Source organism: Carassius gibelio, chromosome A8, assembly GCF_023724105.1.
Source record: "Carassius gibelio isolate Cgi1373 ecotype wild population from Czech Republic chromosome A8, carGib1.2-hapl.c, whole genome shotgun sequence".
NCBI lineage: Eukaryota > Metazoa > Chordata > Actinopteri > Cypriniformes > Cyprinidae > Carassius > Carassius gibelio.
The window spans coordinates 7,753,736-7,825,287 of NC_068378.1; the positions used below are offsets into that span (position 1 = coordinate 7,753,736).

The window sequence follows — 71,552 nt, forward strand, 5'->3', positions numbered from 1 at the left end:
TTTTGTCTTTATAATGCATTTTGTCTACTAAATGTATTATTTTGGGATATATATATATATATATATATATATATATATATATATATATATATATATATATATATATATATATATATATATATATATATAAAGTATTATAAGATTAAGAATGTCTTATGTAAAAAAAAAAAGTTTTCGCTTTGTTATTAAAAACTTATTTGAATAACTGAGCAAACGATTAGGAATGTCACAGAATAATCATCATAACAAATTTAATTATGGCACAACAGTTACATTTTGGCAAAATTATTAAACGTAACAATTTAGTGACATAATATATATATATATATATATATACATATAGTTGTAGGCTCATTTACCTCAGGTAAATCATTAGGACAATCACACAATTTTTAAATTATTTTGAATATTAATACAATATATAATGTCATTCATTCTACGCTGAAACATTCCTTCTTGAAAATCTTGAGCGTTTCAGTGACAAATCACTACTATTTTCAGAGTCGCTTTGACTCGAAACAGGAACCTCATGAATATTCATGTTGTATGCTCCGCCCACTGACACCAAATATCTAAGACAAATAATATTTTCGAGCAGACGAGCACAGGAATCGCGTCGGCGCTTCGCCAAACTCGTGTCGCGGTGTCACTGTATCTCTGACTGAAGCCATGACTCGATTAACAGCGCTGTTCGTCGTGGTCCTTTGTTTGTATCAAGGTGAGTCAGTGTGTTCTGCTTGATATACTGTAAGATGATGTTTGTGGGACTGAGGTACGATATAGATTGATAAACCTCGTGACGTGTTTACATCTCAATCCCTGTCCTCGTGCGCACTGTATTTGGAAATGAAAAGACAATCTCTACTATTATTGTTGGCTAATTATTCAGATAAATTGCAGAATTTTTCCCACTTTTGCAATGCGTGACAGATGAAGAGTGTCTGGATGAACAACATTCCTGCTGTTGAAATAGGATCGACTTCCGGCTTCGCCTTTGTTTACACGTTGCCATATTGCCACATGTGTGATACCCGTTTACTGTATATTCTCTTAGTAAAATAGGTAAAGATATACAGACAGATGAAAAATGAAAGCATAAACCAACATGAAGTGTCTTAGTAAGGTGCTGGGCCACCTGAAGAAATGAGATGTGATTTGGCATTGATTCTGCAATTCTGAGGAACTCTGCTGGAGAAATGGGATACGATTCTTTCCTTCACTTGGTGTTTTCATGATCCTATATGCTTAAACTATAGTATCATCAAAATGCATACAATATGCATAGTGTACTAGTGTAATGGTAGTGTACATAGTGTAATGGTTAGTGAATCAGTGAGGTGACATACAGCCAAGTATGATGACCCATGCTCAGTATTCAGGCTCTGTGGGTTAAATGCAGAACACAAATTCTGAGTATGGGACGCCATACTAGACCACACATCACTTCCCTTCACTTCTTCTTTGCACAACTTTCTTACACACACACACATATATATATATATATATATATATATATATATATATATATATATATATATATATATATATATATATATATATATATATATATATACCTCAGTGCACAGCTTCCACTCAACCTTGCATCATTGCACTTTTATTTTTATTGTATTGCATTGTGAATTTGTTGTAAATATTATACTACATGTCTGTTTTTACATTTTTATCTCGCTTGCCCCTGTATTTTTAGTAATACTTTTTCTTTTCTTTCTATTATTGTATTGCAGTAAACTACCCAAGCCTTACAAAAAGCATTTCAATGTGCATATGGTCACTGACAGTTGTACATATGACAAATTAACTGAACTGAACTGTGTGTTATGCCCAAGATTTGATTGTGTTTTTTTGTGTGCTATTTTCCAGTTTGCACCAGTCCATTGTCAGGTAACACTCCAGAAGAAGCTCCTATCCAAGCGGACGCAGATCAAGATACGGATGGTGTGCAGAGCACATCAGCAAATGGGCCAAAAAGTAATAATGATCCTGTGAACACAGTGGAGGACAACACTGAAGAGGCAAACACCCCTCAAATTCTTGAAGAAAATCTTGAAAGCGAAAAAAATGCTGCACAAGATGAAAAGAATAAAACCCTACCTGACCCTAATATAGAAGCGGATAAAAGCACAATCCTGGAAAGTGGTACAAAAGATAAAGCTGACACAAACGATGAAGAAAATGAAGGTGATGAGCAAAATAAAGAGGTTGACGAACACACAGACTCTGCTGGACATGGTGGAGAAAACCCCAAACCTGATCAAACGGGTCAAGAGGAGCCAAAAGACAGTGGAGATGTACCAAGTGGAAAAGAAGGTGAAAAGCCAGCAACAACTGCCCAAAATGTGGTTGAAGACAATAATACCCCTGAACCTGCTGAAGAAGGTGGAGATGAAATGGTTGACAAGAGTGTAGAGAAGATGACTGAGAACCCTACAGACGACGAAGACGAACAAAACGCTGATCCAGCCGATGATTTCGATGACGGAGAGACTGAAGATGAAGGGGGTGTTGATGATACTGCGGGTGAACCTGCAGATGAACAGGACAAGTTTAACAGCAAAACCGAAATCAAGGATGATATCAGTCAAACTTTTCAGTCCGAGAACGCAGAGAGCAGCCACTTCTTTGCGTATCTGGTGTGTGCCGTTATACTGGTGGCTGTGCTGTACGTCACAAGGCACAACAAGCGCAGGGTTAGTGGCGCTGTTTGGACATCCTAGAGACCCGTATTTGTCGGGTATTTTGTATTTCAAAGATGTCAAGTGGCAATTAAATGACAGTTATTTATTTCACGTTCGCCTGCAGATTATTGCCTTCGTCGTTGAGGGCCGGAGATCAAGAAGCACACGGAGACCCAAGACATCAGACTACCAAAAACTGGAGCAGCGTGTAAGTAGCATTTGTGTACACACAGCCAGTTAACACTCCTATCTATTCATTTATTTAACAACAGACTTTAGAAACCAAAAACTACCATCTAATAAAGAAAACATCTGTTGCCGCTTCATAACAGTACATTCTGTTACAGTTTGTGGACATTTTTTAGACCTGTCAATTTTCTTATATTTGAAATGAAACTATATTGTGTTCTCGTTTCTGTTTTCCAGTGAGAGAAACCAGTCAGACGAGTCAGCGGTGGTGGAATCGAAATATTTGACTTGATTTTGAAACTTGAATTACACATAATGAGGCATACTGTATATCACCACTCATAAACACTGCACAGCAGCTGTCACGGATTCATCCCAAATGATATTAATAATGATGACAATGTCTACTGTAGCTCTAATATTTCTGGGATGATCTTCATTTAGGTTTAGAGCATTACAAACACATAACTGAAATCCGCTGTGCAGGTTCATATTGTAGATGTTGGTTCTGTGGTCTCTTTTTAAATTTAATTACGTGTTACAAGTTACGTGGTTTTCTTTTTTCTTTTCTCTATTTATTGCTGGGTGAAATGTGTAATACAGAAGGAAACGATATGTATATGTTGACTGCTTGAATGGTGTTTTATGGGAGATTGGGAATGATTGAGTTATGAATTGTTGTAGCACTTGAAGCTGGTCGCACATGTTTATGGGACACGTGAATTCTTTCTTCAGGTGTGGACTAGTAAAGAAGCAGCAAGCTTTTGTCACTATGTTAGATGTTTTAAACACTATGAATGCAAAATATCTGCTAAATTAGCTTTGAAGGGCTCAACACGAAGCATTTTACTTGCCAGCCCAGTCAGACCAGTAGTTCATGTGTCAGAAAGAAATGTATTTGTAGTTTTTTACTTGTAATTTTACTTCACCAAAAATGACTTTAATTAATTTGGATTTTATGCAATATATATGCAACTTATATAAGGTAAAACTAGGGCCCAAAAACAATCCTTATCAGCCAGGCCTGCTGTGTTTTAATGTTTCTGATCAATGATAGATTTTTTTAGTTATTTTTTTTATATATACAGTATGTTCCCCATCTTTGACGTGAGGTGTTTGAGTCTCTTGAAATTATTTGTATTTGAATTGGTCAGTCAGTGGCTCAGTTGTGGTTTTCTAAATGAACAGCACCTGGACACTGAAAAAATAAAAAAAACTTCCAGTCCTGATTCTGACTAGTTGCACTTTTCCTTTTTCTAAGAGCTTTGACTCAAGTGACTTTAATGATGAATGAAGCCATCCGGTTCTGGAGTCATTCCACTTTTTAGCTGATGAAGAAAACACCATTGTTGTTTGCAGCAGTCAATGATGCATTTAAAGATGATTGTTTTTGGTATACAGTGGTATTATAATTGCCACACTTGATTTATGAAAATACCTCTGCCAATTCTAGATAATGCCCAGAACTGAGAAACAAACAGCTATATACTGTACCCGTCCTCTTCTTAATCCTAAAATGGGAAACTGATCTTTTTGGTGCGATGTATAACACTATCACACTCCTGATGTGTGTCTATACTGTGATCCCTGCTCTATTCTCTCTTAAGCCTGTGATGATGATTTGACATACAGCCAGTGGCTTTGCACAACCATTCTTCTGGACATTCAGGACCTGTTTTGAATTATTACTTGGGGAAAAATATATGAAAGATGTTTAACTTACCTGTTTATTGTGGTCAATCTTTAACACCATTGCAACTTTTCTACTCTGAGAAGAAATGGAATAAAGTTGATTTTTCCTCTGACTCGTCTTTTCTTGTCAACTGAAAGTGAAGTATAAAAAAACTTCATATACAGTATATGCTGTGTATATATATATATATATATATATATATATATATATATATATATATATATATATATATATATATATATATATATATATATATATGGATGTACAGTCATGGTCAGAATTATTCATGAGTTTTCCCCCAATGTTCTATTGTTTTAGGTTAGAGATTTGTGAATAATAATAAAGATAAAAATGATTAACAATGCAAATTGTTTTTCACAGTTAACTCAAAATAAACATACAGGTAAATCCAAAAGGGAAGAGAAATGTAAACAACAATATATTAAAGAATGCTCAAAGTCTGGTGCTGGAGATAAGTGAAGCTCAAACGGGGCACACTACACCGCTGGAAAAAGACCCTTTTATCAGTCAACTTATCACAGGTTAACCACTGCACATGCCGCTTGTCTCCACCCTGAAAACAGACAAAAGAAAACACACACGAGAACCTAGAACACCACCTAGAGTCCAACAGATCAGATTATTAGAATATCATCAAAAAGTTGATTTCTTTCACTAATTCCATTCAAAAAGCTACACTTGTATATTATATTCATTCATTACACACACTGATATATTTCAAATGTTTATTTCTTTAAATTTTGATGATTATAATTGACAACTAAGGAAAATCCCAAATTCAGTATCTCAGAAAATTTGAATATTACTTGAATATACAAAGAAAGGATTTTTTGAAATCTTGGCCAACTGAAAAGTATGAGCAAGTACAGCACTCAATACTTAGTTAGGGCTCCTTTTGTCTGAATTACAGAAGTAATGCGGCGTGGCATGGAGTCGATCAATCTGTGGCACTGCTCAGGTGTTATTAGAGCCCAGGTTACTCTGATAGTGGCCTTCAACTCTTCTGCATTGTTGGGTCTGGCATATCGCATCTTCCTCTTCACAACAATACCCCATAGATTTTCTATGGGGTTAAAAGAACTAAACCCTAAACCAACTTTTTTTAGTTAATGATCTGTAAGAATTGGGATTTATTAGTGATGTTCATTGATTCAAGTTACTTTTTTGACATTTGAGTATAAAGTGTTTTAATTTTACAATATATGGTGTAAAAACATCTGAGTGCTGCCCTCTTCAGGTTGAACGGTGGCTACTGCAGTTGATTTTTCCTATTGGATGTTTGCGGTGGCAGGTGACTTAAAGGGGGGGGTGAAATGCTCGTTTTCACTCAATATCCTGTTAATCTTGAGTAACTATAGAGTAGTACTGCATCCTTCATAACTCCAAAAAGTATTTAGTTTTATTATATTCATAAGAGAAAGATAGTCTTTACCGATTTTTCCCGGAAAAACACGAGCGCCTGGAGGCGTGACGTGTGGGCGGAGCTAAAGAATCACGAGCGCGAGTAGGCTTTAGCATTTAGAGCGTTTGGAAGCTGTGACAGCTGTGAAGGCTGAAACTGAACGAGAGCAGCAGCACAGCAGCAACGACTCGCTCCGAGCGGGGCTCGAACCCGAGTCTTCGATGGGAGGCGGACGCACTAACAAGGAGGCAGAGATATTTTAAGCAGTTTTACTCACCGCCTGCGGTTCCAACACACGATCGTGACCCTTTTTCGTTGGGACTGCATTATCCTTAAGAAGTAAACGATGTGCAAATCCGTCATCAAACTGGGCTTTGTTTGTAAAACAAGCATTTTAGAAATGCAGGGAACAAACAAAAACACTTGCACAACTCCGTTGATGGTCTGTAAAAATAAACTCCATCCACTGGTCCCTTAATGCTGTTTCTCTTTTGGTAATCTGTGCAGGGTTGTCTTGCCCTGGCAACCAAAAACACACTTCTTTTGTGACATTTCGCAACGCTCTCGCTCTGATCAGCGAATGCCTGTTATGCTCTCACTCAGTGCTCTGCTACACGGGAACGCGCACTCTTCCGGCAGAAGTGCCTTTAGGACCCATATAAGGAAATTCCGTTCCATCTAACGTCACACAGAGCCATACTCGAAAAAAACTTTCCGAAACTTGTGACAAACCGGAAGGAGTATTTTTGGAACAGAAATACTCCTTCAAACGTACAACTTAATTTTTGAAACTTTGTCCATGTTTAGCATGGGAATCCAACTCTTTAACTGTGTAAAAAACTCAGTATGCATGAAATAGCATTTCACCCCCTCCCCCCCACCCCCTTTAAGCAGTTTCCAGCTCTCCACGCCCCTTGATACGAGCTTCCATGCCCTTCTTGACCATCTTGTTCCATCAAAATCACTGTAGTGAGTCAGGAGTTGGAATTGCGAGTATTGAAAACGACCAGGATAGACTATTATAGCATCTATTTAGCATAGCATTTATATAGTTATTTAGATTATTTTGTGTAGCCTATGTAGTTAATTAGCATAGTTGTTAGTGTAACGTTAGTATTGTTAGAAGAATAGTTAGTTAGTTGCATAGTATTGCATCAGTTAGGATAGCTTCAAGTTGGTGTATACGTTTTTTACAGTGGTCAGGATGGTACGTAGGTGTAGTGTTGCTGGTTGCAACAGCACTGCTGGATTGCATAGTTTCCAGCAGACTTGAAATTAAGTGGTTGCATGCACTTGGCCTGGAAAACCCCTCTGGAAAATCTCTCTTGCACGGCTGCTTCGCTAGCATCATCGGATGCCGATCGCGATGCGGGAGTTACGACCGCAGTTTGAGCCAGCGACTCGAATTGATATGGTTCAGGCCGTGTGTCCACAGACACCTCAACATCCTCCTCTTCAGGTGAAGGTGGGGGAGCGAAGTCCTCGACTTCAAATGAACGCTCTGTTGCAAAGCTACTTGGTCACTACAGTCACTTTCCATTTTATTAGCGACTTTGACAGCAGCTGTCAATCAATCTTGGATCTCAGGTTCACGCCCCACCCTCTCAGCCCCGCCCTCGGTTCGTCCCCTCTATCTCCGCTGTGCTCTGCCCATTTTTAAAATATTGCAAGTGGGTGGAGTCAGGCTCTGATCAGGGGTTTAGTTACCCTTTAAGGTCAGGTGAGTTTGCTGGCCAATTAAGAACAAGAATACCATTGTCCTTAAACCAGGTACTGGTAGCTTTGGCACTGTGTGCAGGTGCCAAGTCCTGTTGGAAAATGAAATCTGCATCTCCATAAGGTTGGTCAGCAGCAGGAAGCATGAAGTGCTCTAAAACTTCCTGGTTTATGGCTGCGTTGAACTTGGACCTCAGAAAACACAGTGGACCAACACCAGCAGATGACATGGCACCCCAAACCATCACTGACTGTGGAAACTTTACACTGGACCTCAAGCAACGGGTATTGTGTGCCTCTCCTCTCTTCCTCCAGACTCTAGGACCCTGATTTCCAAAGGAAATGCAAAATATACTTTTATCAGAGAACATAACTTTGGACCACTCAGCAGCAGTCTAGTCCTTTTTTAAGCGAGACACTTCTGGTTCTGTCTGTTGTTCAAGAGCAGCTTGACACAAGGAATGCGAAGCTGAATCCCATGTCTTGCATACGTCTGTGCGCAGTGGTTCTTGAAGCACTGACTCCAGCTGCAGTCCACTCTTTGTGAATCTCCCCCACATTTTTAAATGGTTTTGTTTCACAATCCTCTCCAGTGTGTGGTTTTCCCTATTGCTTGTACACCTTTTTTTTTCTACCACATCTTTTCCTTCCCTCCACCTCTCTATTAATGTGCTTGGACACAGAGCTCTTTACAGCCAACCTCTTTTGCAATGATTTTGTGTCTTGTCCTCCTTGTGCAAGGTGTCAATGGTCGTCTTTTGGACATCTGTCAAGTCAGCAGTCTTCCCCATGATTGTGTAGCCTACAGAACTAGACTGAGAGACAATTTAAAGCCATTTGCAGGTGTTTTGAGGTAATTAGCTGATGGGAGTGGCACCGGGTGTCTTCAATATTGAACCTTTTCACAATATTTTCACAATAATTTTCTGAGATACCGAATTTGGGATTTTCCTTAGTTTTCAGTTATAGCCATCAAAATTAAAAGAAATAAAGAATTGAAATATATCAGTCTGTGTGTAATGAATGAATATAATACAAGTTTCACTTTTTGAATGGAATTCGTGAAATAAATCAACTTTTTGATGGTATTCTAATTCTATGACCAGCACCTATATATATATATATATATATATATATATATATATATATATATATATGACACAACTTATGCAGTAACAAAAACAAAAAATAATAATAAAAAATACAATATAATAAATATAATATTTTAATAACTAACTGCATTCTGTCATTTGATTAAAAAACGGATCTGATCATTAAAAACATCAGAACTGAATTCAGTGTAGCAATACATACCTTATTTAGCCTACTGCCATAAAACAGTAACTTTTACTACAGTGGGTTTTACAAGTCTGAGATCGCTATCAAAAAATGTCTATATTCTGCATTCTTTTCTCATTTATTATAACATTATTTGCAACATAATAATATGTTGTTGTTGTTTAACGACAACAACAAATCGATTAATTCTACTACTACTAATAATAACAACAACAACAGAAATTATTTATTTAGAATGCTTCCTGGGTTAACGGCACTAAGTAAACAGTAAAAGTTTATCAGTCACATATTACCTGACACACCTTGAATCTGATCGATCCAGAGTCTGTCAGAGAGCGTGCTCTATTAACAACCGTGTTGCCAGGTCTGGGTTTTCCCCGCAAAACAGTGCTACTGTAATTATACAGCCGCAGGGTTAGAACCACTCCAATAATGTTATACTTAGCCCCTGGAATAAGAATTTTACAAATGGAACAACGCCAAAAAAACTTGTATTCTATCCCCGTGACGCGATTTTTTAGCGGAAGATCTCCACCGAAACGCAATTAGGCGGGTTTCGTTGTGAAAACTTGGCAACCCTGCCACAGAAGGCGAGCTGACTGATCTGAGAGCGGTTGTTAGTTTGTGTCGAGCAGCACAGGAAGAGGAAGTGATTACAGCGACAAGGATGGAGACAGAGCCATATAACACAGTTTAACTCGCCTTTATTCCCATCAAATACAGTTAAAGGCGATGGACGAGTTTACACAGCTCATGTGACTGTGATCTGAAAGACATACTGTAATTATTATCACGGTAAGACTTTATCATCTAACATTATTAGCCAGCTAGCTGCACATATTCATATATAACCATTATGAATACCACAACAACTAACAAATTTAAACAAAGAAATCAATAAAGGCGGCCCCAGCTGTTGGCTATTTTATGACATTTTGCTAAATATTGTAAAGTGAGTTTTTGTATGTGATACATATATCACCTGTTTGAAGCTCTTTATTCTGTCAGCACAGTAAATAGTATTACTTGTTCACTACTAAGTAGTTAATGTTATACTCACTAGTGTAAGAATGTATGAAGTTTGCTACTGTACCTTTAAGACTTTTATATGTGTCATTAAATAAAGCTGATGTAGTTGCACAGTAAATCTAATGAATTATTTCATTCAGAAGTGCAAAAGAAATCCAGTTTTGTCTGTCACGTGTTCTCGTTTGTATAACAGGGCTGAAGGCTTAGACTGAGGACACTGGCCACATGATGTTGGACCACGCCGATGTGAGTTTGACCCCTGATGAACGGGTGCGGGCCTTGACCAAGAAGGGCAGCGCGGTGGACATGAACGAAGCAGTGCCCCTCCGCAGATACTTCCGCTCGGGCATGGAGGTGATCCGCATGGCCCATGTGTACGCCGAGGAGGGCAACACAGAGCACGCCTTTGTCCTCTACAACAAATACATCACGTACGAAGACCTGAATGATGCACTAGCTCCATCTGATGCTTTCTTTTATCATTTACTGACCGTCATGCTGTTCCAAACCTGTGTGACTTTCTTGTGGAGCACAAAAGATGATGTTGTTTGGTTCCCAACGCTCTTCAGAATACATTCCTTTGTGTTTCCTGCAAAAGAAAGAAAGTCAAATGGGTTGGGAACAACATGGGAGTGAGTAAGCAATGACAGAATGTTCATTTTTGGGTAGAGTATCTAATTAACTTAAATGGGAGTCTGTTCTGTGTGAGTAATATTGGCAATGTCCAGTTCACTTACAACAGGTTTAACTCTGGTTGTTTTTAACCCACCAGGCTTTTCATTGAAAGGCTCCCCAAGCATCCCGAATATAAGCTGTGTAATATTCCTGAGAAGAAAGAGATCTTAAGGGTAATGCAGTCTAGTGAACTCTAGATTGATAATCTCAAATGATCATCATATCTTATCAGTGTCCTCAGTTTTGATGTTGTTCCTCACACAGAAGCTAAAGGAGACCGCTTTTCCTCAAGCAGAGCAGCTGAAGAAACATTTACTGAGAAGATACGAGAAAGAATATGCAGAGTTTATCAGCAAAAAGGTGAGGCATTTATTCCAAACCTTATCATGATAGAAAAGCGAAACCGATGAAACCTGTCAAACATGTTTGTTTTTTTGATTCTCACATTTTTTCCATGACTATTTAACACATTTCCCAAATTCTTTTAATGGTAATACATACAGACATAATTTTTTTCCAAAATTCTAGTAATGTAATTGTAATTCCATAATGCTAGATTAACAATATATTTTTATTACAACGAAAATCCCCAGATATCATGATAAACTTATACATGTTCATGGTAAATATGCAGAATTTTTAGTATTTACTATTTGTTGCTCTACTTTTGAAATAATAAAAAATAATTCAGATTTTTTTATAAAACAATGTATTTAATGAATATCCAATGAGACTATTGAGTCACAATAATTATAATAATAATATATATATATAAATATATGTATGTATGTGTATATTCATTTTTTTTTTTTTTTTACTATACATTTTTTTTTTTTTGCAAACTAGTATGTGTCTAGAAGTATTTTTTTATATGCATCACTGACATGTTTGGAGTAATTCATTCCAAAGTTAAAGATGCATATGTTTTTCCACCTTGGTCAGTCATATGGTTGTGCTTCTGTCGTCTGTCAGCGTGCAGAAGCTCAGGCGCTGGAGCAGGAGTTGTGTCGGCAGCGTGAGCTGGAGGTGGAGAGACAGCGGGTGGCAGACATGCAGAGGAGGCAGCTGGAGCAGGAGCAGTTCAGCAGGTTTGAGGAGATGATCCGGCAGAAGGACCGTCAGCGTGAGCATGAGTTCAACACACCAGTGCCTCACCAAGACGACACACTGCTCATCCCTGGGATCCAGGGTCCGCCTCTGCCCTACCTAGAGTCCCCCTCGGCCAATCACAGCGCTCCGTCAGCTCCCAGCCCGGCTGCACCCCCGACCGTGGACCGCTCACTTAAACCGGGTCACCTCAGCAACAACAGTACGGCTAGATCTCAAACCTCACTAGACGTAGAGCAGCCTCAGGTTCTGTGTTGTCAGGTTGTCTCAGAGTTGTTCTTTGTGTTTCAGCTACTATGGTTGATGGTTTGCGGCAGATCACTGTTCCTGCTGAGCTTTGCAGCAAATTCCTGCGATTGGCCAATAACAACACCATAAGAGCAGTGGAGACCTGTGGGATACTCTGTGGGAGACTGGTATGACTTTGTCACAGAGCTGCACAATTAATCGTTTAAAGATCGCGATCTCATTTCTAAATGGCAACGATTCGCCTGTGTCTATTAAATCTTTGGGAAAAGTCATACTGGAACGTTCAAATCTGTGTTCGTGCTGCCGCCGACACAGAGAGCAATTCCCATGTTTAGGTAAGAAACCGCTTCTTTTCAATTACAATCACAATTACAATCATTCGTATTATCACAGAAATGCCGCGTTGAAAGTTAATAGTTCGGGTGTAAACACTGACGTCTATGGTAGCGATCAAAATAGAGCAAATCAAATGTTGAAAGTAACTGGCGCACTTTAATAACTGTCGATTACATTGTTTAGCCACTAGGTGGTGACAAGTCACTTCAATTTGTCATTGATTAATTTATTCAAGAGATTCGTTCAAAAATGCTGATCCATTCAGAAATGAAACAAGTGTAGTATTTATGAAAAATTGAAGTCATTGAATTATTCATTCAATCTAATAATAAAAAAGACTGTAGCAATAAATATTTTGTCACAGCTTGTAGTAAATTATACATTACTTAGTTTAGTTCAGAACCGTGGGAGAATTGCGATCTCTATTTGAGACAAAAAAAATAATAATAACATGATTCTCAATTTATCCAGATTCGTGCCGCTCTAATTGGTGGCATGATTTATTCCTTTTATTACATAAATTTTCCGTTACCAATAACAAAGTTAAAATATGATTCGCACAAGGATTGTCAGACCGAGATCGAGATGAATATTTGGGATGAAAAATTTGCTGCGATGAACATTTTAACTTGAAAAAAAAAATCTGTTAAAGACATCGTTCACCAGAAAATGAAAATTATCTTGTAATTTACTCATCCTCAGGCCAGCCAAGATGTTGGTGACTTTTTTTCTCTTTAGTAGAACAGAACAGAAAATGTTTATCTTAAACCATCGTCTCTGGTGATTCATAATATGCAGGTCGATGACTACCAGTACTTAGAGAGTCAAAAAAGCATATCAGGCAGCACAAAATTAATAACCATGGCTCCGATTTCTTTTTCCACCAGTAGGAACTCTCTAACCATAAGGCCATGACTGCCCCATTTACTATAACAGTGCATTAAGAGATCTATCTGAATGGAGAGTGTTTGTGTGCCTGTTGCAGAATAGTAACGCGTTTACAGTGACACACGTGATCGTGCCGAAGCAGTGTGGAGGTCCAGATTACTGTGACACAGAGAATGAAGAGGAGCTGTTTCTGGTGCAGGACCAGTACGACCTCATCACGCTGGGCTGGATACACGTGAGTCACACTTCTGCCTTCTCCTGCTTTACAACTGATATGAACCACAGGTATCCAGTAGCATGTAACTATAAAATGATTTAAAAAAAAAATAAATCAAAGGGGAAATAATCATATCTGACCCTGGACCACAAAACCAGTCTGAAGTCGCTGGGGTATATTTTTAGCAATAACCAAAAAAACATTGTATGGGTCAACATTATGTCGAAAATAATTTGGATAAATGTATCAAAAATGTATTTTTGATTAGTAATATGCTTTGCTAAAGATTAATTTGGAAAACTTCAAAGGTGATTTTCTCAGTATTTTGATTATTTTACAAATAGCTGTATTTCGTCCAAATATTGTCCGATCCTAATAAACCATACATCAATGGAAAGCTTATTTATTCAGCATTCAGATCAAAAATGGACACTTAAGACCAGGGTCACATACTGAAATGTTAATTTCCCTAAAGGTCCATCAGTACAGGGTTTCATGCAAAAGGTTTCACTATCGATACCGATACGATACCTCAGCTTCAATACCGGTTCCTGAACGATATTTTTCCAATACCAGTTTTATGAAATCTGATTGAACAAGATCACATTACCTCAAACTTTGGTTTCATAAGGAACAAAAAAGCACAAATGAACAAACACAATAAATCAGTGCAAACAGTTTTAATAAAGCTCAAATAGTTTTCAGTTTCCACATCTTTTAGGCTATGTTTACACTAGTATGTTTTAATTTCAAAACGCATTGCATACATTGATTTATGTACATCAAGCATGCAGCATGCATACTGGCTCACCGACGTTGACAAGGTTAACCCCTTAGGTATTGAAATTTGAAAATCTTTCGATTACTCTATGGTATCGAAGAACTTCGGTCGGTGTCTAAAAAGTATCAGACTCGATACCCAGTCGTAGTACAGTGGATCTGCTGCAGTACAGCCATCATTCAGATGTCACCCCACAGACTCACCCCACTCAGACGGCCTTCCTGTCCAGCGTTGACCTGCACACTCACTGCTCATACCAGATGATGCTGCCGGAGTCCATCGCCATCGTCTGCTCTCCCAAATTCAACGAGTAAGTCCAGCCATGAGAGACACGAGAGCAGTGACAGTACAAGTGACTCAAGTCAAAGTCACACTTAACTTCAAAGTGTCTGAATCATTCATCAGTGAATCTGACAGATTGTGGAAAAAGTCGAATGGGGGCGTTGGGAGTTGAAAGCTTGAGAAGCGCTGATGTAATCCTGATGTTGATGTTGACAGGACGGGCTACTTCAGGCTGACTGACTACGGCATGGAGGAGATCTCATCCTGCTCTCAGAAAGGCTTTCATCCGCACCCCAGAGAACCTCCTCTCTTTACTGTAAGTGACATCAACCTACACCTTGTGAAACAGTGTTATGTTTCATGAGTCATGTGACCCTGGACCACGAAACCAGTCTTAAGTTGCACAGGGGTATTTGTAGCAATAGCCAAAAATACATTGTAGCCTATGGGTCAAATTTATATATTTTTTTTATTTTTTAATTGACACTGACTGGTTTTGTGGTCTAGGGTCACATATATCATATGATAAATATATATTTTTTTGTCTTATGTTTTCCCTCTCAGGATGGTAACCACATCAGGATCACAGAAGGCGCTGTTTCGATGCTAGACCTGCGATGATTTCTCTCTGGTGTTCACACAGTGCTGCCATGAAGCTTATTTTTGTAATCTATCGTCGCTAACTCCTCTGATGGACTCTCGTATGGCACCAGCTGTCACTGGTGGAGGGTTTCTTAAAGATCTAAAACAAGCACTTTTTGGGAAACATGAAGACAATAACTGAAGCAGCATTTTTTTGTATGACATCTGTTGGGAGCCACTGGACTGCAGCTCATGCCGGTTTCTGTTTGCTTTGTCCTAATGATCTAGTGACGTCACACACACTAACATATCACATCTGCAGAAACAACACTAAAACAAAGGGTTTTACTGAGTATCTTTGGGAAAAGCTGAACGGGTCAGTCCCGCTGGGCTGCACCTGTCATGAATGCCAGCCATAACAGTTTCATTCATTTTATATATATTTTCTAAAAGCAACTTCATTTTTGGGAGCAGTAATCAGTCCATGATGTTGTTGAATTCTCCGTTCTGATTGGATGAATGTGTTTTTGCATTTAAAACTGTGAGAGACAAGATAGTGGAATAAAAAAAAAATGCAAAAAAACGTGCAAGACGGGAGTGGGATAAAAAAAAAAAAAAAAGCAAAAGTATCAAGATTTTAATTTTCACAGTCTCATTTCTTTATTAATGTGCAACTGGTTGCAGTTAGTACTATATATAAATATTAAGAACAGAGACAACAGGCTGAATTACACATGACAACCCTGTTAAAGATGGAAACATTACATTATAAATTAAGAAAAAAAAAAAAAATCAACCTATGATTTACAGTATTTGTAGATTTAAAAATGATTTTTGACTTTTTCAGTTTATGAACAGCAGTTGATCCATTCTGGCATAGAGATTTTCATTCAGATGCTTTTTAAGGTTTCGGTCAGGACGTTACTCTGTTCTCTGATCATAGAAAATACTGAAATGTTTGCAGTAGCGTCCCAACCCACTAATCAAAGCCGTTTTCACTGAGGTCCGGGACAAACATCATTTCCTCCTTTCAGAGATCGTCTGGCCTTGTTGCTGGCAGTCGTCTGATGTCAGGCACTGGTTTTCCACTTTGATTGAGAAGGTTGACATCAGCTCAGCCAGTCCAGGTCGTCTTCATCATCATCATCACCGAACAGAGGGGCGAGAGGGGGACGTCCTTTCAGACTCTGAGGACATTCACAAAAGAGCATCAGTCAGTTCCTGTTAAATTTAGTTACTGAACAAAAATATTGTGAATGGCATTAACTAGTAATCTCTGCCACTGATTTCATTGGTTGAACAAACAGAGTCCCGCCCCCAAACTCACTCTACTGACTCAGTGTTATAGTTTTGGGGACTATATGACTACATGAGAACTATTACAATTCTTCGGTAAATCATGTGACGCATCGTAAAATACAGTCAAATTTAATTTGAATGACTAATGTGGAATGATGCATTTTGGGATGTTCATATAATTATTTTCTGATTTATGCTGAGAACATTAATGTGCACTACGGTTTAAAAGTTTGGGAGTGTCTAAGAGTTTTTTTCTTTTTAAGAAATAAAAAACATTTATAAGTTTTCTATTTGAAATAAATAATGTTCTTTGAACTTTTGCACACAAAGGACCATGAAAAGAAAAGTTATAACAAAAACTGGAAGCAGCACAACTGTTTTCAACATTCATAATAATCTTCAAAGGACCTTGTGTTTTCAGATTTAAATGATAATCAAATCATTAGTTTGTGAATATGAAGAGCAGCAGATGGATGTGGAGTGTGTGTGTGTGAGAGAGCCCTGCTCACCGGCTCCTCCTCCTCTTCATCGGCCGCTGCGGGTGGGGGCTGGGGATGGGTGGAACTCTGGAAAAATGGTTCCTCTCCATTTTCCTTTTCTACCCTCTCAGACGGACTGAGAGAATAGCAGGAGGAGCACAGATGAGACGAGAGACAGAGAGACACAGGATGACACACATGCTCACAGTGAAGGTTAAAGCGGGGCTTGTGTTAGTCGATTCAGTGTTACAGAGTGATGAGAAGATTTCTGAGGTTTACCACCAAACATAAAAATGACTGAATTAGATCAACAGTAGTCAAGACGACTTGCTGTGAAATCTAATTACTGACTGTTTGCTCCAACATGCACTTCTGTGGGAAGACACGGTTCATCTTCTCTCACATATGAGAAGACGATCCATTACATAAATGTAAGGAGGAAACGAAAATTCGGTCATTATTTACTCACCCTCATTTCTTTCTAAACTGGTCTGACTTACTTTCTTCCATGAAACACGAAGGAGCTATTCTGGAGAACGCTTTAGCTGCTCTTTACACAACCATCGTGACACATGAATAAAAGCAAACATGACAAATAACACCATAAAAGTGGTTCAGATGATTTGTGCACTATATTTTTTATCATTAAGCCATACATAGCTTGTGTTAGTAACGGCAAAAACAAATTGCTTGTTGCATTTCTCTCTCCATTGAGGCTCTTAGATCTTTAAAAGACTTGGCTTAAAGTGCCACTATTATGGATTTTTGACAGTTACTTTTCATGCAGCATGTAACACAGCTCTAAGTGAATAAAAACATCCAGCAAAGTTTTAAATCTGAAAGTGCACTGTGTATAAAGTTACACTCAAAGAGTCGACTGAATCATTGAAACAAGCCGTTTTTAAAACGAATCCCAAGCCGTTTTCATGTTGAAGTCGACATGAAACATTAGCTTATTTCCACTTGTTGGTCTTTTTTGCATTTTTTAATAAAAATGCTAATTCATTCTTTGCCACTAGATGCAAGCATTAAAATAACGGTTTCCCAGTAACGTCCGTAAACAAAGCAACACTGCGCTCACAAACAGACATTACAGTCGCGATGAAATTAAAATGAGATCAATCACCGCAGATTTCCCAGTTTGGATAAATTAATCGGTAAATGAATCATTTAGCAAATAAGGTACAAGACAATGAAGGTGCTTTTTGACCTTACATGCACATTAACCCATCGTTGAGGACTCCCAAAACCAAAATATGCACCTTTCATTACCCATAATAGGGGCACTTTAAAACATGAAATAAAAAAGAAGAGATGAAATAAAAATGAATTAAAAATAACTAATATTATCTCTGTACTAAAATGATGTGAAGGTGAGTAAATACTGATTTTCATTTTCGAGTGAACCCTCTTTAAACACCCTGGTTGATGGGTCTACGCTCATAACAGTGAAGCAGATTTCGTATGTTAGCGGTTGAGCACGCACCTGGAGCGCAGAGCAGAAGTATCCTGCAGAGCGGGAGGAGATGGAGGAGGTCCAGCTAATGTCATGTGTGCGCTTTCTGCTTCATCTAAAGGCCCTGTGACACTCTCATCAGTTACCTTGGCTTCCTGTGTAGGACTAATGTCCTCTGGGGTCACTTCCTGTTTGGTTGTGATGTCACTTTCGGTCTCTTCTCCGCGTTTCGTTTCTGTGCCGCTCTCACTGTCCTGATCCTGCACATTGTGTTCTGTGACTTCCACTTCCTTCTCTTCGCTCATTTCTTCTACAACTTCCTGTTCACTCCTGATTTCTACTCCTTCAAGTTCCTCCGTTTCTTCTTTCTTTTCATCTGCTAGTGAAACATGCTGCTGCGGTCCGTCTTCATCCTGCGCTCCTGCAGGATCTCTCTCTCTCTGGCCGTTTAGATGCACTTCACGTCTAGGCTGAGCGTCAGTCTCTCTCTCCTCCACTTCCTCTTCTTTTTCACTGTGTTCAGATGAAGATCTCTCCTTTTTGGAGAGGAGCTGCAGTGTGACATTCTGTGATCGGAGGAGAGAAACACACTGAGAGATGTTTTATCTGCAGAATAAGGTTTTAAAGCTCAAGTTGTGCTGGGGAGAGATTGGCCAGACCTTGATGGTGCTGACCAGCACTCGGAGAACAGCACTTCCTGTGTAGGTCTCGTTCAGATCGAACTCCGCTCTGAGAGACTGAAACACTCCATTCATCACACGCTTCACCTGGAAATAATCACAGCGGAGCTTATAAAGAGTGATCCATGACTGCGCTTAATATATGAAGAAAAAAATCTAATGCTTTAAAATATTTCATACATTTTATAAATAATTTAAACCTAAAATAAGTGATTATATATATATATATATATATATATATATATATATATATATATATATATATATATATATATATATATATATATATATATATATATATATATATGGCTGCATAAAAAATATTTTTTTTATAAAATTCAATGCATTTTAATTATTACAAAAGCTGAATTTATTCCCATGATGCAAAGTTGGATTTTCAGCATCATTACTCCAGTCTTGATTGTCACATGATCCTTCAGTAATCATACTAATATGATGATTTACTGCTTAAAAGTAATGTTGAAAACCTTTATAAAGCTGAGGAGTGGAATAAGTAAAAAAAATACAGCATTTATTTGAAATAGAAAATATTATGCGTTACATTAAATGTCTTAATGGTCACTTTTGGTCTTTGCTAAATTACATCATTGTAATATGTCTTTGCTAAATAAATAAAAAATAATGCAAAATAGTAATGTCTTTAAAAATAATAATAATTGCTTAGGGCCCGTGTCCACCAGTGGCCCCCCAAGTGTACATAAAATGACAGCTTTATTGGATTTTTTTTATTTTATTTTGTGATATATTGTAAATGGACCATGGTAATTATACATAGATGTTAAATAATCTACATGTATCATTATACATTTTTAATTTAATTTTACATTTAAATAATCTACATGCATCATCTTGTTTCCATAGTGATGTGTCATGCAGACACAAAATATGTTAAAATAAAATAAAATTGAGTAATTAAATTATATAAATTAGTATCCACAAAAATTTGTGTAAATGTTATTAAAATAAGCCAACAAATTAATTTACAGTACAATTACACCAGTACTAATAATATATAAAAACATCAAAGTCGGGAGTCTACAGTTTATGATAATAATTCAAACCTTGTTTACAGATGCACAGCGCGTCTGAGGTTACTGACAGTTCAATCTACACTACACTTGATACACCTTGTGCAGATTGATAACATTTGATCCGAACTGAGAGGTTCTGATGCATGATACTGACAATACAGCATGTACTTTATTATTACCATATTTTTCGGACTATAAGTCGCATCAGTCCAAAAATACATATAAACATATATAAGTCGCACTGGACTATAAGTCGCATTTATTTAGAACCAAGAGAAAACATTACCGTCTACAGCCACGAGAGGGCGCTCTGTGTGTTCAGTGTAGACTACAGGAGCAATGAGCAGCATAGAGCGCCCTCTGGCGGCTGTAGACGGTAATGTTTTCTATTGGTTCGTTTCTCTTAGTTCATGTCAAATTAATTTTGATAAGTCGCACCTGACTATAAGTCGCAGGACCAGCCAAACTATGAAAAAAAGTGTGACTTATAGTCCGTAAAGTACAGTATTATTATTTCTGTACCTGATTGGCTGGTTTGTGTCTCACCTCTTGTGCTGTGTCTGTGTGCTGCTGCTCTGACAGCTGCTGCTCCAGCACCGAGCACTGAAACACACGCAAGACAACGTGAATCACAACCTCTTCAGAAGTCCGAGAGATTCTGTGAGGAGCGCAGCCAATCCTTCACATATTATGACTTACATACTATCTATTGGCAGCTTTTTATTACATTGAAGTCATTTACTCTTGGAAGTCTTAAATATACAGTGGCAAAAACGGTCAGAGAGATAGTTGGGTAAACTAAATAATGTATACTTTAGGTGCCACTAACTCACACTAACATTACAAAACTAACAGACTTACATTGAAAAAATGTAAGAAAATCCATGAAAAATTGAAGAATTTAAACAAGTTTACAGAGTCGTAACTGAAAAGCAATGAGGCCTGAGGATCAACTTGATGTAAAAACTAAAATACAAAGCAATTTTATGCTGACTGAAAGTAGAAACTGGTTTTTTCACCTTTTCTCTCAAGGCCTGCAGCTCTTCTTTCTGGTCCTGCTGCTGTAGTAAAAGCTGTTCCTCTGATTCACGAGACTGTGTGAGTGTGTTCAACTACAGACAGATGTTAAAAACTGTGTTAGTTTGATTAGTGAAGTGATTGTCTGTTCAACAGTTTAAGAAAAAGACAATAGATGATTGTTTTGTAATGTCGTGAGATTAAGATGTCATTTCTGGTCAAAGTATTATTAACAGGTGTGGACTTGCTCTGTTTTTGTGTGTGTGTGTGTGTGTGTGTGTGTGTTCATCATAGCTCTGCATCATGGGAAAAAAAATCTGAAAAAACCTAAGAAACCTAGAAAAAGAGCCGAATACTACTGAATTTGATGATGCTGAGATTAAATATAATCAATATAGACTTTACATCACGTACAGTTTTTTTTTCCCACACAAAATGAGATTATTTTTCACATTTTATATATGTTTCACTTCAAAAAAAGAAAAGAAAAAACAAAGCCAAATGTCAGAAGTTTCAAAATTGTAATGACAGAAAAGCATTCAAATGTATTATTTAACTTGAATTCTGTGTATGACTGAAACATATGTTCAAATACTCCATTTAATGTCAGATTTAAAAACTTTAATGTAATAACTTTCACAGTTTCACACGTCAATAGGTGAAGTGGATCGAAACCTTTCATCAAAGTTCTCCTAAAACCTCGAACCAAAATGCTTTCTTGTCTTAGGACAACACTGATTCACTGTTTTGATCCACTTCAAATGCTGACTACTGTGTATGTATGTATATATGCATATGCATGTGTGATTGTGTGTGTTTTTGCTGTCGCTGTTTGGCCGTAGTAAAACACCCAAAGATGCAGCAGAAACATCTGGCTCATGTACACAGTCATGCATTTTCTTCTATCACTGGCCATATTACTTACACTGAGATCAGGATAGATGTTATACATGTGATCATGGACTGAGAAAGTAAAAACTAGTTTTCAGAGAAAAGACAGGAATCACGCTTTTGTGTGATGATGCAATCGTACTAATGGTTGTCAAAAGCAAAAAATGCATGACATGAAAGCATGACCTGCTCCAGCAAATGAGCTCCCAGAAATGGGTAAGAAACAAGTATTCATTCAGCACATGATGCAGGACGGGTGGAGTGTGTGTGAACCTTGTCCTGCAGCTGTGTGAGCTCGAGCTGCAGTGTGTCTCTGTGCTCTGAGAGTTCAGTCATCTCTCTCGTCTGCTGATCACACTTCACCTGCCACTCCTGCTCCAGATCGGCCTGCAGCTGAGACAGCTGCACACACACACACATACACACGTCAAGCTACTCACGTGAAGCTACAATAAAACAAATGCTGAATGTGCCAACAGCTTTATACAGCTACTGGCAGGAATGTGTAAGGAAAGTCAGCTAGCTGCCATGAGTCCAGCATGGATCTAATCTTGTCGTTTACCTGTTCAGCGGTGGCTTGGTCTGTGCTGGTTCTGGCTTTACGTAACTGGCTCCTGAGGTTGTCTAACTCCTGCTGGGCCGTCCTCCTCACCTCCTCCAGTTCCTCATCGCAGCGCTGTCTCTCCAACTGCCACTTCCTCTTCCTCTCAGAGAGAGTCTGAATCACACAGTTATTTGCTTTTTCCCCTCACACATGTATACTGAGACAGACGTGTGAATTACTCACTCGTTCCAGACTGTCTTTCTCTGTTTTCATGTCCTGTAGCTCGTCCTCCGTGTTGTTGAGCTTGAGCTCCAGTTCCTTTCGTTTCTGTTTCTCCATCTTGTGTTGGTCCTGAACTCTGTCTGCTGTCTCCTTCAGCTCTGAAACGGACACAGTGCATCAAGCCTTAATAAGCGGTTCTCCGTGCAATTTTCCAATCCCTAGTCATTTTTTCCTGACTGAAGAGCAGAAATGATGCCAAACAAACAAAAAGCAAGCAAGCAAAACAAAAAACAAAAAAAACAAATCAAAAATCAAAAAGAAAACAAGGAAAAAATCTAGATGAAATCAAAAAGGAAAAAAATTAAATAAACAAAATCAAAAAGAAAAAAAAAGTAAAACAAAAGAAGAAAAATACACTAAATAAACAAGAATATCTAAATAAATAAATATCTAAACAAATCAAAACACCCAAACAAACACGTCCTGGCCATATTTCACCCCTAATGAAAGAAAGAAGAACAAAAGTATACTTTTACTTAAAAAAATTAAGCCTATTTTTGAAACTTAATTTTTTTTGCATTGTGACAATTTTCATCACATTTTACCCTCAAATCCACAATACTGTAATGTTGTAAAAACACAATTATACGCTCCTTAAATAATAAACTATTTATGAATGATGATAAAAAAACAACAAAAAAAAAAAACACTGCATTTCTATCAGAAAAGCATTAAAAAAAATAATGAGAATCCAAACTGAGAATAATTCTTTGATTTTGGAGTGAAATGTGACCTGTACATGTTTACAGTGAATTGTACCCACATATTTAATGTTTAACACATATTTCGGTGGAGTGAGATTTCATTGCAAGGTGAATCCTCACCCAGTATCTGCGCCTCCAGTGTTGTGACGTGTGTGCTGCGCTGCTGACCGTCCTGCAGAGCCGAGCTGAGTTTGCTCTGCAGCGCTGAGGTCTTCTGCTGCTGAGAGCTCAACTCCAGCTGCAGCTCCGACACACGCGCCGCGGACGATGCCAGCTCCTCCGTCAAACGTGCCTTCCAGAGACACAGAGAGAGACCACATGAAACCAGTGATGATGCAACAGCAGCACTACTCTGATGAAATGATGATGGGACTGTAACGCAAACAGTGACGAGAAGATGATGGAAGAACTGTCTATCTCTGCTGAGAGCTGAATGCTGATTGGCTAGTGAGTGGTGCCTGTTGAGTGAGAACACAAAAGAGAAATGCAAAATGCTTTACTTTAAATAAACGATGGGAGAGTGTGTATGAAACGGATGAGACGGGACAGCGCTCTTGCTCACCTGATCCCAACTCAATTCTTGTGGCAGTGCATGCTGGGAAAAGAGAGCAGTCACCACTAAAGGCTCTCAGCCAATCAGAGCACAGATAAATGGCTTAAGATATTTAAGACTACTTCTGTAATGTTAAAAAGTCCCCTTGTTTGAGTGGAGAGTGCGGAAAAAACGAATTTAGGACTGACTGACAAGAAATACCTAAATAATTTCAATTCGGCACTCTTACCACAATGGCTTGTCCAGATGGAGCATATTAGTTGCATACAAACCTACCAATAATCATGATGTACTTATAAAATTAGAGCTAGTGACAGCAAGAGAGAAATTACTGTATTTTCTGGACTGTAAGTAGGGATGGGTATCGTTAAGGTTTTAACAGTATTACTACTCTTACCGATAATGCTTAATGGTCCGGTACTTTAACGGTATTCTTATCGGTACTTTGTGTTGTGTGTGTGTGTGTTTTTTTTTTAAGAACAAGTTGAGAACAGAATTAACATTTCTTTATTTGTTTTATGTAAAATGAATAATGGGCTTGTCTTGTTCTATATAGATCAGTGATTTTTCCCTATTTGGAATTTTAAAAACAAGTAGAAAATATGTTGATTTCATTCTCATTTTTCCCAAAAGAAATCAACAGAATTTCTACGTAAGGTTAGCAAACCACTGAGATTTTACATTTATTTTACATTTTACATTTTATTTTAAATGACGTTAACAACGTGATTCAACATGATTTTAGAATACATACCTGACGTAGATAGGGCAACTACCAGAGACGAGCTAGCTAGGCAGTCGATACACATAATGCACTTTTGAAAGATGCTTTGACAGATTGCTTGTGTTTCCGCCCTTACATGCAAATATTGTTTTGCACTTATGACAACGAGGGATGTCAGCATTAACTCTAGTGAAGTATAACCACACATAGTAACGTTTTGCTCTCTCCGCCATCGTCACTCTTTGTATTAAGCGGGAGTTTTAATACTGTTATGTATTTACCGCACTCGTTCTTGTTGTGTGTGTGTGTGTGTGTGACTGACAGACAGCCTCTGCAGCGCGCATGAGAGTTCACGGAGATCTCACAGACAAACGTCTTAATACGATCACACATTAGAAATGTTTGGCGAGATTAAATGTGCACGCCAACATTATTAAGCAAAAATACATAGTAAATTTTTTTTTTTCCAGTACCGAAAGCAGAACCGATACCGTCAGATCTTACTGATACTACGGTCTTTCATAATTTAGCCCCGGGGTTTAATACCGGGTTTCGGTACCCATCCCTAACTATAAGTCACACTTTTTTTCATAGTTTGGCTGGTCCTGTGACTTATAGTCAGGTGCGACTTATTTATTAAAATTAATTTGACATGAACCGAGAGAAATGAACTAAGAGACCTGAACCAAGAGAAAACATTACCGTCTCCAGCCGCAAGATGGCACTCTATGTTGCTCAGTGCTCCTGTAGTCTACACTGATGACAGAGTGCCCTCTTGCGGCTGTAGACGGTAATGTTTTCTTTTGTTTTATAAATAAATGCAACTTATAGTCCAGTGCGACTTATATATGTTTTTTTCCTCATCATGACGTATTTTTGGACTGATGCGACTTATACTCAGGTGCGACTTATAGTCCGAAAAATACGGTACATGTAAATATTTTTATGCATAATTACTGAGTTTGCCGATCTAGTCACAGAGGCGAAGGTAACACCAGCTAAGAAATACTCCGAATGTTGTTTTGTTTGGAGTTACACACAACCGCTTGTGCACTGATATCGAATCAGCAATCAGTCCCACCGATTACAAAATGATTCTGAAGTAGGCTTCAGTGTAAAGCGTGGCAGCTCACTAGGTTTCTGGTGTTATTGCACGGTTTAACAGAGTTACCTTGTCTTGTTCCGCCTGCAGGATTCTGGCCTGACTCTGTTCACTGCGGTTCTTCAGAGAGTCGTTTCTCTGCTCCATCAGCTGATTACTCTGCTCCACGTACCTGCGCAAACACACACAGCCGGGAGTCACAATCATACTTGGACATTTCTTTTGAAAGTGATGGTCAAAACAGGACAAGGAGTGATGGGGACGGGAGCAGGTAACAGCATTTAATAATGAGAGAAAAGACGAACTGAATCCTGACCTCTGGTTCTGATTGAGCAGCTCGCCGATCTTGCGGTTCTGCTCCTCGATGCGTGAACTTTTCTCAAACACCTTTTTCTTCAGACATTCGTTCTCCTGAATACATGCAGTCGCGTGACCAATGGTCGCCAAAATATTCCAGCTTATACTTATTTTAAGTATTTAATTCAGTTTACATTTTTTACTGTAACGATTAGACTCATGACTTGGATTGACCTCCCGAATCACAGTGGGTTACCTGTATGATCCTCTGAATGTTGTGCATGATCATTGCAGTCTCCATGGTCACGTTTGAGAAGCCCAACGAAACACTGCCTTGCTTCTGTAGGTCATTAATCTGAAAAAGAAGAGAGATTTCTCAAAAGGCTGTTCGAGTATATAATGCAGTTACTTAGAAAGAAAGATTCCTAATAATGTATCGACCTTTGAAGACAAGTGGTCCAGTTTGTCTGACACTTTCCCAACAGCCAATCGGATTTCAGTGTTGTGTTGTCGAGCCTCTGTCATCAAGAAGGACGTGACGTCACTAGTTCCTTAAAGGGACAGACGTCATTAATGATCGCGACCATCTGCAGGCGATGAACTACAAACAAATGTTTTGTCAAAGTGGTAAGATGGTCTTTACCTTGGTAAGACACAGTCTGTGTGGGGTACATCTGACTAACAGCCTGAAAAGAGGAAGTCACAGTCAACGGAGGAATCATACTCGATGTTAAATGTTTGTTTAGTAGAGTTGCAGCGGCCGATTGTAAGGTCTTACTAAAATGGCACGTAAAGTCCATATTAGAGGCGTAGTAACTACTAGCTAGTAAGTAATAACTCTACATCAATGTAAATGATGACAGAACTTTCATTTTGGGTTGACGAGTGCTTTAATATTATCAGACTTGTTATTGTAGTTATATTTATTATGAAGCATTAGTGTTGAACGTACACAGCAATAGTGAGTTACTTACCTGAAAGGCATGTACGGCTCCCGGCATTATGGGCTGCGGATTGGCTGTTGCTATGGTTACAGGAAGTAGGGCCGAAGCTGGAATGAAGAGAGAGAGCGCATACAAGGTCATAAACACTACAATGACAGTGGCTCAAGTGGTAGAGCATTGCGTTAGCAGCGCAAGGTTGTGGGTTCGATTCCCACGGGAACACATGTTAGGTAGAAAATGTATAGCCTGAATGCACTGTAAGTCGCTTTGGATAAAAGCATCTGCTTAATGCATAAATTAAATTTAATGATATAAGATTGCAACATTGCATTCCTATTTATCTATAACAGTATATGGCTGAGCTTTATTTGTGTGCTGGCTTTGTAAGTTTCTACTAGATTTCAACTCAAACAATTAAGTATATGTTTAAAAATTGCATTATTTTATACTATGTTACACTCGTGGCTGTTATTATCGGGATGTGATATGATAGTGGTGTTACCCTGCACTGAAGGTGGCGGGCCGGAGGAGATGTGTGCAGGCTGTGTTGATGGTGTACTGCTACGCTCCTTGAATCTGGACACACTGGGGTCCTACAGCAATAACAGGAACAGAGTGCATGAGGGTCATCTGTATGCATCCTCTCACATTTACACATGTGCATAGCTTTACTAAAGGACAGAGACGTTGATCACAGTGGCAGATCTTTGTGCTGTATCTGGTTTGGAGACAGACTAAAACCGTTGTAATGACGTTCTCAGAAGAATAAACCTTGCCTCAAGTTCAGAGTCACTGGAGTCTGGCTGTGAGGAGGATGAGGACGGGCCGGTGATGAAGGGCAGCATCGGCTGGCCCATCTTGGCCATGCGTGAGATCAGTTTAGCTTTAGTGGCATCGGGATTCTGAAGAAAACATGTCAGAAAACACACAGACACATTTATACTGTAGATGGTTTATTATCAGTGAAGCATTTATACTAAAAAAATTAAACCAACATACTATGACTAATTACTAATAAATATATACAAAATAATAATTAAATGTACAAATAATAATTAGAATACAAATTAATCTAGGCATCAAAACATTATTCCTTCAACTTTTGAAAGTCTATCAGAGTATTTGTCAATATTGGACATATACTGTACACTGATCTATATATATTCTCTATTATAGATCAATGGATAAATACTGTTAGTAGAGCATATTTAGATTTTTGTCATTTAACAAAAGTAAAAATAAGAAAATATGAGCTTGAATAATTTAAAATACAGTATATATCAAATATTGACAGATCTGACAACTCCAAAAAAAACAAGAAAACAATCAAAAACATTAATGTTGGCTAATAACCATTATTTTACACATTTATTGAGCACACCTATTTATTATAAATATACATCTATATATGCACTAGCTCCAGCTATATTTATTGAAAACCAGTTGTAAACATTAGTTAACTACATTAGTAAAAATTAACTCAGTTCATAATAAAATGTACTAATACTTTATTAAAGTCAAATGTTTAATCTGTTAATATTAATGAATGGCCCTGAACTTACATGGACTAACAACAATCAGTTGTATTTTTATTAATGATGATTTCAGATAAATTAATTATTAAAATAACTATATATTAAATACTTTTATAAAACAATAAATTAATAAAATCTTTGATTAAAAAAAACTTTACTGCTCATTGTAACTTAACATTACATAATGCATTAATGAATGTTAACTCATGAACCTTTTTGTAAAATGTTAACTATTTATTTTAACAGAAAACTGGATTAATAAAACAAAAATGCTAAAAACAAATGCATACAACTGCAAAAAAAAAAAAAAAAAAAAAAAAAATCTTACACTGAGCTGTTCATTGAGGGAGTTTGATTTTGCTCGAGGAGGCGCTTCACTGTTAGCAAAAAAATAAAAATAATTATCAAACAGAGAATTTAAAGCAAATTCTATTAATAAAAAAACAATAGTCTCCAGTCAGGCTACAGCGCCTGACAGCACACGTACATCACGGAGATGTCTATAAGACATATTTTGAGTGTGTTTGTTCATCTGCAATACATCTATGAGACGTTTCCTATCAGATGTCAAACAGACGTTTAGAAGATGTCTTTAAGATGTTTCTGATTAAGAACGTGTGTAAAACTGACGTCTGTCAGATGTTTGTACACAGCAGATGCTTTCCAGATGAACTGATCTTTACCAGACGTCTTGCAGACGTGCGTGTGCTCTCTCTCACCTGGGTTTGCTGGTTTGTGGGGCATCGCTGAGGGGCTGGTTGAGCTCAGCAGGGGCCAGACTCTCCACACTGGGAGCAGGAGACCGAGCCGCCGAATCTCTTGAACTTCCATCCTTTGCAAACTTAACCTGCACAAGAATTGAGAGAATAATGATGATAAGAGCAGGGCTGCATATTCTCCAACACTACAAACTGTGTACTCCTGATGAAAAAATATGTACTTTTTGAATATGTAACATTATTCAGGCAAACGTGAGGGAGTGAGGAAGTGAAGCTCTGAATGTGAGAAGGACGCACCCGACGGATCTCCACTTCAAAGACTAGCGTGCTGTCCGGTGGGACGCGGTTGGCTACGCCCTGCGACCCGTACGCAAGACTGGGAGGAATCACCATGAGCCTCTTTCCACCTTTGCGCATATTCATCATCCCCTCCTCCCAGCCCTGAGAGACGGACAGAGAGCTTTAGACGGCCGTATGAGTGATAATGACACAAAGAAAACTCCCCCCTCACCTTAATGACCTTCCCAGCCCCGAGCTTCAGTCTCAACAGTTTGTCTTTATTCAGATTTGAGTCAAACATCTGGAGGAGAAGAAAATCAAAGATTATATAAAGCAGGGTGGCAACAAATTAAACAATGCATTTATGGGTATTTAAAATATGTTCATGAACTAAATTTGACTGGAATATTGATGCTGAAAATTCAGCTTTGCATCACAAAATAAACTAAATTTTAAAATGTAATATAATAGAACACAGTTATTTTACACCGTAATAATATTTCGCAATATTACTGATTTAATTGTATTATTCATCAAATAAATGCAGTCTTGGTGAGCATAAGAGGCTTATTTTAAAAACGGAACCTTAATGTTGTTCTAAAATTCTAAAAAAATTATTTATATTTTATCAGAATTCAACTATATTCTTATTATGTATGTATCATGTAAATACATTAACTTGCTTAGTGTATGTTTCAGATTATTTCCTCTGATTTTTATTTGGACAGTGCACACGTAAACGCAGCCATTGTCAAAACATCGTTACCTTTCCGATGGAGTTGTTTTGCAGTAGCCAGCCAGAGTAGGCCACTTCTAAAGAGTCTCCGTTCTCCACGGCCTGACCCTCACCGAGAACAAGATCCTGGACCAGGACCGAGTCTAACGCACCGCTGCAGTTCGCTTTGGCAAGACAAACCTGAAACAATTCTATCACTGCGTAAGAAGCTCCTTCAGACAACATCACACGATAAAGAACAAAGACAAACCTCTTTACAGAAGTCTGAAGCCACTTTCTCGGATTCAAACATCAGCGACCAGTTCTGTCTCTGGTCGTCGTAAAACGTGCAGTAGTTACTGGGCTGGACCTGAAAGAGTGAGAGAGACCGCTAGAAATAACACAAAAGCTGTTGTCTGACTTGAATTCTGTGAATAAGAGCTCACGGTGAGGACGAAGCCGCTGTGGATCCTGGCGGCCGTCACCTGCTTCTGTTGACTGACATACAGCAGGATCTTGTACTGAAAAACAGTGCAGACATGTTATAAGAGACACCTCCATTTAGAAAAACTAATGATCGTTCTAACCTCTTTAGTTGAATGATTTCCAAGGACCGCAGCTCCGAGCTTGCCTTGTTTCACGTACTGTCCGTTAACACTGCACAGAAAATAAACCGGGATCACCACATAACTGTATTCACAACATTACATTACCACGGATAACCGGTCACTTTGCTTTGGAAAACTGGTTCAAAATGTGCAGCATCTTTCGTGCTTTATTCTTCACACCTAAAATGAAATACCAAATTTCCAACTTACTATCTGTAGGCATGAACTGCAGTAGCAAAGAGAACAGCTGGAGGGTTTGGAGGAGGTGCGTTCTTTTGGTTTGGGGGTCCTGTAAAAACAAAACATGAAATGTCAAAATAATAATAATAGTATATGAAATTGATCAAAAGCGATAGCAAAGATATTTACATTGTTCGGAATTCTTTTTTAAATAAAGCCTGTTCCTTTGAACGTTCTATACATCAAAGAATCCTGAAAAAATGTATCACGGTTTCCACAAAAACATGAAACGGCACAACCGAGTGACAACACTGATAATAATCAGAAATGTTTCTTGAGCAGCGAATCAGCATATTAGAATGATTTCTGAAGGATCATGTGACACTGAAGACTGGAGTTAAGATTCACAGGAACTAATTTAACACGTAAAACACTTCACAAGGAGCCTGCTCCGTCTCTTCTGTCAGCGTATTGTCTATTTCCTCTTTACACTGCAATGTATTTTCACTGTGTGAGAACATAATGTGTGGCACGAGAGCGCCGTGGCTTGTCAGACATGGCAACAGTAACGAAAGTGGGCGGGTCTTTGCGAAGAATCAATTATAAATGCAGTTTCTATAAATTCATTTCCTTAAAGATTAATAAATAAAAGGTTCCTGCAGTCTTACCGGAGTTGGTAGAGCTCTTGCGGGGCTGTTTGGGCGCTGTGTATTGGAAAGACTCGTTCCCCTGGTTTGCTGCCTGATCCAGCCCAAAGAGAGAGGCCAACTTTGCTCTAAAATTGCAAAAAAGAAGCAAATCAGTCACTGCTTCACTTGTGTGAGATCACATGAGTCTCTGAACAAGGCTCAACTCTTAAAACCAATCTAATGGCACGTTCCAGGCAACCCATAACCTGTGTTTTTCCAACCTTGTACCAGTGAAAGTGCACTGGAAGACCAGTCAAACCCGTGACTTCCCACCCGTGAACTCGTACTAGATCGATGTACTCCAGTTCTAAAGCCCTGACGTCACATAGCACGAGAAACAACAATGGCATCCCCTACAGATAATACTGGCTACGGATGCAGTGTTTATGCAAGTGATACAAGTTGAAAAAAACGATTTGAGGACAATCTAATGTTACAATAAAATGTATAATCTACCATATTTTCTGGACTATAAGTCACACTTTTTTTCATAGTTTGGCTCGTCCTGCGACTTACAGTCAGGTGCGACTTATTTATCAAAATTAATTTGACATGAACCAAGAGAAATTAACTAACAGAAAACATTACCGTGTCCAGCCGCCAGAGGGCGCTCTATGCTGCTCAGTGCTCCTGTAGTCTACACTGAAAACACAGAGCGCCCTCTCGCGGCTGTAGACGGTAATGTTTCTCTTGGTTCTTGGGTCTAAATAAATGCGACTTATAGTCCGGTGTGACTTATCTCTGTTTTTTTCCTCATCATGATGTGTTTTTGGACTGATGCGACTTATACTTAGGCAACTTATAGTCCGAAAAATACGGTACCTACAATTTCTTGCACTCAGGAAGTTTGGCGTGACTTGCCTGGAACGCAACAAAGTCGTGAGTCGTGGTTTGAAGTCCTGACTTACGGACTCAAAAATCTTCCTGGAACGCAGCATTAATTGACTTTGAATGTGTTTTTGATTCAACTTTTAAGTGAAGAACTTCAGCGAACACCTGCAGCGACGAATGAAAATGAAAAAACTATGACTTCTGCAACATCATCAGAAATCTACTTAACGTATACACCACTGACCCATGGATCGGTCTCCACTTGTAGTCACTGTACTGCAGTCTGATCTGTTAGCAGGAATTGTTGAATAAAGTCGTTATTTTTGTTTTTGTTTTTTTGTTTTTGTATTTTTGTATTTTTGCTTCATAATGTTACGGTTGAACCACTGATGGCAGATGGGCTATTCTGACGATGTCTTTCACATTTTTCTGGACCTTGACACTGTTATTTACTTGACTGTCTATGTAACAGTCACAAGCCTCCCGGAAAGTGATTATTGACCGAATGTTCATTTTTGGGTGGAGTAACCCTTTAACAAGCTGCCTCTCCACCTTTCTACAGTCCTTCTCACCAGCTTCAGATTCCCCATTAACACATGTGGATGCCGACGCAGAATAAGAAGTTTCACAGGCTCAGATGATTTTAGTGACATATTGATGGACTGTTAAAAGATCAGACGTCACGTGATCCAGGACGTCATGCACGAACTAATGTAACATTCAAGTCTTGAAATGTGGAGAACTCGTTGTTATTTAACACATCTAACTGTTCATGTAACGTTACTTGTGTCGCAACACGTTGGTCTGCAAGCCACAATAATGCTGCAATGTATCTGCTGAGTTACATTAATGAGTGACACTCTTCTCTCTGGCACCAACATGTTTTTTCCTCCCCAAACCGCCGATGCATTTGAGTTGTTTCGGTGTTAAACGTCCGACCGGGTTTTATTTAAGTAGTGAATGGTGTTTGTCTGCTGACTTTGGCCCTCATCAGGGACTCAGTCACCCTCCAGTCGGAGACAGAAAGTCTCCGTCCTCGTCGTCTGCTGCAAACATGCCCCTGACTGATCTTCACACCGCCAGGCGAACTGATGCAGCTGTAATAATATCCCAGGGATGCAGTAATCTCCTGCACGCGGTGAATGAATATTAAAGTGTAATATACATTTTCTGCAGTCGCTTCCTGGTTCTGGTCTCAGCTGACCCCCACCTGATCATACGCGCCTACGTCACTCGACACTTCCGATGGGGATGGGGGGGATTGTAATAAAAACATTTGGAAAATCGAAAATATATTTTAATGTACTTATTGTCACTGTTTAAATGTATCAATAACAGGAAAACCATTTAAAATTAATTATTAAATATAATTATTGAATGGGTTTATTCGTCGTACTACGGATGTTTCTTTCTTTCTTTCTTTTTTAAATATTATTTATGTTTTATACGTAGTATTGTTTATATTTAATGCATGTAGTATCAACTGTTGTAAATAATATGTACATTTGGCGGAAATGTTTCGTAATCTTAATTTAAGAATCTATTTGATTTGTATTACAGATATATTTTTCATAACAAATACCTTAACAGCACTGCATTAGCACGTGTGAAGTGAAAGTAGCAGTGAACTTCTGCTACTGAGCAACCAAACTTTACACAATCAAAGCCACAAGTTCGTTTTTACTTCTTTTATGTTAAAGTGCTCTTATTACACGCTTTTAAATGGACAAAATCATGCACTGAATTTCAGAACGAATCCAATTCAGTTCAAACTTAATCTAAGTGCTTTTCTGTGGATATGATGTGAGAAGACAACGGGATGGATGTTTTGGACGAAAAGCCATCCAAGCAAAATATAATTATTCACAATTACATAATTCACTACTTGTGGATTATTGTGATGTTTTTATCAGCTGTTAGGACTCTCATTTTGACGGCACCCATTCACTGCAGATGATGCACTGCTGAACAAGTGACATAATGCTACATTTATCCAAGTCTGGTCTGATGAAGAAACAATCTCACCTTGGATGGCCTGAGGGTGAGTAAAGTATGTTTTCATTTTTTGACAAACTATAACTTTAAATCTTTCCACTCAAAATCTGATCAGGTTCATTGAGCTTCTTTGAAAACTCATCTATTTTCCCCCAGGGATTTAAGGCCAGTGTAACTGGTGATCTGTAGCTCACTGTTTCAGAGTGCTTTGTTCGCACCCCTGCTGCTGGGACACTGCGCCAGAGGAATCAAGCATCACACCGAATGGTGCATTTACATTGTATTTATGACCCTTTCACATCTACTTTCTCACTTGAAATAACTGAATGTCTGTGATTTTTGGATAATAAATGTATGTATTATATATAAATCAGACATATATTAATGTCTGTGATTTTTTATTTTGTTTTGCTTAATGTTTTTGTGTCACCTACATGCAAGCCCAAGCCAGTTTGAAATATGTCTGTGTAATGCCATACTGTTATTCTGGTTTCTTGTAATACAAGCAGAAAACGTTTAATCTCTGAGCATTGTTAATGTCTCTGAATGAGAGAAGGGCAGAGGGCCACTTTTTATTGCTGATGCTGAGGCGTCCTTGGATGTAGAATCTTCTGTGTCTCTCACCAAACAGACAAAAGGCAGTCCGAAGATTAAGAGGCAAGTCTAATACATCTCTCCATTGATCAACATGATTATATTCACCATGTAACTAGTACTGTATATTATGAAACTTTTATTTAAACCATGTTTATGAGATATTGATATCAATACCTCCTAATTTTCCCTGGACATGTCCTGTGAACACATTCTCTCTACAATCCTCATACATTGTATGTATGTGTATTTGTATTGCTTTGATCCCAGTTTCTCACACACCGCAGTTGGTTGATTGTGTACAATGCCTGCCTGCTATTGGTCAAACTACCTTTCAGTCATTACCTTCAGCAAGTGTTAAAACAATAGGAAAACAAAGCCGAAACACATTTTGGGCCAGTCTGAAAACCCGGCCAGGACATGACATGGAAAAAGAGAAGTTATGGTTACTCTAAAATATAATGCATACTTTGTGTAATAGTCACAAGGAAAAATTATTATTATTATTATTTTTCACTTGCATTTAACTGATGTTTGGCATCTGCATTTCATCATGAAGGTCTAAATTGCTATAAAAGAGTTAATCTGCCTTCCATCTTGTCAAATAAAATTATATCAAACAAATAATCTTTTTTTAAATTAATGTCATGGCACTCTTAGTATTTCAAAGCAGAAGTGCATTTGTCGTTTTTTTGTTTGTTAATATTCAGGCCAACCAGCAGAAGAAGAGATACGGGATGAGAGGCATTAACTCTACACCAGAGGGCGCAGGCACCCCACGGTGGATGGGCATTTGCTTCAATCCCAATCCCAATCCCAAAACCACCCCGCATCACTTCTCCTACAGCTAGCGTACAAAGGTGAGCATAGGTGTGTTTTGGATACAGCTGCCTAACTGTCCCATGTAAATAGAAGAATCTCTCAGTTCTGTAACTGGAGTTTTAGAGCATGCTACCAACTTAAAGGGATACAGTACTGTAGTTCACCCAAAAACGATGGACTGGCATCGTTTACGCCCCTTCATGTCGTTCCCAACCTGTAGGACTTTCACTCTTCCATGCAACACAAAAGAGGATATTTTGAAGTGTTTTTACCAAACTGTTCCTGGTCCCATCGACTTCCATATTATTTTTGTGTCCATACTAGACGATGGGACCTGGAACCGACTGGCTACCAGCATTCTTCAAAACATCTTCTTTTGTGTTCAGCAGCAGGAGAAAAAATCCATACAGGTTTGGAACGACAAGAGGGTGAGTATAATATTTCATATATAAGATTTCTGTGAGTGTGTGTTTTGCTGCCTTTTCTTTCTGTCTCTCCCACTCATCTCTCCTCAGATAGTGGATGTGGATCACTGGATCAAAACTGCCAAGCCTAGCCACACCACACCCAAAGCACAGCGGTGTCGGTCCAGCCTTATAAAGCCTTAGTTTAGGATCAGTAAAGTGCTGGAGAGGCAACTGGAACACACATAAACAGATCTACTGTAATTCTTATGCCACAATAACATGACACAGGTTTTTAACTGTAAATGGAAAGTCTGTTCAGTAAGTAGTTAGTGCTGTTTTATGATTCAGTGCACTTTATCTTGAATGTCTATTCCTATTTTCAACGTAGACTATAACAAATAATTAAAATGTACCCTAAATGTTTGTTTTTCCCTGCCGGAACAGTTAATGCATTCACGAATGTGCATTATGATGATAACATAACATAAACTGATGCTCATACTTTTATGATTTTAAAAGAATCAGTACTTATGTACAACTAGACAGTATTTAGTATTTGGTTACAATTACGTTTTACCTGGAAAGACAGTGCTGCTTGCCTTCAGGTGTTTTTTAGACTTCTGAAAATAGGGCTTTGCCAACACAAAATAAAATTATCTATTAAAATAGAAAGCAGTTTTAAAACAGTAACTATCATTTAAAATACTATGCATTTAAAATGTTTTTTTTTTTTTTTGGGGGGGGGGTAAACAAAAATATATATTTTTTAAATGCCTTATGCACCATTAAAGACTGAGCTTAACTCTAGATTAAAGCACGGTTTATCTAATAATTCTGTTGCACCAAAAAGTTTTAAATAAGGAAACTTACACTAAAACCATAATTTTGATCCTAGTTTGTATTCGCATTTGAGATAGATTCATGTTTATCCAGTTTTTCCATTACTTTAAACTTTGATTGAAATCTCAGTTAGGAATTTACTTTAAACTTACAGGTGAGGAGTTTCAAACAATAATTCAAATAATAATAATACAAATAAAATCATCTACGATTAAATTCATGTATTGATGAATCTTCTGCTACAGCATAATAAAGGGTTATGATTTATTAGTCCACTTTAGACATTCTATTAATTACAGGTATAACTAACTTTGCAACATGTAACTAACTCTCATTATTTGCAACTCCAGTACATGTCTACTAACTCTCATTAGAGTTTTAGTAGACCGTTAGGTTAAGGTTAGTATAAGTTAGTGTACTTGCCACATCCAACTATCAAAATAAAGTGTTATCTAGTGTTAGCAGGCAGTCTACTAGTGCTCCAGTGACTGCTAGTTGGCATGTAATCGCAAAGTTACTCATAGTTAGCAGAATGTCTAAAGTGGAATATCAAAATAAAGTGTTAGCAAATAAAATATTGTGATGCATTTGCTGCTTGCAAAAAAATGCAATTAATCAGAAAACACAACTTCTTTTTATGGAACAGCAATAGAAAAAGAAGATTTTGGGTCCAGATGATGTAAAGTAGTTACTGCATCTACCGGCAGAGGTTAGCAGGGCTACTCTTACAAGCCAAACCTCAACCCTTTGGTGCAAACACACACACACACACACACACACACACACAGCTGCAGTGTCCACCCTGAGTCGGTTCTCACACCCAGCATCTGTCTCTGGTAACCTCCCGTCTAACCGCACACTCATGTCCACACACCCAGCACACTTGTTTTTCCATTAGCACAGAGACTTTGAGCGAGTGTATGTAGAAGAGAATGGTCAAAAACACGGAGAGAGAGAGAGAGAGAGAGAGAGAGAGAGAGTTCCGTGCACTGGGATTTACACAGTTGACGTCCAGGAGAGGATATGGTTTGTTTCTTGCCGCTCACAGATGCTGGGACACACCAGGTGTGACCCAAAAACTTTACACTGACTACAACTCTGGGGGACATGTCACGTCCACCCAAACGAGTAAGGTCCTTTACTGCATGGTTAGGATGAAATGTGTTTGTCAGTGAGGTTCCTCCCAAGTGTGCAGGTGCTTCCTTTAATCGTGCATCTGAATCATAGAAATGATTATGCCTGTGTTTGGAACGGAATATTAGTTTGCTACTTAACATAATATAATATAATATAATATTATAAATTGTGAGTGTAAAGGTTGTGTACCTTTGTCAGGAAGTGAAAAATAACAGGATTAACTGTGAACTTTCACAGCGAATCTATTGAATGCAAGTCAAAACCACTCAAACACACTCCAGTTAACACTAAACTGTCACATGATCTTACATTCATCACATGACCTCACACGTCATAAATATAATTAATGGCATTTTAATACAATTTTGTGAAAATGTCTTGACATTTTGTAGCACAAACAGATAATGAGTAAAAAAATATATATAATTCTGTTCATTCTTCGCACCGGAAATGGAAGGCCAAGTTGAACGCATTGCATTGTGGGTATAACATTGAGTGCAGTGTGCTCTGGTGAACTGCATAGTGTGGTAGTACAATGTGCCATTCCAAATACAATCTGTCTCCTAATTTAGTCAGGTGGTAAAGCATGAGTGAAACAAACACGACTCGCAAAGACAAACTGAACCAGAGCTGAAAAGAACTGCAGTAAAGCGTTATGCACACAACGGGCCAGAGACGTCACTGACTGCCAGTGTTTGTTCTGAACAGACGCTCACAGACATGGGACTGACCACAAAATCTGCTGACCTTCAAACACACAGTTAAAACAGAAATGTGATCAAATGACAATACCAGACAGATTTGAGTGGTTGCTTGGAAGAGGACTTGACAAATACTGCCATACTACCCTCACTGTATTTCTCCAGTACACATATTATTTCTGTATACACATGTATCCAGGTGACTATACTAGTCTGAATTTGCCAAAATGCACAACAGAGCAGTGTGCTTCTATTTCCATTGTGACGCACACATACTCCAGTGTCTTGAACAGTTGAATAAGAGTCCACAGAAGACCCCTGCAGGGAAGCTATTTATATACACAATACATATAAAAACATATAAATGATAAGTGTAGACTGTACCCAAAGTATACTTGGGTTTTTATACATACTGTATTCTATGGTATGTGTACAGTGCACGGCTTAAATATCTCCATCAGCATAGTATGCATATTTGCTTGCCATTAAAATGCTAGCAGTATGCTAAGCTAGTTTGGGTGTACTGTATGTGCACTGCCAGATTTTTCTAACCTGACATACTCTGTCCACTCAGCAAATAACTTCTGGAGAGAAATAGTGCAGACAATGGACAAGGATGAAACATTTTAGTGTGGATGTGTTCGCGCACACTATTAAATGGTGTATACTTTGAAAGGCTATGTGTTCCGCTGTGTCCCAAATGACATACACTTTGGACTTATTCTAGCTAAGCACTACATCCTTAACTGTCTAGTTTATGAATTATATAAGGTTATTTTGTCAACATTGCACATCCTGGCATTTGAAGTGCATTTTTACTTTTTGGAATTTTCAGTGTGAACAAACTAACCACTCTGTTTATACTTAAAATGACAAAGAATAGTGCAGAAGTATGCAAATTGGGACACATCAATTAAAGAATCTCCTTCCCTAAATTTTGCATCTGAAACATAAACTCTTACAAGTGCATGTGCAATAAGATCAAACGCAAAAATAACTATTCACACTTTTTCGTGTGTGTCAACTGAGTGGTACACTCTGCTAAGACACTGGCTTTCAACTTTTGGGGCAGTTGTGGCCTGATGGTTAGAGAGTCAGAATTATAACCTGAAGGTTGTTGGTTCATATATCAGGTCCGGCAGGGGGAGTGAATAACCCACGATCTCTTCCACCCTCAATACCACGACCGTGGGGAGACTCTTGAGCAAGGCACCAAACCCCCACCTGCTCCCTGGGCACCACAGCACATGGTTGGCCATTGCTCCGGGTTTGTGTGCACTGTGTGTGTGTTCACTACTGTGTGTGTGCACTGGGATTGGTTAAATGCAGAGGTCAAATTCCGAGTATGGGTCACCATATTTGGGCAAACGTCTCTTCTTAATATTTCACTGCATGCATGCAAAGGGGTTTTGCGCTGCCACAAGCTGTAAGTAAAATATTTGCGTCAAAACTGATGTTTAGTTTGCCAATGGTATGTTAAGCTAAAACGCTGTGCAGGTATCTTGCAAAACTTAAGGTAACTTGAAGTGGGGGTGAAATGCTATTTCATGCATACTGAGATTTTACACTGTTAAAGAGTTGGATTCCCATGCTAAACATGGTCAAAAATTAAGTTGTACGTTTGAAGGAGTATTTCTGTTGCAAAAATACTCCTTCCGGTTTGTCACCAGAGGGGGGAAGTCGTGGCCTAATGGTTAGAGGGTTGGACTCCCAATCGAAGGGTTGTGAGTTCTAGTCTCGGGCCAGACGGAATTGTGGGTGGGGGTAGTGCATGACCAGCTCTCTCTCCACCTTCAATACCACGACTTAGGTGTCCTTGAGCAAGGCATCGAACCCCCAACTGCTCCCCGGGCGCCGCAGCATAAATGGCTGCCCACTGCTCCGGGTGTGTGCTCACAGTGTGTGTGTGTGTGTTCACTGCTCTGTGTGTGTGCATTCTGGATGGGTTAAATGCAGAGCACAAATTCTGAGTATGGGTCACCATACTTGGCTGAATGTCACTTCACTTCACAAGTTTCGGAAAGTTTTTTTCGAGTATGGCTCTGTGTGACGTTAGATGGAGTGGAATTTCCTTATATGGGTCCTGAGGGCACTTCTGCCGGAAGAGCGCGCGCTCCTGTATAGCAGAGCACTGAGAGCACAACAGACTTCACTGATCAGAGCGAGAGCGTCGCGAAAAGTCACAAAAGGAGTGTGTTTTTGGTTGCCAGGGCAAGACAACCCTGCACAGATTACCAAAAAAAAACAGCATTAAGGGACCAGTGGATGGAGTTTATTTTTACAGAGCATCAACTTTGCATGCTCTGTAAAAACTTTGCATCAACAAAGTTGTGCAAGTGTTTTTGTTTGTTCCCTGCATTTCGAAGATGCTTGTTTTACAAACAAGGCCCAGTTTGACGCCAGATTTGCACATCGTTTATTTCTTAAGGATAATGCAATCCCAATGAAAAAGGGTCACGATCGTGTGTTGGAACCGCAGGCGGTGAGTAAAACTGCTTCAAATATCTCTGTGTTGTTAACTTAGCTATCGGCGGGTAAGCACATCAAGTAAACAACATGCGATGTTGTCATCAAACTGCACTTTCCACATGTACAGCTTAAAAAAAAAAAAGACGACATAAAGTGGAACTTAGTCATTTTCCAAAACCGCTAAGCAAATATATACAGTTTCAGTACATACCACATAGAGACGTCGTTGCTGATGCTGCTCTTGTTAAATTTCAGCCTCTGGATCTGATTCTGGATCATAAATATACGCTGAATCTGACTGTTAGCCATGGTTTGTTTTGGATGATGTTTTTTTTCCTCATAATAGACTATAAAGGGATTATATGGGATTTCTAATCAGGCACTTATTTCAGACAGTGCAACCTTTTTTTTTTTGGAAACATTTATTTGATCTCAAAGGTAAAGACACAAAACTAAAAATGAAAATTTTTATTTCCAACTCATTGGTTTAATCTCAACACTCACTTTGCTCTCCGAGCTTTTACAGGTGCCAAGACCTATTTCTAATATTAAACCGTTACTCAAGGTCTGGACTCTAAAATTATCTTTATTTAAACTGGAGATCAATAGAAATAACAGACATTTCAGCTTGTTGTCTTCATCCGTGGGACAAAGATTTCAGTACCTCAATGACTATATGAAGACCAACAAGGTGTAGGTGGTGGTAATTAGCTTTCCAAATTCACAGACTCCAGATCAGCTCCATCTATAACAGCAACACATTTCAACATAAATCAATGGGAACAATAACACATCAACAACTCCTTGGTTTGAAATAATTATCATTGCGCACAGCAAACTGTTTCAATTTAATAGGCAATATTCACTGTATACTGCAGCACACTAATGTTCCATTACAAATGTAAGTGAGGTGAGCTGCTTTATTAAGCATTTTAAAATGTGTGTGTGTGTGTGTGTGTGTGTGTGTGATTATATCTGTTGACCTAATTGCAGCAGGTAAGCTCTGACTTTGCGGAGGATAAAGGCGTCTTTTGATGGCCGGTGACTCAGGGAAAGTCTGAGAGCCTCCGCAGGCAGACAGATTTCATTCAGTTAAATTAGCTTAAGCAGCAAGCCGTTTGAGCAAATAGATGACCTGATGGGTCAAGCAGGAACGTGAGTCACTGAAGTGAAATAAATAACCACTTGTGGGATTGCGGATTGCAAAAGAGCCATAGCGGTGATGTAAATCAGTTGCTGGCATTTCTTGTTCTTCCCGTATTCATCGCTGCTCGTTCCTGTAGTCAGAATGATCAAGCAGGACCATAGGGGTAATTGGGGACATTGTACTGGTCCCACTAAGGTCCTCTATGAGACAGACTACTCATTGGGGCCCACCCATAAAAATGTTGTCCTGGGCCCTGTGAATTGGGATAGTTTGATAAAGATGAACCATAAGGTCAATGTTCACAAGCAAGCTTTCAGCGTATCCTGTGTGAGGATGTGTGCTCAGCACTGTTTGTTTGCAGGTAGTTCTGGAGCTCTCTGTGATAACATTTTTCCTCATGAAATCAACAGGCTGGGCTCTGTAAGAGAAACTGCCAGAGTGGTTTTCCCCGCTCCGCTCCTCCGCAAACAGCCAAGCCTGTGTAAGAGCGCATTGCCTCACAAACCCCAATACTTCACCCGCTTTGAAAACACTGTTTACTCTGTTTTCTGTGTGCTCAGCACTGCATAAGAAGTCACCTCAGATTCACCAGTAGAATGACTAGCTGAGTTTTTACCCACTGGCTTCTCCTAGTGAAAGTAATTATGACCACTATTGAACAAGGGATAGCCAGACCCATGGACCATCCTGATCATCCTTTTGCAACAAAATGGCAAGTCTTTCAGAAAACACTTTGGGTTATTTCTGGAACAATTAGCATTAGTTGAGGTTTGTCCACTCACACACACTGTGTGGAATAAGTTCTCAGCACACCTGTTCAGCTGGTTTTTAGACTGTAATAAAGCATACAAATACCATAATATGTTTTCAGAAATTTAGGAAACATGCTAATTCACATACTCGTTTCTTCAAAAATCAGTGCTAGTTATTCATTTAAATATGCATTTAGTGTCAGAATGTCTTTTTTTGGTTTGGTCTGTGTAATTCCACACGCCAATTTACCCAACAGTATTTTGACAGCCTGGGTTGCCAGTTGGTGGGAAACACAGTGTATTGCAGTCAAGGATGCCAGCAAACGAACTGGGTCAAAGACTGCAGATTCTACCTGACCTAAAAAAGCTTCAGCATCAATCTCAGAAGGTCTATAAGGCTTATTAAACCACGGAAAAATCAACTCATCAACTTGCGGCATAAGGAGAGAGTTGCCTTCCATTGTCCTGTTTTATATCCTCAATCTGGCAAGCCACACCACGAGACTGAGGAGGAGGAGGAGGATGAGGGAGAAGCAACTCTCTCCATTATTTTGAATTTGGACTGCAGAACCCCTTTCAACTGCTGGCTGTATTAAAGTCACACAGAAAATATATTCCATCTCAAACAATTTTGATATTGCACAATAAACAAAAATACCTGAGATAATTCAAGAGCTGGTTAGGAAAAAATAATCTGATTAACATTAAAAATATACTTTTTATTTTATGTTGTCAAACACAAAATACTGCACAAAATCAGATGGTAATGATGTCACTTTTAAGTTCACGGAATTCTTTTCTGTAAAGAATGAATTCTATTTATATATATATATGTATATTTATCTTTCCTTGTTGACTATCTTGGACGAATTGGTCATCACAGTGCATTCTGGCATTGCATTTTTTTTTATCAGTCTACAATTTGGCTCAAATGAGGCAGTTGGAAATGGCATTTCTGATGAGAGAGTGCTTTAAAATGCTGTGTCCGTAGCTCTGGGATAAAGCCTATGATGCAGTATGTAGATGAGTGTTTCAGATGTCACACATACATGGTTCTTGCGTTTCAAAGCGCAAGTGCAGTGTGTTTACTAACGTGTGTGATGACGCAGGAACCCATGCTCTCAGGAGATCTTCAGGACGCCCTCAGGAGGAATGCGTGTGACCTTTGACCTGTATAGGGGGTGTCAGCTGCAGATGAAGGGATCGGTGACGCGCAGCTGATTCCACGCTCTTCTGACACCAGCATGTGCAAGATGAAGCCTTGCATTGCCTCAACTTTATAGATTGTCCATGGCGTTGGAAATTTTGAATAGGTACATTTCTAAAGCTTTTCTGTGAGACTTATTAAGTGAGACCTATGCATATGCTTATTTTAAGAGTTGTATAATAAGAGTTGTTAATAATGTGTCAGTGTTGCTATAATATCTTTTTCTGTAAACATATCCTCACACTGTGCTTTGCTTGTCCAGATGAGTCAGTCATTGAAGCACAAATTCCATTACAGTGCAGTGGAAAGTCAAGCCTTTGATCATACACACTTCACACACCCACCGTCCTGCTGACTCACTGCAGCCACTTATCCATCTTTGGCATTATATAGTGTGTTTACAAGCACTCTGGTCTGAACACAGGTCATCGGACTGAAATACATAAAGCATTTAATGAGGTTTCTTTATTAAAAATTGTGCAACACTGGTTTTTAATTGATAAATTACTAGATTTTGACATTTCTGAAGGAAGTGAGTGATGCATGCCATGCAAAACTAAAAGAGTGGGTGACCATTAATGGATGTTTAAGGATTTGTGTGTGTGTATGTGTGTGTGTGTGTGAGAGAGAGAGAGTGTGTGTGTGTGTGTGCCTATTTTTTATCCACAGGGCATGGTTAATTTTGGGATTCTGTCATCATCTATTCACTGCAATACACCACAGAAGATATTCTGAAGAATGCTGAACCAAACAGTTTTGGTTACCATTGATTTCCATCGTCAGTGTGACGTTTCTCAAAATATCTTATTTTATGTTCCACAGAAATAAAAGAGTCTTTACAGGGAGTAAATGATGACAGAATTTCCATTTCTGGGTGAACTATCCTTTGTAAAAAAAAAAAAAAAAACAGAGGTACATTTCAGCATAATTTTAAAAAGAGTACTTATAATGGAACAATATACTTTAAAGGATATACTTAGGTATTTTCAGACTCTTAATTAAATGTTAATTGCAGTTGAATGAAAATGTGTTATAGCTAATCTTCATAATTACTTGTGCTGTCTTTGAAATATGATTAAAGTGTACTGTTGAATGAACTGACAAGCATTTATGCTAAATTAAAATCCTGTATTAAAATATATTTGTAATAATTACAGTTGCAATTTGAAAAATGAAAAACTGAATAACACACTACAGTTAAAATTATAATCAAGTACTTTACATGTGCTTTCGTAAGTTAGTCAGCACATCAACATAGGTGTACTTCTATAAAGCATGACAAAAGATTATTAAAACGGGGTCATGTAAAATTTAATTTAAGGTAAACCTTTTAATTCGACATCATATAATCGGTACATTTTAAAAATGTACTTAAATGTGTTAAGAAACTTATGAAAGTGTGCTCGATTTAAGCACACTTTTATTCTGGTAATATGATATTATCTGGAAGTAGGGGAGACAGGGGCAATTGTAACATTTTTTTTTCTTCATAACTACTTTATAACAAGAAACAAATATAGGTGCACTAATTAACAATACAATATTAACAATTGATATATTTTCACAAATAAGGACAAGACTATAATATTAAATTAAATGCAGGAAGTCAGAGAGTGTTACAATTGCCTCCTTAGTGGGGGTGATTGTAACAGTGTTTGGGAACAGCTGCACTTTATTGCTTTAGTATCTAATAGCCTAATGTTGCATTTTTTTCTGTTTTCTGTAAGTCTGAGTCTGTTTGCAGAAGACTAAGCAACTATTCTAGTGGAATAATTTTGTTTTAAAAGCAAAAGCATTTGTGCCCATTTGTGCGCCCATGGGCATGCTGGTCTAAAAAAGAGGTGTGTTTTGTTGGTGTGCATTGTTGGCGCATTGCTATTTTGAGGAACTGAAAATAGACTGCACCATAGACTCAACTCAAACCTGGTCTAAAGTCTGGCTCAGTATTTTTTCTTTGTTATTTTAAGAGTGCGTAAGTAATACGCGACTATAGGCAGGTGCACAACGCAAGTATACTTATTACACACACAGGGACGCGCAGCAGCATACAAACATTTGTAAAAATGAAACATTACATTCCGCCGTGTAATTAGCGAACCCCTTTTAAAGGGGATGGAAGAAGAGACTCAAGTTTTCCTTTATCTTTTCAGTGTTACAAGATGATTGTGCATAGACAAAATCCCTGAAGTTGCAATGACTAACATTTTCTATGAAGCCTGTATTTATAATACATTATAAATATATAAATAATCATATTCTTCAAAGCTATAACCACAAATAAGTAAATATTATAATATATTAAAACTGTTCTTATGAATATATGAATGAATGCATTATGCATTCATTATAATGCCTTTAGAATACCCTTATAATGTACGTATTATAAATACAGGCTTCATAGAAAGTGTTACCAGATATTCTTTATCAAAGTTAAGACTCTGCCACGCCCCCACGTTTAAGTCACTATGTGGAAATATTTGCATAATTAAGCCCAAATGTTCACTCAAAGAAAAAAGGTGTGGTTTCAGTAACCGCAGTTAGTGTTAAAGCAGTCATGTCAGGGAGATGGTGTGTATATCTAGGAGAAAGCAAAAGTGCTTTATTTGGCCTTCAGAAAGTAGATGCATTTAGGAATTTTGTAATCTTTAAGATTACTAAAAACAGAACAGCAACGCATTTTATGGACGACCATTTCGTGAACCTGGGAGAGGAGGTCATTCTGACTTTACTACTACAGTCTGGTGCTTCTGAGTCAGCTACTGGAAGTATGTTTTGTTATTAGTTTAACTTTTTGCTATTGAATGTTTTGCATGTTGTGTGTGTGAGACAGAGAGAGAGAGAGAGAGAGAGAGACAAGGTCACTTACATCACAGCGGAGTCAGCTGTCCTTGGCCTGTGTGTAGGGTGCATCTCAATAAATTAGAATGTCGTGGAGTTCATTTATTTCAATAATCTGACTCAAATTGTGAAACTTGTGTATTAAATAAATTCAATGCACACAGACTGTTCACAGAGTGCTGTATCCAAGCATGTTAACAGAAAGTTGAGGGGAAGGAAAAAGTGTGGAGGAAAAAAAGATGCACAACCAACGAGCGAACTGCTGCCTTATGAATATTGTCAAGCAAAATCAATTTAATAATTTGAGTGAACTTCACAAGGAATGGACTGAGGCTGGGGTCAAGGCATCAAGAGCCACCACACACAGAAATTTCAAGTAATTTGGCTACAGTTTTTGTATTCCTCTAGTTAAGCCACTCCTGAACCACAGACAACATCAGAGGCATCTTACCTGTCCTAAGGAGAAGAAGAACTGGACTGTTGCCCAGTGGTGCAAAGTCCTGTTTTCAGATGAAGAGCAAGTTTTGTATTTCATTTGGAAACCAAGGTCCTAGAGTCTGGAGGAAGGGTGGAGAAGCTCACAGCCCAAGTTGCTTGAAGTCCAGTGTTAAGTTTCCACAGTTTGTGATGATTTGGGATGCGATGTCATCTGCTGGTGTTGATCCATTGTGTTTTGTGAAAACCAAGGTCACTGCACCCGTTTACCAAGAAATCTTGGAGCACTTCATGCTTCCTTCTGCTGAGCAGCTTTTTGAAGACACTAATTTCATTTTCCAGCAGGATTTGACACCTGTCCACACTGCCAAAAGCACCAAAAGTTGGTTAAATGACCATGGTGTTGGTGTGCTTGACTAACCAGCAAACTCACCAGACCTAAACCCCAGACAGAATCTATGGGCTACTGTCAAAAGAAAGATGAGAAACAAGAGACCAAACAATGCAGATGAGCTGGAGGCCACTGTCAAAGAAACCTGTGCTTCCAGCAGTCCCACAAACTGATCACCTCCATGCCATGCCGAATTGAGGCTGTAATTAAAGCAAAAGGAGCCCCTACCAAGTATTGAGTACATGTACAGTACATGAACATACTTTCCAGAAGGCCAACAATTCACTGCAAATATTTTTTATTTGTCTTATGAAGTATTATAATTTGTTGAGATTAATTGAATTCATTTATATTAAATGTGAGCCAAAATCATCACAATTAAAAGAACCAAAGACTTAAACTACTTCAGTCTGTGTGCATTGAATTGATTTAGTACTCGAGTTTCACAATTTTAGATGAATTACTGAAATGAACTTTTTCATGACATTCTAATTTATTGAGATGCACCTGTATGAGCTTCATCACGTGTCTGTCACATGACTGTTCCTCTTTCAGGCTTGAACTGATGGTAAAACTAAGGACATTATTGACTGTCTTTACATTTATTTTGAAAGAAGAAGCTCGCGATTATGGAAAGGGGCGTTTCATTTAAACAAGTGTTTGCGGGTTTTTGGCCAATCACAATGCACTGGGTCAGTTGGCCAATCAGAGCAGACTGCGCTTGTCAGAAGGAGGGACTTTGTAGAAAATGATGCGTTTGAGAGAGGCAGGGCATAGAGGACCTACAATAATGTACAGTAAAATAATGTGTATTTTGAACATTAAAGCATGTCAACATATTCTGTTACACCAAATACACAAAATAATGATCTTTTAAAAAAGCATCATATGACCCCTTTAAGAGAATAGGGACAGCACATTTAGACTATGCACCCGAGTGTGCCGAACGTTTTCCCGTCGTTAAACTAGCAAAAGTGGATTTGGACACGCCCTGAGTGCACCTGCGCCGTGCGCTTTAGACCATGCACTTAGATCGTTAAAATTGGGCCCTCTGCATTATTTGGTGTATTTAACCTTGTCTACTTGACCTCTGCTTTGGAAATGTTTGTCTGGTCCAGTAACAATGGCTGGGATAGGGCCAGACTGTCTAATAGCAGATTTTCATACCACCCTCCCTCTCTAACCCTGCTTTTAATGACCTCTTCTCTCCGTCATCATTCAGCGTGAGAGGGCCAGTGCACATATCCTGCTTTTGTGGGACAGGAATCTCTGGAATTCTGACCACCTCCTTTGCTTTCCCTTCTTCTTCTTCTTCTTCTCTCTGGGTTGATACAAGGCTCTCCCAAATAGCTCAAGAATTACTTCTGAGCTGACCCTCGTTGTGATACCTATGTCTGGGTATTCGCATAAAGGGCTCTGTGTGAGGTGCATACCACACACACACTTTCAGAGCTGAAATCCTCCTGCTCTGTAATGTCTTTATGCATTCACACACACACACACACACACACCTGTTGTCCTCCTACCTGCAGGTCATGTCTGGCTTCACTCCTCACTTGTCTGTCAAAGTAACTCACTCACATTTCTCACCCTCTCATATGAGTCATTCCACAGTTTCCAAATTCTCATGCACCATACTGAATTCAGGAGGTGATTGATGTGGGTAATTTAATCAGTTTTAAAATCCAGTTTAACAGACGTAAAACACCTGTTCAGTTAGTGTCATTTACTGCAAGTTGAAATTTTGCTTCCATAACATCCTTTCTTGCAAAATAGTGGACAGAAAACATACAAAATATGTTTATTATTATATTTTTTCCATTTGCATCTGTCGATTTTAATTATAAAATATATCTTTATCGGCTGTTTTCACAAAATGAGTTTTTTTCACAGAAAGTGCATTTTTAATGAGAGAACGCCTCATTTGCATGTTTAAACTTAACATTTCAGAAAACTTATCTCGCATTAATGATTAATCAACCAGGGGAATATGGTTTATCTGTTGGTTTCAATTGTGACCTTTCACCTGTCATGTCATTTTTATTATATACTAAAGATTTTTTAAAATCAGTAATGCCAGTATTTTTAATACTCAAATTTGATTGGCTGAGCAGTGATGCCATAGGAAAAAAAAACATTTTCGACTCTCCAAAGGACCTTTCGGTGAACAATTCTTAAACAAACCTTTTTTCTTCTGGAAAAGCATGTTTTGTGTAATGGAAGGCATCCATCCGATGTTAAATGTTCTTTATGGAAACAAAGATAGCAATAAAGAACCTTTATTTTTAAGACTGCACAACTGTGGATTGCTCAGATAATCTATTCTTGGAAGAATCTGAAAAAAAAAAACGAGTTAATTTTGAATCCTTTGATTTTTTTTTTTTTTTTTTAAGTCAAACGTTGATATCTTCACAAATCTGAGCACAGTTTAAGACATTGTTTAGATGTCGTTTTAAACTCTGAAAAGCACAAAACTTACCGCGAGTCTCCATTTGCTCTCTGTTTAATCTCATTGTTACTTTGGAGGCTATTCCTAACTCTATTGATTTAATAAAAGCATATATTATTATTTAAAAATATACATCATTCATTTTTGAATCAGGCGTTAAATCAGGTGTGTCATTCCAATAAAAATCAGAAGAAATGGTGTTGAAGTGACTGCCTGAAAGTTGTTACATGAGTTATGAAAGCGGTCTCTGGAGATCTCTTCCAGGGTTTCATAACACAAACCTCAGCTCTTCCTGCAACTGAATAGAGAACACTTTTCATGTCCTTACAAGATGACAATGAGAATGTTTCGAGTTTCCTACAAAAACACGGGAACCGGTGTGAACGGCTGGAGTTTCCTGAATGTAGCCGCTGGTAGGAAACGGTTAGAGGAAGTCAGAGAGCTCAACAGGAAGCACTCGGTGTGCGAGGAAACTAGAAAGCGTTTCGCTGTTCGCGGGTGAAGGGGAAGCATGTGTGAGAGCCGAATTGTTTATAGGGATTTTCCTTTGCACCTTCATCAGGACTTCCCATCCAAACGGAAAACGGCTGGAGTTCCCTTCTCAATTGTTCCACTATTATGACAATGTTTTTATGCTCTCCAGGGCGGCTTTCGTAACACATAATAAACCGTGTGGTCAGGTGAACACCCTGCTTGAGTGCATTCATCAGCTCTGTATTAAGTGTCTCAGCGGCTTTGTTTCATATAACTGTTGTTTGTAATCCACACTACTGAGATCAAAAGTCTCATTTAGCAGTTTTGCATCCACACCCTGCTCCCTAGAGCTCCAGCAACACAAATAATAAGGGATCCCCTCATTATGAAGATACACTCCCTCCCACTGCTCCGATCACGCTGATGTCAGAGACCAGCTGCCTCTCTCTCTTTCTCTCTCGCTCGCTCACTCTATAAGGTGACCTGCCTCTTTGGAAATGCTCTGTAAAACTGACAAGGCATCTGTGTTTGAGTCTTGCGATACCTTTAGCTTAGTAACTAGTCTGACTGATGCACTTTGTAACTGGACTAGCTTTGCAACATTTGCCCTCTGATTTCTTCGGAGTCAGTTAGAATACAAGTGGATGAACCTGCTTTTGCACTGGGGATTTGTACTTTTTGTAATTTCTGTATGAATTTTTGGGAAAGCTTAGAAATGTGTTCTGGAAGGAATCAGAGGACTCTGGCTGTCATTTGCACTGTATTGATGTTAGTTGCATGCCCAGCTGAAGGAGAGGTGAGTAGAGAACTTAGTCATTGCAGAAGAAATCTGTTGAAGGCTGTGCAGATTGTTGTATTACTCTACTTCCTTATGTGAATTAATTTCTCTTTATTAAGGATGAAATATTTTGAAATAATGGAAGAATTTCAGCTCAAGTAATTTGATCTAATCTATTTCAGACATTCTCAAAACTAATTGAGTGTGTGCAAAAAACCCACAATAAATGTGCAGATGAAGCAAAATTATGTCGTTTCATTGACGTAGTAAAAACGTTTTAAAAACGTGTTTCATGTGGTAAAAGCTAAATTATACATGACTGGATTTATTTTTTATTTATAAAATGAAAGTCAAAATATACACTTCTGTTCAAAAGTTTAGTGTCAAAAAGACATGACATTCATACATTTTTAATCAGCAAGGATGTATTAAATCAATCAAAAGTAACAGTGAAGACAATAATGTTACAAATGCTTCTATTTCAAATAAATGTTGTTCTTTTGAACTTTCTGTTCCTTAGAGATTTTGAAAAAATGTATCACAAAAATTTTAAGCAGCAAAATTACTTTCAATATTGATAATAATAATAATAATAATAAATGTTTTTTTTAGCATGATTTCAGAAGGATCTTGAAGACTGAAATAGTGATGCTGAAAATTCAACTTTGCATCACAGAAATAAATTACATTCGAAAGTACATTTAACTAGAGAATAGTGCTTTTGAATTGTAATAATATTTCATAATTTTTTATTTCTTACTGTATTTTTGATCAAAACAAATGTGACAATAATCCTTGGTGAGCATAATATATATATTTTCAAAATCATTATTTAAAAAAAATGTGTATGAACTATATATTTCTTTTATTTTAAGATTTTACTTTAATATTTACATTTTATAAACATGACCTTTTGACCATAGGTTGCATCAAGAAAGTATTTGTTTATGGAGATCGCATCAGGTAGAAATATCACAGTTTATCTTACAGTGTATATGTATTTGATTCAATTCTACAGTCACATTTCAAACACAGACACCTAAGTGAGGGTTTTATCTAAACACAGCCGGACCCATACATACAAACGTACAAAAACATTGGCCTACCAACTCCTACACTGTCATCTCTGTGAAAGCCTTTCATTTCTGACTGCTGCCCGTATGTAATGGAGTGAGGGTCTCGTCTCTCTGCTGTTCCCGCAGGCGTCCAGGGGCTGTTCTCATCCCTGCTCCTGCCCCCCGTCTCCACCCTCCTGTCCGCTCGGAGTGAGCTGGGCGCTGGATGAGTGCGGCTGCTGTAAGGTGTGCGCCCAACAGTTCAACCAGGACTGTGGCCCTGACCGACCCTGTGACCACATCAAGGGCCTGCGCTGCCACCTAGGGGCTGGAGGGGACCCTCGACGCGGTCTCTGCAGAGGTACGAAAAACACACGGCCGAAACTGACAACATTAATGAGTGTTAGTGGGTGAATATTCAGTTAGGAGAAACTTTCTGCTCCCTGCTATTATTACTATCACTATTGTTTGTTGACTTTTTAATTGTTAAAGTTCAAAGGGTAAACTATAGGGTAACCTCTCTATAATAAATATATAATAAATTATATACAACTTTTATATCACTATATACTCTGTAAATTATACTAAAATAAGGGAATTTTCACTTTCTGTCTAACTCGACCTAAGAACTTTAAAAACAATTATAATAAAATAAATAAATAAATATTGAATAGCAACGAATCACTGTCCCCAATACATCATGTCAAACATTGTAAAAATAAATGTTTTAAATGTACACATATAATCTGTATATATAGTTGCTATAGCAGTGGTGCAAAACTACAAGTGTTATAATTTGAAAGTTATTTAAAGTAAGAAACTGTTTATTTCTTAATTTGGGTTAGCTCAATTGCCGTTAGCCTAAGGACTTTGCCAGTTTGACTCCAGAAATGTGTAACGTGTCCTTGTTACAAGTTACATTTATTTACCATAATAATACAATTAAATTATGAACAACTAGAATTATATATAATATAATTTTAAACATGCATATATTATATTATATACATGTAATATCATAATAATAAATGCTTTACATTAATAAAACATTTACAATATATGCGAAAATGAGGGAATTTTCAATTTCACTGCAATTTTAACATATAAATAAAATGTTTTGGGTTTGATTGTTGTATATACATTTAATGCAAATATTTAATGCAACAAAAGCAATAGTTAAAAACTACAAATTAAGTAACTTTTTTTATTACAAGCTTTTTTTTATATATATATATATATATATATATATAAACCCAAACTTAAATCGTCTGCCTGCTAACTTGTTGTTATTTCAAAGACTTTGCAAGTTTTACTCAAACAGTGGGTAACCATTTATTTAAATGTGTCCTTGTTACAAGTTACAAGCACTAACTATATTAATAACACAATAAATATGTGTTATTAATATTCTTACAAGCAACTAACACTAATCCAAACACTAATCCTAGCCCTAGAGCAAATTAATGTTTTTAATTAATATTAGTCTGACCTAGTATGACCCAAAACTGATTAGAATATTTGTTAGATCATTTTTACATGTCTAGAATGCCAACATGTTAAATGTTAAGTTGTTACACCTTGACTAAAGAAGTGCGTGAGGTTTATTGTGTTGTGTGCACGTCTCAGCTGAGGCTCAGGGCCGTCCGTGTGAGTTTGCTGGTCGTGTGTATCAGCACGGAGAGGATTTCCAGCCCAGCTGTCAGCACCAGTGCAGCTGTATGGATGGTGTGGTGGGCTGCATGCCGCTGTGTCCCCACAACATCCCTCTGCCCCCCAGACACTGCACCAACCCTCGTCTGGAGACGCCGCCGGGACGCTGCTGTGAGGAGTGGCTGTGTGACGATGATAACAGCATCAGGGAAGACCCACCGGACCCCCGTCCCCATCACACCACATTCAATCACATCAGCAAACTCATACAGAGCCCTAACAGCGTCCTGTCCAGGAGAGGCTCCTTTCAAGGTACTGATTCGCCATTTGTAACACAGTTATTTTATATATATAAAGGAGGCTTGTGGTTTGACTCAGCTGACTTGGCAGTATGCAACTGTCTAGCAAACACCCAGAACACCCTAGTAACTACCAGAATGCCCTGGAAACCTTTAACTACTTTAGCAACTACCAAGGTGAAATGCGTTCATGGCTGTGCGTTCTCATTTACCCTGCAGAGTGGGCGTCCCTGCCTGTGTCTCGAGTTCCCTTGCTATCATCCGAATGTTTCCCGCAGACCTCCGACTGGTCCGAATGTTCTGCTCCCTGCGGGTTTGGCATCTCCAGTCGTGTGACTAATAGTAATGCACAGTGCAAGCTTGTTCGAGAGACTCGCCTTTGCCAGATCAGAGAATGTGACCTCACTCCATCTGTGAAGGTGAGATACTGTAGTGAAATGAGCGGTTGCACTTTATTTTAATAGCCAACTTTAGGCATAGTAACTTTGCAACTATGCCAACTAACGCTTATTAATTTGCAACTACATGTCTACTTACTCTCACTAGAGTGTTAGGAAAGTTACTTGAGTCAGTATCAAAATCTAAATAAAATGTTATCTTATATGAAGCTGACTAGTTCTCTAATGACTCCTATAAACAAATAATCAAATCCAGCCCAGATGACAATAAGTAATGCAATGCATTACTTTCCATAAAAAATATCCAATTAGTAACTTTTTTATGGAGTTACGCAATATTGTAACGCATTACTTTTTAAAGTAACTTTCATCAACACTAATTGCTTTTATGCAACACTTTAATAAAACAAGAAGTTAACACTGAGTAGCTTGTGTTTCAGATCAAATCTGGCCAGTTAACATTGTTCTAGAAGAAGCCTCAAGCTTTTCACTCATATTAATGATTTCTTGTTGCTTTAGAAAGGAAAGAAGTGCAGGCAAACGGTGAGGTCTCGGGAAGCGGAGCAGATCACGTTCGCCGGCTGCTCGACGGCTCGCCGTTACCGGCCTCGTACCTGTGGCTGGTGTGTGGATGGCAGGTGCTGTCAGCCGTCCTCGTCCCGCACGGTGCGTCTGCGCTTCCACTGCTCAGACGGAGAGAGCATCACTCGTAACGTCATGTGGATCCAGCGCTGCCGCTGCAGCAAGAGCCTCTGTGGGGCTCAGAGAGAGAGATCCTCGCCCGCCATCAGCCTTCACAACGACATACACACCTTCTCTCACTGAACACATCAACCCATGATGACTAAAACTCACTCTTCACACTCAAAACACGTTAAACCTGAACTATAGAGTGATAAACTGTTCTAGACTTGTATATAGTTTCTTGCACTTTCAGTGTTTCTCCTTCGACCTTTGACCTGCAGCCTCTGAATCTCATGAAAACATGTCCAGGTCACACTTCTCGAGGATCTGTGAGAAGGCATTGCTAACTGTTGCTAGCTCATGTTTCCACATCTTTCTACTTGTATTTATTCTGTTATTTTTGTAGTATTTTAAAGCGTCTTTAAGGATAAGTGATGATATATTTGTTGTCAGATGAATGACTTCCTGTCACTCGATGGGTTAATGCACTAATGAGATGTTATGTAAGCCTATATCATTGTGTTAAGACCTTTAGAAATATTTTTGTCTTATGAACTAATATATTTTCATACTGCAGAGTTTTTACTCGTGAATTGATAGGTGTACAGATGTATTTCGCAATCTTCATGAGTTAATGTGTGGAGAAAAGCAGGATGGAGATGTTTTAGCACAGATCTTGCTTTGTGTACAGGCTTCACTGTAGGTGGAGTGACTCTTTGAGACTGCTTCATTTTTCGGGGCATGCTTTAATATTTGGACGCTCTCTTGTATAGGAGTGAATGACTATTTGTATTGTTAAGATGTTGAATATAAATGACTTTGCTGATCAGTTTGTGTCACACGAAAAATCAGTGAAAAATGTTTGTGTTGTTTGTAACTGACTGCTTCTTACTTTGACAGAATGTTCTCAGCTTCAAACATGTAAGGGGGCCACAGGATGACTAAATTATACTAAATTAAGTTAATTAAAACGTGAAAACTAAACATACATAATTACATAATAACTGTTTAAAATCCACCCCTGAACAACTGTTGACCTTTAGGTTTTATTGCCAGACAGAGAGAAAGAAAGTCAAAAGAAAACTAATAAAATATCATATTATACCACTTCAGACACCATTAAACCCCAAGAAATCATATCAAACCAGTTCAGCCCCCAATAAACCTCTTTAGACTCAATTATACTTCATAAAAACACTGAGAATTGCAAACTGCTAGCAAGTGTTTAATAGTAAGTATTTCTTAATAAGTGCTGTTAGGTGATGTTAGCATGTTCCTTGGGCGTTATTTGACTGATTTAAAGTGTTTGCTAGACATAGCTGACAACTTTTGAAAGCTAGCATGTTTTAGCACATTTATAGCATGTTTTATCATGCTCAAGATATGTTGCATAATATAGTTTGCTTTGGCAAGTTGCTAAAATGTTCCTATAAGAGTGGTCATATTAGAGAAATTACAATGAAAGTGTGGCAAAAAGGTCTGTCCACTTTTGTAGTGTAGTGATCCTTGCACAGCTCGCACAAGTCACAAGACACTTTCTAATCAAGCATTTTCTGTTGGTCATCAGGCAAATCCACGACTTGAACCTGTTACAAAATCTGTGAAATCTTTCGCCCTCATTTGTAATTCATGATTGTTTGGATTCCTACTGAAATGAATTTGCTCACGAAAATTAGCTGGAAACAGTAGGTCACATTAGCAAAATACCATGACAGGATATGGACAATGATTTTTATTAGGCATGCTATACATTTTTGTAAGTCACATTTTTTGATTGATTGTTTATTTGTAATACAGTTAAAGGCTCATAGAACTGCTTTCCATTGCAAGGGAAATGACAAGCAAACGTCATCACTGAGGTGAAACATGCCAGTTTCTGAGATGTTTGCTCTATAAGGGCCTCGCATGTCCTCAAAAGACTGTTCAACTTGTTTGCTAAGTCGGAGTAATTGATCTAGTTCAATCATTTAATTGTGTGCGGGCTGCTCTTAGAAGCCTCCATAAACTTTAAGACGTGTCCCTTGATAACACAATCTCCCAGCAAAAAGAAAAGACTCCATAGTTGTACATTCATAGTTGTACAATAGCACAAAATAGCAGTGGATGGAGCTTTGGGTTTAAACGTGTCACGTGACACAGTGAAGTATTCATACATCAGCAGACACTTTCTATGAATAGATAACAAAGTAGCACTTGAACCTTTGAAAAATTCAGAGAAAGGAGATGCTTAAGCGTTGTTTGTTCACATCAGGCAAAAGCACTTATGAAAACTTAAAATAAAACCTCAATATTAAAAAAAGAAGATTCTAAATGCTATAATAGTACATTATATATACACTGCTTGGGACATAAATATTGTGTTTTTGGTCATTGAAATAGCACGGGAGAATCTGTGGTGCATAACTAGTAATGTGTGGTGAGTCCCGTGGGTGCAGGACGCTCCAGGTGCAGCACAGAGAGTGAAAGAGGAAGGCCCAGGATCATCCAGGTCTGCTGCAGGCTAACACCGACGTGAGTTTCAACACGGATCTGAAAGAGGAACTGGAAATATGTCTGAAACCAGAACAAAAGGCCACAGGGTTAAAGGCTAACACACATTTAGAGGGGTCATATTTTCTCTTTGGATTGTAACAAGCTCTGGGTACATGAAGAAGATCTGTAAAGTTGCAAAGACTAAAGTCTCAAAACAAAAGAGATATTCTTTATCAAAGTTAGGACTCTGCCACACCCACTAACACCTCGTTTAAACACGCCCCCACGCGTCTACATCACTATGTGGAAATATTTGTGTAATTAGCTCAAATGTTATAACACAAAGAAAGAAGGAGTGGTTTTGAAGCAGTCAAGTCAGGGAGATGGTGTGTGTATCTAGGTGGAAGCAAAAACACTTTTTTTGGCCTTCAGAAAGTAGATGCATTTAGGAATCTTTAAGATTATTTACAAGTTACAACAGAACAGCAATGCATTTTATGGATGAACCGTTTCGTGAACCTAGGAGAGGTCATTCTGACTTTGCTACTACAATCTGGAGCTTCTGAATCAGATACTGTAAGTGTGCTCTGTTATTATGTAAAGTATTCGCTATTGAGTGTTCAAATGCTGAATTCTGCGCTTTGTGTGTGTGTGTGTGTGTGTGTTTTGATAGAGAGAGAGAGAGAGAGAGAGAGAGACGGTCACACAGTGGAGTCAGCTTTCTTAACCTTCAGTGGCTTGTGTACTGCAAACACGTATGAGCTTCATCGTGTGTCTGTCACGTGACTGTTCCTCTTTCAGGCTTGAACTGATGGTCTTTACATTTTTTTTGAAAGATGAAGAATGCTATTATGTAAAAGGGCGTTACATTTCCAACTAGTGCTTGTAGTGTTCGGCCAGTCACAATGCACTGGGTCAGTTGGCCAATCAGAGCAGACTGCACTTGTCAGAAGAAGGGACTTTGTAGAAACGATGTGTTTGAGAGAGGCGGGGCTAAGAGGATCTACAATAATGTACAGTATTTGAAAAAAAAAAATTTGTTTTAACATATTCTGTTATACCAAATACACAAAATAATGATCTTTAAAAAAGCATCATTTGACCCCTTTAACTTTTACAACAGCAAATATATATATATATATATTATATATTCACATTTGGATAAATTAAGGCTTGGTCTAGCTGCAGAGTTCAAATGTGTAAATGTGTCAAATGCTCAAATAATGTTTTTGAATTTAAAAATCAACTGGCAGATGAAGGTTCGTCTTCTTTACTCTACAACACTGGCCTCAAGTGGAACCAACAAGAACTTCAGGTGATTTTACAGAGATGTTGAGATGTTCATAAACGGTGTAAACTCTGTTACCTTGACATTCTGTCATACGAGACATGAGGTTATGAATGCAGATAATGTGCGTTTATTGAATGAGCACTGTGCAATGTCCGAACCGATTGCACTATATTTTCACTGTTTTTTATTTTATTTTATGTAAAATAATTTTCTGTTTTAAATTCATTTTAAATAAGTATTTTTTTTTAATAATGCTTTATTCTTGTCATTGTTGCCATTGCCATTGTGTACAAAATGTTCTATATAAATAAACTTGCCTTGCCTTGCCCAATGTGGCTGTTTTTGTATATGTCCGTTTTTTTAGTCTGAGTTTGAGCTGATGATGATCTCTATATGGCTCTGATGATGATTAATCAGGTCAGCTATTTGAATAGCAGAAATATTGCACAAAAAAACATCCTGGAAAATAAATGTATCATTATATAAGCTAATATATTATAATTATATTTGGGTTTAAACTACCATGTTTTTATAAGATGAACTATGACTGCAGTTAGGATATATTAAATTACAGTAAACACACTCATTAATAAATAGGCCTACCCTTAGTTGCCTAATAAAGATTAATCTCAGCGAACACCCAAGGTGTTATTTATATGATTATTTATATATTATATAAATGTATTATTGCTTAAATGTATTATCTTTTTTAAAGACTTGAAATGTTATTTTTATACTATCTCTTCTTCCAGCAAAGCTAAAGCCTTAAAACAGTCTACGTTGTGCACGAAATATAATAATTATGCTTATATATATTTCATGTGCTATTGACTATTGTGTTGTATGTATAAGGGAGGCAGGATTTTTTTCTACTTTTTTTCTTTCTTTTTGTATATTGTTTATATCTCTTGTTATTGTAATCTGTTTTGAGCTGTAAATGTGTGTATTTACCTTTATGTTCAAAAAAAAAAAAAAAAAAAAAAAAAAAAAGCGGAAACGTTCAAAATTCTTGAACTTCAGTTGCACGTGTGTTTGTCCTTAGGTAAAGATTATGCTGTAAACACGCGCATGACTTTAGTGTAACGTTTACTTAATTATGGCTAATTTTCATAAGGGTTACTTCATCAATTCCTACGTATGTTATCTGTTTTATTTAAGAATAAAGATTAATTATCCATTTTAAATTATAGTTGCGTTTATATTTTTTTATAAAGAAATGTAATATGCATTATGTTTAATATGCGTGACGGACAAATATGTATCAGGCTAATATTGATTATTGTGTTAGAAGCCACGCCTCGAAATGATCAAACCTATCAAGGTGAAGTGTACAGCTGCGGTACGTCACGCCAGTCATAAAAAGCCCCTCGACGCCTCACGAGTCTGTGAGCTTCCTTCACTCGATGAAACATCTGACGGAATAAACCTGCCTTCGAGTCCACGCGCTCTCGAGTTCTTCTTCTGGAGCGCTGCACAATGCAACGGAGTCAGTAACTCACTGTCCAGAAAAGCGACGCTGATTAAACCGTGTTGCCCTGTTACTGTAAAATGTGGGCGTGAAGAGGACAGTCATAAGAGCGCGAGGTCTTGGGGTGGATAACTTCAACTTTACAGAGTAACAACTCACTGGAGTATCGAAGCTCTTCAAGGTGAGTCGCCTTCCGTGAGTTCACATTTGCATTATACACTCAAACTGACTAAGTTTCAGTGCAAGAGCTGAGAATATAAAGCTTGAAATGCTGGGTGGATTCATCAAGATAATACTGTAATCCTGCTGCTGTGGTAGGTGTCAAAATATTCTTTACTTACAGGTTATAGTTAATCTATTCTAGATAATCAAAAGCACATATTTTTAGAAAAGTGAATTTTATATTTATAAAAAATTATAATCAAATTAAATGCAACTAAACTGTCTACTTTAATTTTTCGAATATCAGAGTAACGGATGTGGCTATGTGAAAATGAAACAAAATATTAAAATATATACAAGAAAAAGTGGTAATATTAAACCTAGTGGTTTAAAGGGTAAAGATTAATTCGTTTTTGGAGGCTGTGCTGTGATCCTTAAATAGTCTTTTGAATGATTCATCCTCTAAACATCCCTGACTGCATTTTTTGTTATTAATTATTGTTACACTGCTTGACAATTTAGTGTATGTATGTGTGTGTGTGTGTGTGTGTGTGTGTGTGTGTGTATAGTTACGTTTTCTAATGATTTGCTTATGGAAAATATTAACCTTTTTTTTTATCACAGACCTCATGTTGGGTTTTTAGATGGATGTTAAATAAACCATTTTTGATATCCAAGCTTTACTTAAACATAGAAAAACAATGAATCACAAGCTTTATTAGTGTTCAGTCTTTACTTTGGCACCCTAACTTATATATTTGTCATATATCTCAATGTTGACCAATATATTTGCATCACACGGCATCATTTAATGTATAGTTTAGGATGCACTTGATGACTATTTGGTCAACATATATTCATGTATCTGAAGTACTGAAAAGTTATTTTTTTAAAAGAGCTTCTATAAAAAAAAATACAACTGTTTTGAATTGGGAGAGCCACGTCCCCTTCATTGTCCCTTCACGCTGACCTCTGCCTTAAAGAATTCATCATTAAAATCAACTGATTTGCATACCATATAGTTTGTTGTTGAAAATCATACAAGGTTAGATAAGTTGATACAGCTGTTTTTCTCATTTGCCTCCTTCCAGCTGTAGCTATGGTGAACAGTCAGGTTACCGGCGGCGTGTGTGCGTCCAGGTCGTGCGCAGGCTGTGGGGGTCACATCGCTGACCGTTTCCTGCTCTTCTCCATGGAGCGCTACTGGCACACGAGCTGCCTCAAGTGCTCGTGCTGTCAGGCTCAGCTGGGAGAGATCGGGACCACCTGCTACAGCAAAGGAGGCATGATCCTCTGCAGAACAGACTACATCAGGTCAGACGCACGCGCCAACACCAAACACCCCGAGACCGTTAGATTCGTTGTGTTACAGTAGATCTATTCAATCAACTGATAATAGATGACAAAATTAATTGAGCATAAGTAGCTTCTCTTAGAACAGTATTTCTGTATGCCCCCTCTTAGCTCAGAGGTCATGACCTTTTCAGTTGCATCCGGCAATTAATCATATTGACATAATCTGCTGCACTGATATTCAGCTTATTGTAGTAAAACTCTTGAACTAAATCTAATCACTAAATTTATCAAATGTAGTCTAAACCTGTCATTTATTTCCCAATTACTATTAATAATTATTATTATTTTAATAATTGTGACATAAAGGGGGAAACCTAGTTTGATTCTTTTATAAATAAATCCTTTATAAAAATTTCTCTGTTTTTGCACAAATTGCATTGCTGAGCATTACCCTTACACCCTGTTTCCCAATTATTATTATTATTATTATTTTTTTTGTGAACAACCACATTTTTTGGATTGTTTTAATGTGATTTAGAGGTTTATCAGTTACCGCAAACCAGCATTTGGTCCCAGACTAGCTGGTATAGCTTCACACGGGCAACATTTTCAACCCTGTCGTTTGTAACCCTGTTTACATTTTACTTAATTTAATTTTTTTTTTTTTTTTAGTTGGATAAGCCTGTTTGACTGTATTATCTGTTAAAATGTGATGCTTTTTAATGTTTATTGCTAAAAATGCACACGATCACAAAAAAAGCAAGGTTTTACAATGTTTAGACTGTATCTAGTTTTAGTAACAGGGTTGAAAATATAGAAAACCACATTAAAATAATCAGAACATAAAAAAAAAGTCTATATTGTTTGATCTTATAATTTTTACTCCACTAATATAACTTCTAAGCATCTAATTTCACCAATCAAGTGCTTTGTGGAGTCACCTTATACTTATATAAATTGCTTAGTGAACCATAAATAGTTCAGGTGGTCTACAAAATGTACTGTAAGGCCATCCTTAAAAATATTTTGGTTTGCAGTAACAGTAAACATTTTGTTTAAAAAGGGTCTGTAGGTAGGTCTATATATATATATATAATATATATATTTTTTTTTTTTCAAGTTTCAATGTAAAAAAAAAGAGAGATAATTTTGGTGATGGTGATTACGTCGGTATGAATTTGAACAAATTAGCATATCGTGACGTCACGCCTGAGTCTTCAACCCGAGCCTTAGGGCGCATCATTACAAACCTGATTTTGATGCATGCCATAGACCACAAACAAATTGAAATCTTTGTCAAAAACATGTTTATTGCATGAATTTCAGGTGAGAAGAAAATAAATTAGTTACTTTTATAGTTTTACTTGCATCCACCGCTAGGTGTCAATGCAACCTACAAATGAGAGACCGTTTACTTTGCTTGCTTGGGTTGTCACTTTTGTGAAAAAAAAAAAATCCTGTTTGATTTGAGTGACAAGTGTTCATTGAATCGATTGTAAAATCGATTTTGCATGTCTAGATGCATTTTATACAGCAAATAACACCAAATATAGATAAATCCGCGCCACGGACAACGGGCAGGACGAATGTAAAGATTCAATATATTCGTAAAGACTAATATTTCTGATGATTTATTGGCGTGAAGTTACGTGCACAACGACAAACAGGAGTGCAAAATTCTTGAAAAACAATAAGTAGAGTGGACCGTCATAATGCAAAACATTTACTGCAGACTTCAACATGGCAGAGTTTACGATTAGAAATTAATAAAAAAAAAACGCATACGTCGGCAATTCTAGCCCGAATCTGTATCTGTATGCATGAATACCGGCAGAATTCACATTTCTGTTGTAAAAAGAGAACCACTGTGCAGAAGTATTATGTGTGTGTCCGAAGCTGCAGTTGCGCGTGTTCCAAAAAAAACTTTCGAAACTTGTGACGTTGGTCAGATTGATTCGCGCAATAGATTTTTGAAGTTTTAGACTAGATGGGAGAAGGGAAGGGATGGGGAAAATTCCGGGCACAGTTTTTCCAGAACTTTGTGCCAAGTTAAAGCAATGTCGAGCTGTTCTAATGAATGTTTTAGATGTATTATGGTGCCCAAACTGACTTTGAACCGTGAGTCTTCGTTTGTATGTGGGCCTAGGCAATTTATCCATTTACAATACTCAATAAAATATTATAATATTTGTATTGCTTTTGTATTAGTTGTTTGAAGAGTAAAAAATAATAATAATTGGTCAGTCTTAATGCAAATGTACAACCGGCATGTCAGTTGGACTAAAAGCAAAAAAATAAATAGAGAGAACAAGAATATTAAGGATGGCCTAAAAGCAAATTATGAATGGAAATAACAAATTATCTTACACTCTTGAAACACCATGCATGGGTTTAAGTTTTAGATTTAACAGTTAATGAGTGTGAAAAGGCTTTTAACTCACAGACCCATATTATTTCACCTCCACATTTAGTAGTGACCACATCTGAAATCTTAATCATTATAACAAAGACGCAAGTCGATAATGAGAACATTTGAGGCAAGAGTCTCCACGGTCATTTGCAATTCAAATAGCCTAGCCAAAGTTGTCTGAAGCTGTAGTTGTCATGCTATGCTGACAAGCATTTTGTTCTTGTGTTGATTTGCATTGGACTCATTTGCATCCACCGGGTGCTGATGATCTCTGCAGATGCATTCTCACACGCTCCCACAGAGAACATCAGAGACGCTGCATGCCGTCTTAGATGCATCACACAGCATCATTTAATGTTAAGCCTGTTGTGTCAACTCTGTGGGAGATCATTATAGCTGCGCTCTTGCAATAAAGCAAAACCAGGATCTACAATGTGTTTCTTCTACTTCATTTGTGTGTTCTGTGTTTTCCAGGTTGTTTGGGCACACGGGGGCTTGCAGTGCATGTGGTCAGTCCATTCCCGCCAGTGAAATGGTCATGCGAGCACAGGGCAACGTCTACCACCTCAAGGTTGGTTATGTGAAGCATGACCATAACAGCATTGTAAAGAGATAGTTCACCCAAAAAACAATAAATACTGTCAATTACTCATGTCTTTTCAAACCTGTAAGACTGACTTTATTCTTGACACACAAAAAGATGTTTTGAAGAATGTTTTTGTCCACACACTAAAAGTCAATGGGGTCCAAAATAGCATTAGACACCTTTTGAGTTTAATTTAAATGGACGATAAATGAAGACAATGCTCTACAAAAGAGCAGTCATGCAGGTTTGGATAACATGAGGGTGAGTAAATGGCAGATTTGTACATTTTTGGCTGTGCTTCACTTTAACTTGAGTGCTATATTTAATGGCTTTCTAAATAGCAGATATTCAGTAGAGCTGAATTAAGCATGTGGATATTTATTTATTTGTCATATTGCAGTATGGTACATTTATTTTTCTGGGCCAAGCCTAGATGTATTACAGCTTCTCATAATAATGTTCTCCTGATGCTCTTTCTTTTTAAGATAGAACTGACCTTGGTTGCACAAGAATTAACTCATTAAAACATAATTTTAAGCACTGAGCCGGAGCAGTTAGTTCTCTAAATGCTAACCCCGGCTAGCAGCTCTGCATGCCTCAATAAAACGCATGTGTAATAATTCAGCACTTAAAACACGCCACAGGGTTAAATTGACTCTGTTCTCTCTTTTCTGTTCCAGTGCTTCTCCTGTGCAACGTGCAGAAACCAGTTGGTCCCCGGTGACCGATTCCACTATGTGAACGGCACACTATTTTGCGAACACGACCGGCCAGGAGCTTCACTCCTTAATCCTCACCTGCAGAGCAACCCGGTGCTACCGGACCAGAAAGTGAGTTTTACTCTTTAAGGTCATATTACAATGTGAGTTTGTGTTGCCATAGATGACAAACATGCAGTTTAACCAATCTTGTCTTGTAGGTTTGCTGAAGGACTGCTTCTTCCTCTCTCTCTCTTTGCTTACCCTCCAGTGTCCTTCTCATCCCAGCTCTTCACTGACATCCTCCACACACCCCTCCTTTAAAGCACTTACGTTCTTACAGCCTAGATTCTTAGGCTTAAATGAAAAAGTTTCTTTTGAGAGGGGAGAACGAGTTTGGGCTGCGAGCGAGGGAAACAAGTCTTTATATTTGACTTCATATGAAACTCTGGTGGATTGTGGCTTTCTTGCCCCCTGAAAACAGAAGTGACTTCTATTTTCTCACAGGATATCCTGCCTCGCTCACATCTAACCTCAGCGAGAGGGCTTCAGCTGAAAGCAATTGATGCTTTTTTTTTTGAGTCGAGATGAAACCGTGTTTACAACCCGTTTTTGTCCATAATCTGACACATACACGATTTAAAAAGGATACATATTATTTTAGCCCAGTTTGTACTGAATACAGTGTTTTCAGACTTCAGCCATGTATATGTTTATAAGCAACTGAAAACGTCAAGGCATATCAAAACTTCTCCAGGCCCCCAAAACCCCCTTAGACCTCAGAGGGTATATGTGTTGAATATGCATAACCAATTTGAACCTGGGCGAAGTCCATATCAAGAACATTTTCGACCACATGCAAAACTGTAACCAATCGCAAGACATGGATCTCGCCCGCAAGATTGCACCGAGCAGTAAATGGGACTCACTTTAACACCAGAAACTAAATGTTGGCCAATTTTGATTTCATGTTGACTTTGACTGTAAATACGTTTTTATACCAGTACTCTCTGTAACGGTTGGATTATCTGCTCAACATGTGGTGTCTATTTAAGGTGTAATTATCCAATAAATATGAAATCCTACAAAACCCAGCTGCCAAGAATGAATTTGTTGTCCTAGTTATTTTTATTTTTCTCCTAGTTATTAGCTTTGCTCTCAGCGGTGCAAACCTGATTACCCAAAGGGTTAGTATGAATAGGGCTTGAGCTCGGACCATTACAGAAGCAATTAAATGTGAGCAAGGAGTGTGTAAGTTCATTGTGAGTGCCGTATCTGTGCTGCGGTTGCACTGGGGAGGCTGAACTCTGCTCTGATCCCGTGTTTGAATTTAATAAGGACTAATCTGCTGCCTAGTTAATTAAGAGGCAGTCGCTCCTTTCCGTTCGCTTCCTCAAAACAATCAAACACGTTAAATGTTTACCATGTCGCAATTAAAGTACACAGCACAACTTTCTCACCCCTTTTCCCTTCTCGCAACCTCCTGCCCTTCAAGCCACCTCTAAACTAGCGGGAAATTGCTCTTCTTGCTTTAGAGAGAAATAATTGGCATTTCTAAAAAATTATAAAAATAAAGTTCTTCCCCAGTTTTTACCATCTTGGTTTTGATGGCACATTTATATTATTTTAAAATGCAATTTATTTTTTCAGTAGTAATTCTTTAGATTTTTGCAATTAAATATAAAGTTGATAACCAATAAATTCCTTTAAATTATTTCTGCAAATAAAAATGCATTATATATATAACAAAATTAATTAATTAAATGCAATTAAATTAATGCATATATACACACACGCATATATATATATATATATATATATATATATATATATACACACACCCCACTCAGCATTAATTTCTTGTTTTAATTTGCATTAATTCATTTTAATGTCTCAAGGCAGAAAAGCACCTTGAAATTCATAAAGCCTTGGAAAGATGTGGTGATACGTTCTTTAAATTAGCTCCAAAATGGCACCTTAATGCGCTTAGTTATAAAAAAGCATCCCTGATGTCGGTGTAGGTGCTGATACTGCATCAATTATTTATTTCACATTCGATTGAAAAGCATCAGGCAAATTCATTAACGTATGCAAATGATCACAATTGCAATTATCTTCATATCTTGATAAGTAAGGAAATCAAAACCTCGGCACAATTTGAATCCCACCGTGCTTACACTCTGCACTCAAACCAATCAAGCTTCATCTGCATATTCCTAATTAACCACGCATATTCACATGCCAATTAGAGGCTCTGAGAGACAGAGAGAGAGAGAGAGAAAAAAGCCTCTTAGTCAACAGGCATTATCCTCTATCAGAAAAAGTTTGCAGGTGTATGAATTGTTCTGCTGCTTCTGTCATGGAAAAGGTGTTGATACTCACTAATTAATCATATTAACACATGCAAATGAGTGTAATTGCCTGAGTTTCCATGCCTCATGCTGTGAAAAAGTGGGAAAGAGAAGAGTGTGGATATTTTTAACAGCGAACAACTAAGAACATTTAGAAACGCTTTGTTTTCCTCACTATTTCTGTACATCACACGCTGTCTTTCATTTAAAATCATTCACTTATTCAACTTTTCCGCCACTTTATTCAGTGCTTGCTGTAATTTCACCAAGTACGCTTCTACAATACTACAATACTTTCAAACAACGTTTTGTTGGTCCTAGAGTAACATTCGATCAACCAATCAGATTTTGAGGTTAGGTTTAGGGCAAGACGTCAGACGCTCTTTTTACATAACATTTATATTTATGGAGGTGGTTTAGGGTTAATTATTATAACAATTATAATGTTATTAAAATAATGTTAAAGTTTCAGGAATTCCAAAAATTAAGAACTTGTATTACATTTGTTATTACATTTTCAAATCAGACTCATTTTTTGATTTCGTGATTACATATCCACACAACAGAAATACATAACTCATAATTTATTGATTCTCCCTATAATTCTTCTTTTTTATCTTTTACATTTTCCTTTCTAAGGTAGCCAACCACTTATATATTTTCTTTCTCTTTGTATTTTTATACCAATATGGTATAAGATTATCATATTTACATCAATGTGACAAACTAGGTCAAAAGTAATGGAAAAGTAGTCACCTGAAATGTGTAATGGATTAAATTCCTAATTTTTTCATGTAATTTGGAATCATTAATGGACTTCAGTTTCTAATCTACCCATCACTAATCATTTGTAGTGACAGGCTATATCTGAAATCATATACCCTCGAGCAGTTATGAGTTGGCGACTACTAAAAACGATGATCTATAGAATATGAATGTGTGTAATATGAATGAACCACATCCTCCATGCTGTCATTGTCACATGACCTAAATCCTCTCCCATGGCCTCATGGGACAGTGAAGTGTCCATCAGATATGCACTTCAGAATCTCGCTGGAAGTGGAAGGGCATCCTGGGACTTTTGCCTACTCTTTTATGAGTACTGTGAATTCAGACATACTTTTGTCATATACTGTTTTTCACCTTCTAAATAGCAGGGAAGTATGTGATGTCGGATGCAGCCATAGTATAGAGAGAACAGGAAATGACACCATCTGCACAAGCACCATGGCTCAACTTGTCGTCTTGTTTAGCCGTGGTGCTACGCTAACTGTTTGGTACCATGGCTCAAGCTGCGTCCCAATTCACAGGGTTCCTACACAATGTGAGGATGGGGTATCTATTAAAGTTCACTTTAGTTGACAGAATGTATTTATTTGGAACCCCTGTAACATCAAACACAGACAAAACTTGAGTCATGTGTATTAGAGAAGTTCAAGTAGATATGATGACACAATACTTCTGTAAATTAATAATATGTTTTCTATATATACATACACACACAATTCCTCCATGTGTATTCATATATTTATTGTCATATTTAAGTGTTAAACTGAGTGATAAATGTCTTTTGTGATGTTAAAATGCGTTTTTGCCATTTAACCATAATCAAATTATGTAACTTACGTAACAATTATGTAACAAATTTAATGTAAATTTTTGCAATTTTGTCTCTGTCTCTCACATGCTTTATACCAGCGAACATCCGTGTGCAAACCACAACTTGTATGACTTAAACTCATTAATATCACTAGAGCCTCAACTCATTTTCTTCTCCTTCATTTTGACATATCACTTATATTAAATAGGCTACTGGAGTGATGTGGTTATGTTTCCCCATCCATTTCCTGTAGTGTCCTTCATAGTGTCCTTCAAACTGAACAACTATCGAACATACTTTTAACAGTCGTGAAGGTCTTTATCAAACGTAGTACTAAGTGCAAATGTAGTACTTACTGTAGTACACAATTTCAGACTTGGAAAGTATTAGAACATATTTCTTGCTCACGGTTTCAATTAATATTATAGCATCCACTTTTTTATTTTTTTACATTTTATCCTTTAATCGATAATGACCATATAAAGATGTCATGAAATGATGCGTAAACATGAAATGACAAACTCATATTCTCATTAGCACTATATATACACACATGTCAGAAGGTGTATGCTATGAATGCTAAGCCATACAAACCGGGGGCCTGTACCATGATGGTAGCTGAACAAATTCAGAGTTACAGGATTAGTTTTGAGTTGACAAAACCAAACCTCTCCAATCCGGCTGTGTTGGTACCATGATGCTTGCTGATCATCAACTTTCTTTGTCAACTCAGGCTTTGATCCTTTTTGGAGTTTGTGGAGCATGTGTGTGACATCACTGGCAAACAGCCAATCACGAGCCTTGCAACACAAAGCAGGTTTGATTTACTTCTCGCGAGAGACCCAGCCAGATACAAAACTAAAAGGTTTTGCTAAAGGTTAAGAGATTGAAGAATGTGACAAATTTAAACTTCATATGAACAATGGGAGGACAAATAAAATGATTTTGCTCTAT

At 37.9% G+C, this 71,552-nt stretch overlaps 5 protein-coding genes across 8 annotated transcripts; 4 read left to right on the forward strand and 1 right to left on the reverse strand.

Annotated features, from left to right (window-relative positions):
- The first annotated feature begins 553 nt into the window (after positions 1–553).
- Positions 554–4,690, forward strand: LOC128018305 (trans-Golgi network integral membrane protein 2). The gene is made up of 4 exons (XM_052603749.1): positions 554–718; positions 1,882–2,708; positions 2,821–2,904; positions 3,123–4,690. Exons 1-4 carry the CDS (start codon positions 670–672, stop codon positions 3,123–3,125), a joined length of 963 nt encoding a protein of 320 aa, XP_052459709.1. The 5' UTR covers positions 554–669; the 3' UTR covers positions 3,126–4,690.
- A 4,960-nt stretch (positions 4,691–9,650) lies between these two features.
- On the forward strand, positions 9,651–16,747 carry LOC128018307 (STAM-binding protein-like A). Its single transcript, XM_052603755.1, has 10 exons — positions 9,651–9,811; positions 10,239–10,476; positions 10,818–10,893; positions 10,985–11,080; positions 11,693–12,029; positions 12,119–12,243; positions 13,398–13,535; positions 14,496–14,608; positions 14,797–14,896; positions 15,145–16,747. The coding sequence occupies exons 2-10, from the start codon at positions 10,271–10,273 to the stop codon at positions 15,199–15,201; spliced, it is 1,248 nt and encodes a 415-aa protein (XP_052459715.1). The 5' UTR covers positions 9,651–9,811; positions 10,239–10,270; the 3' UTR covers positions 15,202–16,747.
- LOC128018306 (FK506-binding protein 15) lies at positions 15,798–33,975 on the reverse strand. Of its 3 annotated transcripts, none has more exons than XM_052603753.1 (30): positions 33,749–33,961; positions 31,891–31,997; positions 31,253–31,331; positions 31,022–31,091; positions 30,881–30,955; positions 30,706–30,804; positions 30,486–30,635; positions 29,952–30,020; positions 29,738–29,881; positions 29,441–29,568; positions 29,050–29,098; positions 27,963–28,088; positions 27,689–27,779; positions 27,217–27,293; positions 26,886–26,928; positions 26,684–26,793; positions 26,499–26,597; positions 26,262–26,356; positions 26,015–26,117; positions 24,129–24,161; positions 23,687–23,858; positions 22,824–22,960; positions 22,599–22,754; positions 22,310–22,429; positions 21,148–21,240; positions 20,675–20,731; positions 19,056–19,163; positions 18,427–18,962; positions 16,971–17,076; positions 15,798–16,349 (listed from the first exon to the last, which is right to left on the reverse strand). In XM_052603753.1, the coding sequence occupies exons 1-30, from the start codon at positions 33,796–33,798 to the stop codon at positions 16,272–16,274; spliced, it is 3,360 nt and encodes a 1,119-aa protein (XP_052459713.1). In that variant the 5' UTR covers positions 33,799–33,961; the 3' UTR covers positions 15,798–16,271. The 3 variants fall into 3 exon arrangements, with proteins under 3 accessions (XP_052459713.1, XP_052459712.1, XP_052459714.1); XM_052603752.1 differs by having other exon boundaries at positions 22,310–22,438; XM_052603754.1 differs by lacking the exon at positions 24,129–24,161 and having other exon boundaries at positions 22,310–22,438; positions 33,749–33,975.
- A 17,929-nt stretch (positions 33,976–51,904) lies between these two features.
- On the forward strand, positions 51,905–57,093 carry LOC128018308 (CCN family member 1-like). Its single transcript, XM_052603756.1, has 5 exons — positions 51,905–52,196; positions 53,381–53,594; positions 54,860–55,195; positions 55,402–55,601; positions 56,100–57,093. Exons 1-5 carry the CDS (start codon positions 52,092–52,094, stop codon positions 56,403–56,405), a joined length of 1,161 nt encoding a protein of 386 aa, XP_052459716.1. The 5' UTR covers positions 51,905–52,091; the 3' UTR covers positions 56,406–57,093.
- Positions 57,094–61,383: 4,290 nt separating this feature from the next.
- Positions 61,384–67,756, forward strand: LOC128018309 (LIM domain transcription factor LMO4). 2 transcript variants are annotated; one of them, XM_052603757.1, is made up of 5 exons: positions 61,384–61,676; positions 62,749–62,971; positions 65,838–65,934; positions 66,630–66,779; positions 66,869–67,756. In XM_052603757.1, the coding sequence occupies exons 2-5, from the start codon at positions 62,757–62,759 to the stop codon at positions 66,875–66,877; spliced, it is 471 nt and encodes a 156-aa protein (XP_052459717.1). In that variant the 5' UTR covers positions 61,384–61,676; positions 62,749–62,756; the 3' UTR covers positions 66,878–67,756. The 2 variants fall into 2 exon arrangements, with proteins under 2 accessions (XP_052459717.1, XP_052459718.1); XM_052603758.1 differs by having other exon boundaries at positions 61,665–61,809.
- Positions 67,757–71,552: the final 3,796 nt, after the last annotated feature.

Excerpts from the sequence above, each read along its gene's own strand:
- LOC128018305 (XM_052603749.1), top strand. The coding sequence starts at position 670 with ATGACTCGATTAACAGCGCTGTTCGTCGTGGTCCTTTGTTTGTATCAA. Across the intron at positions 719-1,881 it reads GGTCCTTTGTTTGTATCAAG|TTTGCACCAGTCCATTGTCA; the intron begins GTGAGTCAGTGT and ends GCTATTTTCCAG. Across the intron at positions 2,709-2,820 it reads CAAGGCACAACAAGCGCAGG|ATTATTGCCTTCGTCGTTGA; the intron begins GTTAGTGGCGCT and ends GTTCGCCTGCAG.
- LOC128018307 (XM_052603755.1), top strand. The coding sequence starts at position 10,271 with ATGATGTTGGACCACGCCGATGTGAGTTTGACCCCTGATGAACGGGTG. Across the intron at positions 13,536-14,495 it reads TCACGCTGGGCTGGATACAC|ACTCACCCCACTCAGACGGC; the intron begins GTGAGTCACACT and ends GTCACCCCACAG. Across the intron at positions 14,897-15,144 it reads GAGAACCTCCTCTCTTTACT|GATGGTAACCACATCAGGAT; the intron begins GTAAGTGACATC and ends TTTCCCTCTCAG.
- LOC128018306 (XM_052603752.1), bottom strand. The coding sequence starts at position 33,798 with ATGTTTGCAGCAGACGACGAGGACGGAGACTTTCTGTCTCCGACTGGA. Across the intron at positions 28,089-29,049 it reads CCCTCAATGAACAGCTCAGT|AATCCCGATGCCACTAAAGC; the intron begins GTAAGATTTTTT and ends TGTTTTCTTCAG. Across the intron at positions 26,794-26,885 it reads ACAGACTGTGTCTTACCAAG|GAACTAGTGACGTCACGTCC; the intron begins GTAAAGACCATC and ends TGTCCCTTTAAG.
- LOC128018308 (XM_052603756.1), top strand. The coding sequence starts at position 52,092 with ATGAATTTTTGGGAAAGCTTAGAAATGTGTTCTGGAAGGAATCAGAGG. Across the intron at positions 53,595-54,859 it reads TCGACGCGGTCTCTGCAGAG|CTGAGGCTCAGGGCCGTCCG; the intron begins GTACGAAAAACA and ends TGCACGTCTCAG. Across the intron at positions 55,602-56,099 it reads ACCTCACTCCATCTGTGAAG|AAAGGAAAGAAGTGCAGGCA; the intron begins GTGAGATACTGT and ends TTGTTGCTTTAG.
- LOC128018309 (XM_052603757.1), top strand. The coding sequence starts at position 62,757 with ATGGTGAACAGTCAGGTTACCGGCGGCGTGTGTGCGTCCAGGTCGTGC. Across the intron at positions 62,972-65,837 it reads TGCAGAACAGACTACATCAG|GTTGTTTGGGCACACGGGGG; the intron begins GTCAGACGCACG and ends TGTGTTTTCCAG. Across the intron at positions 65,935-66,629 it reads GCAACGTCTACCACCTCAAG|TGCTTCTCCTGTGCAACGTG; the intron begins GTTGGTTATGTG and ends TTTCTGTTCCAG.